The sequence below is a fragment of the Vombatus ursinus genome, unplaced genomic scaffold, assembly GCF_900497805.2.
Source record: "Vombatus ursinus unplaced genomic scaffold, bare-nosed wombat genome assembly UNPS02014784.1, whole genome shotgun sequence".
Classification (NCBI taxonomy): domain Eukaryota; kingdom Metazoa; phylum Chordata; class Mammalia; order Diprotodontia; family Vombatidae; genus Vombatus; species Vombatus ursinus.
Window position 1 is genome coordinate 27,141,288 of NW_020954562.1, and position 72,089 is coordinate 27,213,376.

Here is a 72,089-nt window from a genome sequence, read left to right on the forward strand (position 1 = left end):
GGGAGAGAATGCCTACCTTAAGGAAGGAGTCAGGAGACCTGAAATCTGGTCCCAGACTCACCACTTACTGGTTTTGTGAACTTCCACAAATCCTTAACCTTTATGAACTTTATTTTCCTCAATTTCCCTACTTATCTTACTTAGTTGTCCCCAGGATCAAGGAAAGATATATGTGAATATACTTTGAAAGTACTAAGTCGAATTTGAATTTATCCTAATGAACTAGCAAACATGATTTTTTTCAAATTAAAATTGATTTTTGAGCATATGGAAGCAGGTAGAATCATAAAATATAGATATATACATAAGGTCCAGGACATTTGTACTGAAATAAAAATACAAGATTTTCCTTAAATTGGAAAGGAAGGCCATAATGCCATGATTTAAACCAATTGAGCTTAATAACAAAGGGATAATAAAACTTTAAGTCAGAGATCATTTAAGATTTAAGATACGATTTAAGATCAGAGATTTAGAGTTAGAAGGGACCTAACAGGCAATCCAGTTTATTTAACTTATAAATCCATCAACAATCAATAAGCATTTATTAAACATCTTTTACATGCCTAGCACTGTGCTAGGTGCTGGGGATACAAAGGCAGAAATTAAATAGCCCCTTCTCTTGAATTTTCATTCCATGAGGAAACTGAAGTCCAGTAAGGCTGTCATTTGTTAAAGTTCACATTGCTAGAAAGAAAAAATCAGGATTTAAGTCAAACCCTTTTTGGTGTTCTTTCTACATATAAAATATTTGTGTTTTAAATCTTGTTTTAGCTTCTATTACACTTTTAAATATATTTCATCAACTGATGGGCCAACAAACACCTAGTAAGTGCCTACTATGTACCTACTGAGTCTACTATGTGTTAGCATAGTGGGGATTCAAATACAAAGGTGAAAAATTCCCTGCTCTCGAACACACAATATAGCTGAGAGACAACATTTACAAAGGAAGATATCCAGAAAATGGATACAAAATAAATATAAAAAAAATCTTCAAGAGAGTCATTAAGTATCTATACTTTTATTTTAGTAAAGAATTATGTTTTTGTAGAGCTAACACATGACTGTACAATGTACATATCTATGTACTCGGTCTATACAGCCTAGTATCTGAGAGGAATTAATCAGCTTTTTTGGAATAGCTCTACAAAGATCCCATAAACACTTCAAATTATAATGTTTAAGTAAATGGATATTGTAATTAAAAGGTTATCACATAACCTGCAAGACCCCACACTAGAAGTGCATGGATAAATCTGCCAAGTGAAATTTTCTAGTTATTTTCAAAAGTTCCAGGAAAATAGTTTGTTCTTTTTCCTCAGAGCTACAAGGTAAATGCTATAAATGGTTTCCCAGAAGGACCTGTTTCCTTGATAGATACAGGTTTTGGAGGGATTTCTTGGTCCAGACTTGAGCTTTCATCTAAGCAGGGAATTCCTGGCATGGGAATTCCCTTAATTAATGCCAGCTGAAACTCCTCTATAGCTCAGTTTTAGAGAGTTGCCTAGTTTTTGTGGTGTAAATGCTACTGAAAACTGTGATAACATCGTTCTTTTCTCCTACTTTACTTCAAACAAATAAGAGAACAAAAAGTTGAGTGGGTACAATACATTGAGAGAAATTCAACTAATGACTTCACACTTATAGCCTTGGCTGCTGTGCACAGGAAAAATTCTAAGATTGCTTTTTGTTTTTCAGATTGGACACTTTGGTGCACATGATGTAACACAAAAGTGACCAGGAAAGTCTCTAGTCCCTCCCTTGTAACCCCTTTCTCATAACAGGGGGTTAAAACCTAATGAAGGGTTGGTTCACTTCACATGTATACACGTGTGTATATACATATATACATACATGTGTATATGTGTATATATACATACATGTGTATATATACACACATACATATACATGCATATTTACACACACATGCATAATTTACACACAGAGAGATTGGCTTTCACAATATACATATAATTTTCAATATATATGTGCATGTGGATATATACACATACATATATACTTTCTATTTATATACACACATGCATGTAAAATTTGTACTGAAATTTGTAGGGAATTTGTAGTGGAAGGCAATCTCTATAGCTTATTCATCCAACTGCTGCCACAAACTAGGGAATGGATATTGTTTATCCACTTCTTCTTCACTCTTTGAATGATCAAGGAAAATTCTTTTGAATAGTTTCAGAAGGAAGCACAATGTTCTAGAGCACAATGCAAATAGCACGATATCATTTGAACACAAGATCAGATGGAAGATCTCACCATCCACAAAGCATCTCTCTTCAAGTTGAACTCACCTGAATCTCTTCTACAGAGTGGTGAATGTATTTGGCCAGCATATGTCTCCCAGTTTGGTGCCTAAACTCTTATTGGGATGGTGTGGAATAAGATTATCTCAAGAACATTTAAATGTGTAAATGGACAATGAAACAATAAACAGAAGAATAACTGAAGGATTTATAGCCTTAAAACAAATTGCATTTTTCATCAAGCACTATAGAGCTACCCTTATAGCTTCTAACTTCACAGTTCTGGATAAATGCTTATGGGGAGGTAGCACTAGTGCTAAATGAACAAAGATAGGATGCATTAAGGATAGAAAATTAGTGCAGCTCATTCCTCATCTGTTTGGTTTTTGCTTCACAGTTCAATTGAGATAAACTCTTTGCCCAAAAGTATTTAAACTGGTACTTTGGGGCTCAAGAAGGTGCTTCCTGTCAGAAAAGAAGACTACCATGATATAGAACTTGAGAAAGATTGAGTGGACAAGGGGGAGACAAATTTTTCTATTCCATTTCCAAAAGACCAGGAACAGACTTGTAATTAGTTCAAATTATCTGTCTATATGTGTATAGCATTGTGACGGATGTACTATATGCTCAATTAAATTGGTAGTCTGTGTCTTCAAGGTGTTTTTGATTTATATGGAATCCACATTCAACATGACCTAGCAGTTTGATTTGTCTAGCCTGTTGAGGTTCATTAAAATAATTATTTGTGGAGCCTCTACAACTAGAATAGCTACATACAAAGTCTACAATCAAATGCATTACCTTATGGACCTACTGGAGTCCATCCCAGTTTTTTAAGACTCATGCAACTATTAATGTGGAGAGAAACATGGATCATATAGAGTATTGTTATTAATACTTACAACAGCATTAATAATAGTCATAATAACTAGCATTTTACAGCACTTGAAAGTTTGCACAATGCTTCACATATGTTCACTATATGGGACCCTTCTGTGTTCCATATCTTACCAATACTAGCAGGATATGGGCAATAGAAAAGATGAACCATTGTTCTAGGAAAAGTATGTAGTCATTAAAAGAGCTTTACAGTTTTCTGAAGATAATCCAGCCTGCTTTCCATTTCCCATTTCTTTCTTTCTTTTTTTCATGTAAAACATTTCCAAGAAGACTCAAACAACAACAAAAAGAATGAAAGAAAGTGAAAAATGGTATGCTTCAGTCTATATTCAGACAGTATCAGTTCTTTCTTTGGAGGGAGATAGTATACTTCATCATGAGTCCTTTGGTATTGGCTTAGATCACTGTATTGCTGAGAATAGTTAAGTCATTCACAATTCTTCATACAATGCTCTCCTGGTTCTGCTCCCTTCACTTTGCATCAATTTATCTAGGTCTTTCTAGGTTTTTCTTAAATCATCCTACTTGTCATTTCTTATATCACAATAATATTTCATCACAATCATATGCCACAACTTGTTCAGCCATTCCCCAATTAATGGGCACTTCCCATTTATTTCTGAATCCAACATGGACATCTGTATTGTTTGTCCTAGATTTTTACAGAGTAATTGCTAATCTCTATAGCCTGCCTGTCCAACTACATGACATAAACTACGGAATGGATAATGTTCATTCACTTGATCTTTGGCATTGCAATATACCAGGGCTAGTTTAGAGTTAACAATTCAAATCAATTCAAATAAACCTATTTCAATCAAACAAATTAAATTCATTATTAACCACATGTTTTAAAGAAATAGGACATATATTTATATAATAATAGCTAACATTTATATAACACTTACTATGTGCCAGGCACTGTGCTAAACTACTATTTCATTTGGTCCTCATAATAACCCTGGGAGAAAGATGCTATTGAGGAAAGCAGAAGTAATTTGCTTAGGGCCATAGAGCTGATGTGTCTGAGTCTGGATTTGAACCCAAGTCTTTTTGAGTGCAGGCCCAACACTCTAACTACTGTGGTACCTAGCTTCTTGTGTATTATACAATGAAAGGAGTCCTAGGATTTTCAAGTTAGATACAGTAATGTCAGGTGGAATGTCAGGGTGAGGTACCAAGTCAGAAGAGAATCTCTGAAGTAGGTAATATTTTGGGAAGTAACTGAAGGGCTGGTTGACATGGTCACAGACAGGGAAAAGAGGAGCAAGTTTGAGATGTAGCCTTTGAAAAAGTTCAAGATGAAAGAAGAAGAAGCCAAAGAAAGAAGCAATGAAGAAAAATGCCTACTAGTCAGCAGGATAATTAAAACGACTGATTCCACAATGCAATTTACCTGTGCTGAAATTTACTCTTGTTCACATAGAATATGAGGTAACCACAAACTAATTTAATCAAGTAATTGCTTCAGCTGACCAGCAACATTCTCAAAGAAAACTGCTCAAGATTGCAGTTCTGGTTAGAGGAAGGTGTGGTTCAGTGATTAGAGACAAGGAAAAGGGAGCTAGAGAAGGAAGAGTTGGGGAGAAGCATGATGTGGTAATAGGATGACTAAGAAGATTCATTCTTATCATTTTTTTAAAGTTTTTAGCTTTTAAAAAGGAAGGAACTTTTGGCAATAAAAGTCTGGGGAACTAGCACAAGGGATGCACAGTATTTTAATCTATTGATGCTAAATGATGAAATTTTGAGACCAGATCAGAGGGGAAATATTTTGGGGCCTGTTGACCTCTTGGCACATCCCAAGTTATATCATTGCCACTTGGGGGGGAAGGGGAAATAAACTTTTATATAGCAACTAGGATGTAAAAGACACTGTGCTAAGCACTTTCACAAGTATCTCATTTGATTCTCATAAAATCCCTTTGAAGTAGGTGCTATTATTATCTCCATTTTACATTTGAGGAAACTGAAGTAAATAGGGGTGTAAGATGACTTGCCAAACTGGTAAGTGTCTGACAACAGATTTGAACTCAGAACTTCCTGCCTCCAGGCCTGGTATTCTATCTGCTGTGCAGCTAGCTTTCTCAGAACAACCCTGTTTCTATAGGACTTCAAGGTTTACAAAGAGTTTTTTTCATGGTCATCCTATGACATAGGCAGTAAAAGTCCATTACGAAAAAATTTAGGCTTTAGACTTTGACTTTTTAAGTCAAAATTTAGTCTAAAGCCTAAATTTTTTCATGATGGACTTTTACTGCCTATTTTGACTTAAAAAGTCAAGGAATTGCAGGAATTTAGAACTTTTATATCTATAATCCAAGATAGAAAGTGTGCACTCTTTCTTAAGTCTTCTCTCCTCTCAAAGCAAGAGTAACCCAGACCAACTCAAAGCACTCAACCTATTCCAAAAATAACATTCAGAATTTAAGGGCAAATATTTCATAAGAGTCTAAGTTATCCTCGTTTAGACAGTTATTTATCATTAAATGTTCTGTATCTGGGTCAAAGTACTGTTTTACAGGAGCTATGTCAGTAATGAGTCATGTCTGCAAGTTGCATAATAATCTCCATTGATGATGAGGTCATGCTCTTTTCAAAGAAAAATGGCTCCATCACAATGGTGTCTCTGCTCTCAGAAAAGGCAGAGAATATGAACTGGACTGAAAGATATCCCAGAACATTAATAATGTGCCATTCCATTTACAATTATTTCATAGTGAGCTGGTTGTAAACTAACTCAACAAAATGACGTTTCGTTATGTATCTATTCATCTCTCCAGTCTACGTGAAGGCAATGGCATTAAACATAATGAAGTGTTTTGCTACTTATGGGCATGGAAGTTGGTGTGCCATTGGACTTCAGATATAATGCACGCATTATCATCATTCCAGGCATAATTGAGGGCCCTTGGAAAATCCATTTTTTAATGCTAGAGTGCCACCCAGTGAAAAATCAAGCATTTTGTAAGAATAGAAAAGCAAGTTTACTCTTATCCATTACATGGATGTAGTAGTTTTCTCTGTTTTCTGGGAAAGCTTTATTATTCAAAGAATCTATCTATAACAATGCAAGCACATTGTATCATATGGTGTTATTTGTTCTTCTATTGAATTTATCTCATGCTCCATGTCATTAACCTACATAGCATGCGGGGAAATAGGGAAAGCAACAGATGTTTTCTGAAGGTGGGATGTCCTCAGATTCCAAACCATTCCCTAACACACAGCCTGTGTAGACCCATTAGATACACCTCTTTTACCTCTGTGTTAACAATATGAATAAGATGTGACCAACAAGAACTTGGAACTCTCCCACACTGGTCTAATATCAGGACCTATACTATATTTTCCATAAACTAAGTCCTAAAGTGGAACTATGATTGCCCCCTCCCCATTATTTTCAAAAAGAAATTTATTCTCTTTTGGGGGTCAACCCAAATATCTTCTTTGGGTTCCAGTTTCTTCACATGTAAGATTAGAGGGTTGAACTAGAGGGTCTCTGCAGGCCCTTTCATCTTTAATTCTATGACTGAATGAGCACTTCCCTTTTAAAGGACAAAAACAGAGGAGAAATCACAAACATACAAAAATGGAAAGAAATTGCCAAATTTTTCTAACAAACTATTTTCTTTATCAATGATGGTGCAGTCACCTCCCTTGGGCCCTTACATCGTAATCCATAATATACTTCACAAGGAGGCAAAATAATACACAACGAAAAAAAAAAAGATGGAATGACCAGCTGGATGGCTCAAATATACACAAAGGAGGTGTGTCCTAGAAGCAATGCACTTTTCAGATCATCAAGGGGGTAAATGATATTTGATATTAAAAAGAGGGAAACATGTCAAACAAATGCAAATGACCATTAATAAACTATCTAAAATTTCTGACCCCATACTCCTGTTTTTCTGCCTTTACAGAACCTTTATAAGACTAATCCAATCATCTTTTTTATTATACTATGTTATGGAAATGTTTGTTTTATTCCATAAATTAATTTAAAAAAAGATTAATCCATGTACATAAGAGTAGTATCTCTGATGAAAACATGAGAAGGAAACAGCCAATATTACTCATAAATAATATCAGTTGAAGATATTTTATAATCATATTTACTAAAGTGTGCAGAAAATATAAGATTCCACTGTGTTTGTCGCTTTTAACAATTTAAGACAAACATCTGATTTGGTAGAGCAAAATTCTGCCTTAGAGGTTCTCTTTTAACAAGATATCTCCTATGCATATGCTAAGATCATAAAAGATTCAGTGATAGATGTGACAATACAGATACGTTTCTTACAAGATTCTTTGATTATTCAAATCAAAAGTCCAAATGGATGAGGAATTTTAAATGTACGATGTCTTCTAGATGAATCTGTTTGTGATTGTGATCAGTGTATCAAGCTCCAGAATGCTACAGGGCCTCATTAGGATCTTAGGCCAAAAAACAAATGAAAAATGAATACTGACTACTGTTGAAACTATGACCTTCAGTTGGATGAACAGACCATAGACATGGTTTATCAGTACAAAAATCTTGGACAGACAGTGCAGATGGATAATTAACTTGAACCAGAATGGAATATGAGGAGGGGACAGCAATGGATGGCATTTGGGAAAAGGTGTCCTGCTTTTAACGGTCCCAAGCTTCTTCCAGAAACAAAATTATATTTTTTTAAAAAACTCCAACATTACTGAGATCATGGTATATGGTGGTAAATCATAGACACTGAAGGATTTAAATCTAACGCCATTAAAAGTAGACAAATAGGATGAAGGCATTATGAATGATAAACTGAGAGCAAACATTAATTTAAGAGGTATTATTGAAGAGATCACAGAATCAAAAACAGGTAGCTAGAAGGAATTTTAGAGGCTATAGAGGCCAACGCTCTCATTTTACAGATAAGGAGACTAAGAACCAGGGAGGTAAAGGGACTTGCCTAAGGATTCAGAGAGGCAGAATTTAAACCCCAGTCCTCTGACTCCCAAAGTCGGTGCTCTGTCCACTTCTACATCAGGAAAAAGAAATGAGCTTGATGTGAGAGTGTGGAATAACAGAAAGACAGCATGCACACTACAGTGGTGCCCATAAAACACTGGACCACCAAATGCTGGGTATATTTTTTGTGGTGGATTCATGGGAAGAAATAAATTAGAGAAGTTTAATGTAACCAATCATAATTCTTCACCCCTGTGATTCTGGCCAATTATATGATTTTTGTTCTTTTCTTTGTTCTATGTCTAAAAAAATGAGTTGCATCTTCAATTCGGGTCTTTGGTCAGAAGCAGTGCCATTGACTCATCCTTTACTAATAGGTATGTGCCCTATTAATAAGCTGTTATTTTGCTAGGAGAATATTCTCTATTTGCCTCTTTCTTAAACTTCACATGGGACAAACAAAAGCTTCTTCTAAGGAGGAATTTTTTTCCTTGTCTCCATATTCTCAGAATCTGGCTATGTCTTATATGCAGTAAGTATTTAATAAGCATTGCTAAATAACAATTTGTTGAAGATTTGTTGAATTTAACTATTGAAGCAGACTTGAGAAATAGGTTTTTGAAGTTGTCACGATCCAATAATGAACCATTTCCCTCTCAATCTATTTCTCGCTGATGGAAACTCTCCACGTGACTTCAGTCCTTTAAAACATTGTTTTTAGATTAGCTTTGCCAAAGCAAATTCCACCTACACCCATATGTAGTTCTTTATTATCCACCCCTTCCTTGCCCCCAAAACAACCCCAAATCCCCAAATTCCCAGCTTTTTAAAAAGTTGTATTAAAACAAAATTATAAAGAAAAACAACCTTAAAGGACTTAATTCTGATCAGTGGAATGACCAACAAAAATTCCAAAGTATGGAGTTGATGGACTCAAGATGCAGAAAGAGGAATATATTTTTGGACATGGCCAATGAGGGAACTTGCTTTACATGACTATGAATATTTATTAAGAGGATTGATTTGTCGTTCCTTCCTTCCTTCCTTCCGTCTTTCCTTCCTTCCTTTCTTCCATCCTCCCTCCCTTCCTCCCTCTACTAATTGGGGGGAGTGGGAAGCAGAGAAATGGAAAGCATCCATAAAAAATTAAAATACATGATAAATCCTGTTACCTTCAAAATTTTACTTCTATAAAAAGAAGCAAAGTAACTTTAAAATACCCCTTTCCTTTTCTCCAACCTACCCTCTCCTCACTTAGATCCACTGTATAAAGATCATCCTAAGTGGCCTATTTATGTACCCCCCCCCATAAAATTTAACAAAGCAACTTGTTTTAAGTCCCTCCCCGTTGAAAACACTCACTTTGGAAATTTCTCTCTCTTTGTGGGTTCAAATACCACAGGAGCTGTTTGGGAGAAAGTGGTGCTAGGGCCAGTTACCTTCCTACAGAAAGACCCCCAATTGAGTTGACTACAAAGTTACTTAAGTGATGAGGCAAACAGTCACTTTTCTTAGCCCAAGAAAATTGCCTGCAGCCTTCCTTGATTCTTCCAGCTCTCAGATCAGAGAGCTGAAGTGGGTTAAGGGCATTCTCTTGTTTGGACTTCAATCTGAAACATCCTATCCTCTTGGCTATTACCAGGGATGTTCTTCCTCATATCAAACTCTGTCTCTCAAGTACAAATGTTACACTGTCTGTAAAGGAATTACATAGCCAGGCTTCAGTAAAAGCCTCACGTACGCAAATGCTGTCAAGTCAGCCCATCGTGCTGGTGGAACTAAAACCGCAATGTGATGATACTGTCAGGCAAGACAATTAAAGAGGCATTTGGCAAAGATACAAATGAGAACACACAATTGTCTTTCCCTCACTATTTGGAAAAGCATGAATTTGAAGCTTTAGTTCTCAAATAAAATGAGAATGTAAAGTGATGGATGTGACACAAAGCTGTGATTACTTCAATTTAATTCTGCAAACAGTTATTAAGCACCTACTACATGCAAGGCACTATGCTTGGTGCTAGAGCACCAAGCATAAAAATGAAATCATTCCTGCCCTCCAGGAACTCATATATCACTGGAATATTTATGTTATTTTTCCTTTTCATCAACCCCAAAGGGGTCACAATTTCAGTATCTTTTCTTCTGTAGGTGATTTTTTTGGCCTATTAATGTGTAATTTTGACCTTTTTTGTTCTAGAGTTGTAATTGGCTGGTATTATCCAAACATATTGGTAAAGAGGATGAATCAATCCACCAAACATTCAGTAAGCATTTAGAAATCACATGGGGAATACAAAGATTAGTATAGAGAACTCCTTGTGAGGGAACATACTTTATCAATGCAGATTGGTACCCTTTAATCAACTCATAGTCTTAGAAAGTTGCCTAGGAAAGTGAGAGTTTCAGTGAATTGTCCAGGATCACATATACATTCTCTGTAAGGGGCAAGACTTAAACCCAGGTCTTCCTGACACTGAGGCTAGTTTCCTATTGGCTATGTTATGATGCTTACCCAGTTTTGGCATATTATTACAATTCTAGGATGCTAAAAATAACCATCGTAGAAATGACCTCTCCTGTATCCAGCATAGTGCTTAGTACGCTTTCTTATAAATTATTATTATTTAATAAGTATTTAATTTATTAATAAATGAGAGCAAACAATTGTTGATATTAAAACTATAACAAAATAGTTTGATAAATTAAGTCCTATTAATAATAGTCAATAAATGATACTTAATTCATTAAAGTATTACTGTTATTTAATAAATGCTTTTTCAGAGGTGATAAAGTATGGCTCATCTTAGAAGCAAATTGGATATTTCTGGTGCTTTATCAGAAAACAGAGTTACCTCAGTAAAGCTAAGGTAAGTTGAGAAGGTAACATTCTACTTCACAGGGTCCAATATGGAACATATAGAAAGACATTTGTTTGGAAAAGGAGAACCAAACTTCAACTTAATTTATTTGGATACTAATAACCCAGAATCTATGAACTCTCAGATAAGAAAGCTTGAAGTTTAGTTTTCATCTATGAAAAAAAAAATCTTTCAAAACTGATCATGAAAAGCAATCCGGTCCTTCAAGAAAATGAACTACTGGTTTTATGAAAAAAAAAACAATAAAATAGATAAATCATTGGTTAATTTGATTTAAAAAAAGAAAGAAGAAAACCGAATTACTAGTATCAAAAATGAAAGGAGTAAACTTACCACAAATGAAAAGAAAAATAAGAGAATTATTAGGAGTTATTTTGCCCAATTATATGCCAATAAATTTGACAATCTAAATGAAATAGGGTAATATCTATAAGAAATCAAAATTGCCCAGATTAACAGAAAAAGAAATAAAATACTTAAATAACCTAATCTTAGAAAAAGAAATTGAACAAACCATCAATGAACTTCCTAAGAAAAAATACCCAGGATCAGATGGATTCACAAGAGAATTCTACCAAACATTTAAAGATCAATTAATCACCAACATATAAACTATTTGGAAAAATAGGCGAAAAAGGAGTCCTACCAAATTTCTTGTATGAAACAAATATGGTGAACCAGGAAGAGCAAGCCAAAACAGAGAAAGAAAATCACAGACCAATTTCCCCAATGAATATTGATGCAAAAATTTAAATAAAATATTAGCAAAGAGATTACAGCAATATATCACAAGGGTTATACACTATGATGAGGTAGGATTTATACTAGGAATACAGGGCTGGTTCAATATTAGGAAAACTATTAACATAATTGACAATATCAATAACAAAACCAACAGAAATCATATGATTATCTCAATAGATGCAGAAAAAGACTGACAAAATGCAGCACCTATTTCTATTAAAAACACTAAAGAGCATAGAAATAAGTGGAGCTTACTTTAAAGTGATAAACAGTACCTACCTAAAACCATTAGCAAGTATTATCTGTAATGGGGATAAGTTGGAAACCTTCCCAATATAATCAGGAGTAAAGCAAGGAAACCCATTATTACCTCTATTATTTAATATTGTACTAGATATGCTAGTTATAGCAATAAGTGAAGAAAAATAGATTAAAGGCATTAGGATAGGCAATGAGGAAACAAAACTACCACTCTTTGCAGATGATACAATGTTATATTTAGAAAATCCTACAGAATCAAGTAAAAAACTACTTGAAATTATAAACAACTTAAGCAAAGTTGCAAGATACAAAATAAACTCATATAAATCATCAGCACTTCTTTATATTACCAACAAAGTCCTGTAGAAAGAGTTAGAGTGAGATAAACTAAGAATTTACTTAATTTTGTTGTGATAGCTAAGAATTAGAAATCAAAGGGATGCCCATCAATTGGGGAATGATGAAACAAGCTGTGGCATATGATTGTAATAGGATATTATTGTGCTGAAAGAAATGACAAGCAGGATGATTACAGAAAAACCTGGAAAGACTTACATTAACTGATGCCTAGTGAAGTGAACAGAACCAGGAGAATGTTGTACATAACAGCAATATTGTTTGATGAAGAACTGTGAATAACTTAGCTACTCTCAGCAATACAATAATCCAAGGCAATCACAAAGGATTAATGATTAAGAATACTATCTGCCTCCAGAGAAAGAACTGATGTTGATTGAATACAGACTGAAGCATGCTATATTTTACTTTCTTTCATTTTTTAATTTTATTCAAGTGTTCTTGTACAAAATGACTAATATGGAAATGTTGTACACAACTGCACATGTGTAACCTATATCTGATTGCTTACCATCTCAGGGAGGGTAGGGACCAAGGGAGGGATAAAATTTGGAAATCAAAACTTTAAACAAAAATGTTAAAAAAGAAAAAAAATCCTGGAAGCTATAAATTCTATCCAGTATTTTCTAACAAAGCAAGTTGGCAGATTTGAGGAAGTGTCTGATAAAATAAATGTTAACAAAGAATTTTGATGTTCATAATAAACCAACTCCTTTAGTTAAAAAAAGAAAAGAAACTACTTTGAATAACTGTAGCCACATCTGTTTCCATACAAATAGCAATAATTACAAATCATATTTGTCATTCATTAAAATGATATAGAAGGATTCATACACTCAATATAGGTCAGTCACTGTCCTTGAAAGTCACAAAATACTTTTAAAAAGCACTCTATAATTCAAACTTTCTCCCAAGTGAGACTGTTCCCTGCATTAGTCCAAGGTCAGTTATCACTGATAAAACAAGTTTCATCAGAAATTGTTGCATGCTGTTGAATTATTTTGACCATTTGTGTGAACATTTTCCCTGGCCTTAGAACTGCTGCCTCTGCAGTTTTACAAAAGCTTGCCAGGGAAGAGTCAAGGGGCAGTTCATCATTATTATCAGCTGATGATAACCCCAAATGAAATGACAACTTGGTATAAATCCCATAATAGATAGGGTTGAACAGCAGGACAAAGTGTCTGGCTACCACTTAATGTTCCCTCCGCCTCAGATTCCAGAAAAAATAATTAAGAAAAAAAATAATTAAGAAAAAGATTCATGTCCCACAGTACCAAAAGCACCCTGCTTAGTAGCCAGGACTGTTCTCTGCATAGAGCAGGTCTTACTTAACAATTGTTGAATGAAGATATGTGGCTCTGAATATATGGCTCTGAAGTATGTTTAGAGACAAGAACAACATTCTTTCTGTTTCTACTAGTCACAAGCAAATCTGGAATGATATACATCTTCCACAATGTTGACATGGGATCTAGGTTTGAAAGATTTACAACTCTGGGATGTATATTGGCTATAGGTATCTGGCCATGAGGAAAGGAGAGTGAATCAATCAACCAATCAATCATTCAAGAAGTATTTAGCAATCACCTATTATTACATGCTAGGAACTAAGCTAGGGGTGAGGATACAAAATTTAAAAAGTGAGGACAGACACCACATGCCCAAATAAGTATATGCAAATTACTATACAGTAATGGGGAATTAAAAGCTAGAAGGATCAAGAAAGGGCTCCTGTAATAGATGGCATCTGAACTAAGGAAACTAGGACTTCTAAGAGGTAAAGGAAAGGAGACAGTGAAATCTGGGCATATGGGATACCTGTGCAAGGGATCATTCATTGGGCAAAAGGAGAGTCATGATGGTGGCAGTAACTTCACCTCCATCCCATCATCTCTTCACCAACATCCTTTAAAAAAGCATCCCAACCAAATGTAGGGAGGGGTAAACAAGGAGACAGAGTAGATCAGTTTTCCTGATTAAGTGAAAGCTTTGGATAATGTTGAAGAAGACACACCTGATAGGAAAAGTATGTTGGGGCTAGATTTGGAGGACCTACAGCAGGTGTGGGCAACCTGTGGCCTCGAGGCCACAGATGGCCCCTCCAGGTCCTCAAATCAGGGCCTTTGACTAAATCCAAACTTCACAGAACAAATCCCTTTAATAAAAGGATTTTCTCTGTAAAACTTGATCCCATATAGCCTCAAGGCCACAGGTTCCCAATCCCTGGCCTAGAATGCTAGAAGTGCAGGATTTCCACTTCATTCTCCAGGCAACCAGACGTTGCTGGAAGATTCTGAAAAGAGAAGGTACATAATCGAATCAATGTTTTAGGAAAATTAATCTCTCTTAGAAATATATATGATGTATTAGAGGGAGGGTTGGGAGGGTATTTCAGTAACCCAGGCATTGAAGTGAGGAAGGCCCAGACTAAGGTCGTGGCAAAGAGAGTTGAAAGGAAGGAACATATAGAAGAGATGTCGTGAATGAAGAGCTGATAGATAGCTAGCGGACTGGGTGAATCAGGCAAAGGCAAAGAAGTCAGTGACCACTCTGATCTATTCTCTCTGTCACACCAATTTGTGCTTAACGCTTTGCAATTTGTGAAATGGACAGCTAGGTGGTGCGGTGGATAGAGGGCTGGGACTAGAGTCAAGAGGACGCATCTTCTGAATTCAAATCTGTCCTCAGATCCTTCCTAGCAAGTCACTTAACCCTGTTTGCCTTAGTTTCCTCATCTATAAAATGAGATGGAGAAGGAAATGGCAAACCATTGCAGTATCTATACCAAAAAAAACTACAAATGGTGTCATGAAGTATAGGACACAACTGAAATGACAACAACAATAACAACAATTTGTGAAACAGGTTACTGGAATAAGACTTTTCTTCCCTTTGAGAATCAATCAATCTCTCTCTCTCTCTCTCTCTGTACATCAGTGGGCCCAAAGCAAGTGCTTAGTAAGCATTTCTTGATGGATTGATTTATATTTACTTGGACATATTACCCAGCACTTCAAAACCAACTCTAAATTTATCATCTTCAATCAATCAATAAATATTTATTAAGCATCTACTCTGTGCCAGGCACTGTACTAAGTACTGAGTATACAGAAGGAGGTAAAAGACAGTCCCTGCCCTCAAGGAGCTTACATCTAATGGTATCTTCCTCCCTAAACCTGGCCTTTCTCTCAGGTTCCTTATTTTTAATAATGATACTACTACTGTCCCAGTCATCTAGGTTTGAAACTTAATATTGGCAGAGTAGACACAGGCTCTGTAGGTCAGGAGAAGTGAATGGTTCTCTTTTGTATAAAAAGTAGCTTGATAATGGGCCAATTTGTTTGTGTCTGCATAGAGTTGTATTCTGACAACTTTTTGTTTTGTTTTGTTTTGATTTATCCTGTCAAAAATTTCAATAAATTTCATTCAATTGCTGCTTCAACATTATAAAGTTGCTTGACGGAGCAGTGGTGAGGGACTCAACAGAAGCTGAGGAAAAAATAGAGATTCGTAAGTAGAGTTTGGGGAATGGAACCAGATGCTGAATGGCAATCAGGGAACATAATTTTGCATTATGCCGCTAGTTCTGAAAATTGAAAAACTGATTTATGTTCTATTGAAGTCCAATATGTACACATGAAGTCCTGAGAACAATTGCCTCCAATTTTCAGGTGGGCCTACAAAAGGAGAAGGTCACAATATATATTATTCTATGAGGGTGAAACCCTAGAGAACAACCTTCAAATCTCCATGTAGACCTCTAACTAATTAAAATAGCATTCACCTTTAAAAAGAACTGTCAATTCAAAATGCCACAAAATGCAGTAGGAATTATCATATAAATGCTTACTACAATGACACCTCAAGGCACTTCAAAAATATGAACTGAAAGTATTATTCGAGTTTAGAATGAAGAAAGGAATAATTTGAATGAAATTTATACATAAGCCAAATTTTTAAATGATGCTTGAAGTCTTGTAAGGGTGGTGATGGGGCTTATTTAAGGAGAATTTTCCAGCAGGTGAATCAGCAGGGTGAAAAGTTAACTTAGAATTTAAAAAAGCTAAAGGAAAAAGGAAAACAATTCTCACTGAGAAACACAGAACGGAATAACAGTAGAATTCCATTCAACTTCAAAGTAGTGATAATAGAGACAATGACACTACATGGTACAAGGAAGTATCTCGAAAATCTATGGAATAATTTTTAATTAAGAAATATAGAGAAAGGAAGTGAATTTATAATGGAAGAGGACCTTGATGTGTTTATATAAAGAATATTATTTCTCATAATCTTATATTTAAATTTAAGCATTCAGATGTAGTTGATTTTATTCTTTAATTCAACTAAGTGAATATTTAAAACCTTCACAGCAACATATCTGTCACCTCTCTGCTCTCATAGACACAACCCTAGATGAAGCTCCTATCACCTTTCACTTGGCCTATTTGCATAGTATTCTACTTGGTTATCCTGCCCCAAATTTCTCCTCACTCTAATCATTCTTCACACAGCTGCCAAAGTGAGATTCCTAAAGCACAAGCACTCCCTTACTCAATCAACTCAGGTGACTCCCTATTATCTCTAAGAAAAAATACAAATTCCTCTGGCATTTAAAGCTCTTCTAAATTTGGATCTGGTCTACCATTTTACCATTATTATATATTACCCTACCTTCACACACTCTACAGTCCAGATAAACTGGCCTTTTTGTTGTCCCTCCCATATTGCATTGTATTTTTTGTTTCTGAGCCTTTGCAAAGATTGTGTTCCATGCATGGCATTTTTTCTTTCTCATCTCCACATCTTAAAATCTCTAGCTTTCAAGAAAGTTCAGTTTAAACACCATCCTTACTGTAGAGGACATTACCAATTCCCTCTTCCTGCCAGTGGCCCTTCTGTTACCTTCCATTAAGTTTGTAAATACTTTTATATACTATAAGCTCTTTGAGGAAAGGAACTGTTTCATTTGTTTTTGTCTCTTTGGCATATGACAGGCACTTAATAAATGCTTGTCAATTGACTGAACATCCACTATGTGAAGGACACCAAACTAGTCCTTAGGTAATGAGGATACCAAAGAAATTAAAGAAACAGTTTGTGTTTTCAAAGTACTAAGGGATGGAGAAAGACACATACACACACACACCAGATACACAGATATGTACATAGAAAATAATATAAAATAATTTCAAGAGCAAGAGAACATTGAAATCAGGGGCTGGGGAGATCTTTAATACCCATTGTAGGAAGAAGCACGTGCTCTGTACTTTGAAGGTTGTCAGTCAATAAACATTTATTAAGCACCTACTATGTGATAGACAATGTGTTCAGCACCAGGGACACAAAAAAGAGGCAAAAGACAATCGCTGCCTTCAAAGATCTTATAATTTAATAGGAGATATGACAAACAAATACATGCATCCAATCAAGCTAAAGATTCCATGAGGTAGAAAGGAGAAGTACCTTTCAAAGATGGGGACAGTCATGCAAAGACACTGAGGTTGGAAATAGAATGGCCTTTTTTGTTGTTGTTGCTTATATACATTTGAACTTAAACAGCAAATACAATTGGTATTTGTATATATGTAGTAGAACAAAGAGGATGTTACAAGAAATTTCAGGACTCCATTATGTTCACTTTGCTTTTCAATTTATGGCAAGATCAACAAAGAGCATTCAAAGTCAGTCTGTTTTACATATAAGTAGTGTATAGTAGGCCTGAGATTTGAACCCAGGTCCTGTGATTCCATGACTAGCATCACTGCATAGAATCACAGATTTACAGAATTTTAGAGTTAGAATGGAACTCAATCAGACGTAATGATGAATCTTTGCTATAATTTACATGACAAGAAGTCATTGAGTCTCTTTAGATCTCCCTGGAGAATATAAAAATTTTACCTGTGAGATCTATGGATAAGGGAAGAATTTATGTCCATTATGCTCAAAGAGCATTATATGATATAAAATGGATATTTTTAATTACATGAAATTAAAAAGATTTTATATAAACAAAACCAATGCAGCAAGATTAGTAAGAAAACAGGAAACTTGAGGGAGGGGAGATGACAGAAAATTTCTGTGATAAAAGCCTTATTTCTCAAATATATAGAGAACTAAGTCAAATTTATAACACTATGAGTCATTTCCCAATTGATAAATGAGCAAACGATATGAAAAGACAGTTTTCAGAAGAAGAAATCAGAGCTATCTATAGAGAAATGAAAATTAAAACAATTCTGATGTGCCACCTTATCCCTAGCAAAGTGGATAATATGACAGAAAAGGAAAATGACAAATGCTGGAGGGAATATGGAAAAATTGGGACAGTAATGCATTATTGGTGGAGTTGTGAATTGATCCAACCATTCTGGAGAACAATTTGGAACTATAACCAGAGGGCTATAAAATTGTCTGTATCCCAAAGAGATCAAAGAAAAAGGAAAATGACATATATAATATATATATTTATATATATATATATATTTATAGCAGCTCTTTTGTAGTGATACAAAATTAGAAATTATACAGATGTACATCAACTAGAGAAGGGCTGAACAAATTGTGATATGTGATTTGTGATGAATTACTATTGTGCTATAAGAAATAACAAGCACTATGTTTTCAGAAAAACCTGGTATGACTTATGTGAACTGATGCAAAGTAAAGTGAGCAGAACTAGGGGAACATTTTACACAGTAACAGCAAGGGAGAGAGAGAATTTGGAATTCAAAATATTTTTTAAAAATGTTGAAATTTTTTGTTTACATGTAACTGAGAAATATTTAATAAAATAAATAAAAATATATTGGGCAAGGGGGAAGAAAGATCTTCCAGGAGAGGAAACCTACCATCTCCTGAGGCCACCCATTCCACTTACGGATAAGTCCAATTGTTAGGAAGTTGTTTTGGAAATCAAGAATAAATATGCCTCTTTGCAGTTTCCACTTCTTGTTCCTGGTTCTGTAGTTCGAGGCCAAACATAACAAGTCCAATTCCTGTTCTATAAGTGCACCTTTGAAAGACTTGAAGACCACTATCTTGTTATTCCTGAGTTTATTCTCTTCCAGATTTACCATCCCCAGTTCTTTCAACTAATCTTTACAGAATCTTTTTGTTCAAATTCTCCAATATCATGTTCAATAAACACTTTTCAGTGCAAATACAATTGGCCTATGATGACTGAGAGTTGCAGGGAATGGATGTGGTGAACTTCAGGATTTGCCAGAGGAAGCCACAAATGACTAGAGATTTAGGAGATTTTGAAACCAAAAATACTGTTCTGGTGACCAATTGGGATCATGCTATGTTTGTCTTTCGTGTGATGGCACTCACTAATTATCTATGTGTGAAAAATAAACTAGTTTACTTTCTTAAAGAAAATTTTGAAAGGCAAAGAGAAATGCCTTATAGAACTCTGACTTATTCTGACAAGGAAAAATTCTTAGAAATAATGGAAGAAATAATTTAAGAAGAAAACTACTAAAATAAAAGTATCCTAAAGAGGCTGAAAGGACTATAAACCAAGGCTGCCAAGTAGATGATGATGAAGGGGAAAGATAAAATATCTGAATATGATTGTATGTACTTGGTATATGATGGAAAACTTGTGAAAATTTGTTGAATCTATTGATTCAAGTTCTGACGGCTCATGTGACAACAAAAGTCATAAGGTATCTGACAACAAGCAAATTGCTAAAAGAAACCTGGAGAGTATCTTTAGGGATTATCAAGACCTGCATATGAAACTGAAGAACATGAGGGCACAGTTGATATTTTCAGCTTTTATTTCAGTTAAAGGTTATCATTTTGGAAAATAATGGAACATAGAGAAAATGAATAATTGGCTATATAGGGGTTGTCAAACAGGAAGATTTGGATTTCTGGGGTTTGCACTCAAGACACCAGAAGAATGGATTATTGACTAGGGTCACAGTGAATCTCAGAAGGACTGGGAAGAATATGTTTGACCATAGCTTCACTAAGAAAATCTTCATATAAAACTATAAATAAAGACACTTAGGCAGATATTAAAAACAACATTAGATGAGGTAGCCAATAATTAATAGGGGAAAATAACTGGTATGAGAGTTGGGAACCATATTCTTGACTTTATCTAAGTCTACAAAATGCTCAGGATAAGAGTAATATGAAGTGAACTAGAAATTCTCATGTGTGATGGTAAATACAGCCTCTTAGAGGTCACTTAGATTTGGTGAGATGGGACCCAAGATTACAACGTAATGATAAAACATTGACAAATAAGATGGAAATTCTAAATCTCTATTTTTTTCTTCCATCTTTGCTGTCATGGAGATTGATCATAAGACTAGAAAGGGTGGGAGAAAGCTGTAGCCACAGTTTGTATGTATTTCAGCATGGAATTTGACAAGTTTTCCTGGGTTGTTCTTCTAAATATATTGATAGGTAGTGAGCTGAGGGTACTTAAAGACTTTCTGAGGGAAGACCTCTGCTACAATGCCTTGATGTTCAGTTCTCAGTTCTTCCTGCTATGTTCAACGCAGGGTTACAAAATCATAGATGTAGAGCTAATAAGGTACCTTAGAGCAGTGATGTCAAACTCAAATAGAAATGGTGGCCACTAAATCATACATAAAGATCCCTTTAGGTCTCATATTGATTTAGAAAATCCCATTTTAACATGATCTGTATTCTATTTTATTTGTAATCATTTTATTAAATATTTCCCAATTACATTTTAATTGGTTTGGGCTGCACTTGGGAGTGCTACTGCTAGCTATATGTTTGACACCTCTGCCTTAGAAGCCATTAGATCGAACCCTCTCCTCCTTTTATAGATGAGGAAGGTAAGACAGAGAGAGGCAAAGTGATTTGCTCAAAGTCACATAGCTACTAAGTGTCTGAGGATACTTTTTGCCTCTAAGTGCTGCATTCTAACCTCCATGCCAGTGGTCTGGAATGTGGTCGGGAGAAACTTGTGGGTTGCTAAAACCCTTTGAGGGGGTACACAGCATCAAAACTATTTTCAAAATAATATTGTAACATTTTATTTCTTACTATGGTAAATATCAATAGAAATAACCCACATAAGCAAAAGCTCTTCGAGGTCTTCAATGACTTTTAAGAATGTAAAGGTATCCTGAGCCACAATGTTGAAGAACCATTGCACTATGTAATACTGCCTCTGATTTATCTCAGTGACTTCAATAAAGACATAAAGGGAATGATAATCAAATTTGTAAATTAAGTTAGCAATGGAAGCTAATTTAGTGGATACTATAACCAGAGTCCCACCACTTCACAGGATCATGCAACATCCTGATACAATATAAATCTATCATTTATCTACATCCCGGCTATTACTAATAAATTAATGGCCCTTGCGGAATTCATGAGTCCTGACAGGCTAGACTATTCTAACAAGATGAAATGCAACAGGGATAAAAGAAAGTACTGCATTTGTAAGGGGCAAGGGGAAGAAAAATAACACAAGTATGAGAAAGGAAGGATGTGTCTAGGAAATGGTTTACTTGATAAATGACTAAGTGGGAAATTAGTCCTATGACATGGTAGCTAAAGTAAACAGAATAGTGTAGTTTTCTAAGGAACGTTCATAGAAGGACAGTGTCCAGAACAAGAGATCAAAGTCATACTCTATGGTCACACCAAACTTGGAGTATCATATTCATTTGGAGCAGGGGGGAAGGATGAAAATTTATTATATTTACATAATAGATTTACTGTTTCATGTGCAATTTTTTTATTATACTATGTTATGGAAATGCTTATTTTATTCCATAAATTAAAAATAAAATAAAAAATTTTAAAAAGGTGCTGGGAACGTATGGATTAGGGAAGAGAAGCCTTGAATTAAGAAAGTGGGGAGGCAGCATAATAGTGGCGTTTAAATGTTTTAAAGGCTGTTGGCTAGAATAAGTCACTTTCTATGACTTCTGGAGGCAGAATTAGGACTAATTGGTGGAAGCTATGATTATTATTAACAACAACAATAGAGAACCTATGTGGCATAATGGATAGAGAGGTAACCTGAAAGCCTAGAAGACCTGATTTCAAGCTCCTCCTGTGATACATATTACCTGTGTGACCCTGAACAAGTCATCCAAAGTCTCAATGCTCTAGATTATAAATTACAGAGAAGGAGCAAACATGTTAATAGATGGAATTTCCTTAAGTGGGAACTCCCAATAATAATGAAATCACAGTTCAGGTCGCTATCCCTAGTAATATTAGTTGACGTTCATAGAGTGTTTTAAGGTCTTAAAGAACATCATCTCAATTGAATCTTAAAGTAACCCTTTGAGGTAGGTGTTAATATTACCTCCAGCTTACATACAAGGAATGGGAGATTTAGCAAGTCAAAGTGTCCCATCATATAGCTAGTTAAGCGGCTGAGGCAGGATTCAAACTGAACTCTTTCTATTTCCAAGCCCAACTTTGAATTCTATCTACCATGGTTGATTTTGGTTATATGTGAAGAACGTCTTCCTGACAATTAGAACTACAATAAACAGAGTTGGCTCCCTTGTGATACAGTGAGTTCTTTGTTTCAAAGGAAGGAAGGAAAATCAAGCAGGGGTTAGATGTGTCCTTGTTGGGGGTTGTGGGTTTGGGTATGAATATATCAGGTAGAAGCTTGAACCAGACCATCTCAAGAGCCTTTCTAGTCACTCTGGGATTGGATAAGTCAAACCCCCACTATCACATTAAATGACCTTGCATGTTCTAGCTCAAATTGGTTTAAAAATAGTTCCTGTTATTCATATGTTACATTTACCTTGACTCTGCTAATTATCTTCACTTACTGCTGCTCATTAAAAAAAAATCTCAATTTTCTTCCTCTCCAGATTGGTATTTTCAAAGTTTTTGCAAATAGCTCATATTGCTCCATAAAATTCACATCCACCAGGGTATTTTCAATGACTTTTTGCTCTGCTTGAGTCTAATTGGAAGGAATTGCAATCTCTTCAACATTTTTTCAAACCTTTCCCACTCCTTTTCTTCTCCTTTTTCTTTTATCATTAGCTTCTCTAAACAGCACAAAATCCTGAACAAAATGAATTTACACCATTTCATATTCTACCAAAAGGAACTCCCCAAGGATCAAACATATGCAACAGTTTCCTCACATACTCTTCTCCAGAAATCTATTGAATTTTGTTCTTTTTGAGGAGTTGGATGTTCAACTCAGCCAATAAGACTTCTAAGAGCACCCGCTATCTACCTGAACAGTTTAATCATGTGCTCCCTGAAATACACATTGCTGAAATTTTGTGTCATGCTATAATTTTTGGGAAACTGCATCTGAGTGTTATAATCAAAGTGATAGGGTTCCAGACAATTTGAATCCCCCAAATGATGCCATATTAACCAAGTGATTGTCCCCAAAGGCTACTATCACATTCACCTGTAATAAAATGGAGAGCTATTATACTTTGGTATTGTTATGAAGTAGATGAACTAATCTGTGATTTTCCCAGCTGGATGGAAATTTTTGTCTTCAGGAATTAGAAGAGTTTGAGACTTTCTTGTCATATGTTTTCTTAGTAAAGCATACATCAGTGGTGCAACAGATGAGAATTTATTTATGAATGCTCTGATTCTTGTTACGCTGTTGACAAGTGATTTGGATCAAATCATTTAAAGTCTATTGTCTTACTTTTCCCCTTTTGCATAAGTAAGTATTGTCACATAATACTACCCCTTCTGAGAGACTGTATCATGTTAAAGTACTTACAGCAGAATATTGAAGCATTTTATGAACACAAAATTATATACCGTGCTAAGTAGATAACATGCTTCCTGTGGCTACCATTTGAAAAAAAAAGAAGTTTTCTAAAACAGTAATTTTAAACAGAAATCTCACACTCCCTGTAAATGAATTTACTGGCTTAATTGTACGTGGTTCATTTTTTCCCCTCCAAAAGACTATATGAGAAATTAAAATCTTACATGGTAACGGCTTAAGAGTTCTTTTTATCTGATTTGTAGCTCTTTCAGTATCTTACATATAAAGCATGACTTGCCCTTAAATCAATATCTTCTTTCAGCCATGCTAGTCATTGACAGCCAAATGCAAAAATACATTCACAACCATTTGATGAAGAAAATGCCCTGAAGAGAAAATTTATTAGCTTTTCGTGTACAGTAAAATGGTTAGCTTGAAGTGTTTTCAGTAGTGTTAAGATCCAACCTGACTACAAATGACAGATACATAACTCAAATAATTGAATTTTGATGTTTAAAGGGACCTAAAGGTCATGGAGGCAGTCTTGTCATTTTACAATGATTCATCCCACATCATATTTTCCCTAGCTACAAAGGTAGGACTGGAACCCAGAGCTCCTCACTCCCATTCCAATTTCCTTTCTGCCATGACATGTCACCTAATTTCATATTTTTGCTGATTATTCTGATCTGATTCATGTCACAAACTATTTCCCTAAGGGATTTCATATCTCAAATCTTAATGTCATTTGTATTTTGAGATGATTCACCATTAGCATGAGCTTTGAGATGTTCTGCTATTATTCATGCTTACCTCTAGTCAGAATAAATATCTAACACATCAAATGATTAGGATATACTGAAAGACAACAAACATTCTATTTTCCTTCTCTCTTTTCCCAATAAAAATTTCTGTCCTTAAAATGAAATACTGGAATACCCACAGCTTATAGTTGCTAGTGGTTGCTAGGTAAAAACTGAAAATAAGAGTGGGACTTCAATAAAGTAAACTGGGCAGTAATGATTGTGTTGACTTAGAGTCTGTCAACTACTTAAAGAATAATCAATTTATCCAACATATAATGAACAAGAGTAAAATAAAGGCACAATAACTCACTATTCTGTTTTGGAATTCAGCAGGTTTATAAAAATGAAACTCAAACTGTGCAAATCAAATTGAGTTTCACTTATTTAAGATGCAGTAGACGAAATTGTATTTTTAGGATAGAGATGCTCAGAACTCTCTGAGGGGGTATCCCAAACTAGAAATAATAATAGAATTCAGAAAGAGGGAGCGAAATATAAATCTAGTGGTGAATTTTCTATAATAAATAAAGCTGAACTAATTTGAAAAATATAAAATTTTTATTTTGACTTTACTCAAAATAATTGAACATAATAATAAATATCTAAATACAAAGAGGAAATATAGATAACAAACTTTTAAAATAAGTAGAAAATACAATTTAGTTTTTTATTGGAATATATATATACTATGTGCCATCTAGACCAATAATGAAAATAATTTGACATCTATTGAACACAGTAGAACAGATTATTCAAATTGTACTAACTTTGCATTCATTCATTCAGAGAGATGAGGAAATGCAATATTCTGCTTAATTTAATATTTCTGTGAACTCAGAGCAACTGTAGGTAACATTTGTGGATTATCATGTTGGAAGAATTTCAAAGAAAAGAAAATATACTTATCTGTAAAGCTATACTGATAATAAAAATAAATTTTTTGATGATTCAGGAGGAACTTAGAGATATTGCAATTCTCGAAGGTTAACATGAACATGAATTATCATTGTATTAGATCACTAAGGAAATAATTCTGATTTTTTTTAAGTTTCCTGTCTGGATTTTGGAGAAATGGGATTTTACATGTAGCTTAGTTAAATGGGATGGAAGTTGACAGGAAAATCACAAACAGAAGGTACAAAAGCATATATCGAATTTATGTTACAAGCCCAGTACCTTGCTATAGAGATCAATGTTAGGTATAGTCTCAACTAATTTATTCATTAATTAGGGAATCTGGAGAGTAAAGAACACCTTAATGAATTTTGAAAGATATTAAAGAGTTCTGAAAGTACCAATTAGGTCAGAGAAGCAGCACAAAGGGACTTAAAAGTTACCAAAGTAAACATGAATAACCCATCTCTCCAGGAAGAATTTTAATACCTTTCAAATTTTTATTGATTATGCTTTTTTGTTTTACTGTCTTCTTTACAGTTATTGGAAGGCAGAGGGATTGTCTTAGAGTGAAACTATTCTTTGAGTATTCAGAGAATGGTAAGGCAGGAACACACACATTTCTATTCAGAATTTTAAAAGAGATTTTACTTGGCTATATTGGACATAACCTCACTTTATTCAGTCACCCAGATAAATTGGAGCTCCAGAGATGCTTCTGCTTGAGATATCCAGACACCAAAGTCAAAAATACTTTGGCTCTTGAGTCATTTGGATAACTGTCTCAATTCCCCACTTGATTTGGATGACAGGCAGTCACAGTTCATTTAAAACTCAAATGTTACAGTCAGGGAGAGCATTCTGAACAACTGATTTTTTTTGGTGGGGGGTAGGCAATAGGGATAAATGACTTGCCCAGGGTCAGTTAGCGTGTCTCTGAGGCCAGATTTGAACTCAGGTCCTCTTGACTCCAGGGCCGGTGCTCTATCGACTGTGCCACCTAGCTGCCCCTAGGCAGAGCATTCTGGACCGTGCCATTGGACATGCAAGTGTCTGCCTGAGAATTACATGTGGGAGAATTAAGAAAAGAGCAGTGGCAATCTCCTTTTGAACTCTAGCCCTTTTTTAAGATTGCTAGTTTTAAAATAGCTGAAAAAGTTCTTGTTCAAACTCTAGTTAATGTCTACATTGGCCAGAGAGGTGAGGACAGTGCTCAGTTTCATAAAGGGCATTTTGCCATTTTGCCATTGTCCACATTATCAGCACAATCTAATTTATTATTTATTTATTTTTGACATTCATTTTTTTAAAAAAGTTTGAATTTCAAGTTCTCTCCCTCCTACCTCCTCCCACCCCATTGAGAAAGCAAGAAATGTGATATCAATTATACATTTGAAACCATATAAAACATATTTCCATATTAGGCATGTTGTAAAAACAAAGCAAGAAAACATAAAGAAAATGAAAAAAAATATGCTTCAATCTATACTCAGACTCCATTAATTCTCCCTCTGGAGGTACACAACATATTTCATCATCGTCCTGTTGAAATGTCTTGAATCATTCCATTGATCAGAACAGTTAAGTCATTTACAGTTGTTAACCATATAAAATTGCTGTTACCATGTACAATGTTCTCCTGCTTCTGTTTACCTCACTCTGCATCAGTTCATCCAAAGCTTCTCAGATTTTTCTTAATTATCCTGATTGTCATTTCTTATGGCACAATAGAACTTGATTACAATCATACCAAGTCTTGTTCAGTAATCCCTTAGTTGATGGGCATCCTCACAATTTCCAATTCTTTGCCACCACAAAAAAAAAAGCTGCTACAATATTTTTGTTTATGTGGATCCTTTTCCTTTTCCTTTGTGAATGTTGAAAACTAAAAATAAATTATTTAAAAAAAGAAAGTTCTCTATTTCACTAAGTATCCATTTTTCTCCCGAAGGATTATACTCAGTTTTTGTGGGTAGGTTATTCTTGATTTTAATCCTTGTTTCTTTGCCTTCCAGAATATCAAATTCCAAACCCTCCACTTCTTTAATGTGGAAACTGCTAAATCTTGTATAATCTTAATCATGGTTCCATGATATCTGAATTGTTTCTTTCTGGGTGCATGCAATGTTTTCTCCTTTACCTGTGATCTCTGGGATTTGGATAGAATATTCATGGGGGTTTCATTTTGAGATCTCTTTCAGGAGGTAATTGGTGGATTATTTTAACTTTACTGTCTGGTTCCATGATATCAGAGTAGCTTTCCTTTATAATTTCTTAAAATATTATATCTAAGCTCTTTTTTCATCATGGTTATCAGGTAATGTAATTATTTTTAAATTATCTCTTCTCAATAGATTTTCCAGGTCAATTGTTTTTCCAATGAGGTATTTCACATTTTCTGGTATTTTTTTCATTGTTTTCACTTTGTTTTATTTTTTATTATTATTTTTTTTGATATCTCATGGAAACATTAGCTCCTAGTTGCCCCATTTTAATTTTTAAGGAATTATTTTCTTCAGTGAATTTTGTGCATCTTTTACCATTTGGTCAATTCTGTCTTTTAAGGTGTTATTTTCTTCAGTTTTTTTTATTCCTTTTATTAAGCTGTTGACTCTTGTGTCATGATTTTCTTGCACCAGTCTCATTTCTTTTCCCATTTTTTCTACTACCTTTCTTGATTTTGAAAATTCTTTTTAAGCTCCTCCAGGAAGTCTTGTTGGGCTTATGTCCAATTTATATTTATAATTTATCCTTTTTTTTTCTTTGAGGCTTTGCTTTTAGCTGTTTTGACATCACTGACTTCCTCTGAGTTTGTGCCTTCATCCTTCCTGTCACCACTGTAGCTTTTTACGTTCAGGTTTTTGTTGTTCTTATATGCTCATTTCCCCATCCTATTTCTTGACTTTTAACTTTATGTTAAACTTGGGCTCTGCTGACGAGGTGTGGGCAGGAGACATTGTCCCAAGCTTTAGGCCTCTTGTGTTGCCATTTTCAGGGCTAGGTCCAGGGGTTTGTAAGGTTTCAGGGCTTCCAAGGTGGCATGATCCAAGGAAAGGTGTGGTCCCTGCTTTCTTGGCCTGTGTTCTGTCATTTCCTTAAGAAGGAACTTTGCCCCCCTTCAGCAACATGTACTAGTATTCCTCTTTGCCCTAATACTGTGACAATCCCTAATCAAGGGACTCCCAAGGTGCTAGCAAGTTCCTGCATAGCAAGTTCATTATTATCTATCCCAAGTTTCTGAAACACACACTCAAAGTTATGCTCTACACTTTCTTATTCTCCTATCCCTAATCTCTAAGTAACTCATCTTTTCCATACACATAGTTATTGCCACGGACCCTAAGGACTGAGAAAATGCCTACATCCAGGAAGACAAATTAGCTTAAGTCCCCAATGGCCCATGACATTAAATTTGAGGGCACTTGTATGGGTTGAGTAGAAGTGACCTGGTAAGGGTCACGGGGATAACACACCATGAAAAGTTGACAGAGGGTCATGTTGGAATGATGCACCTTGAGGCCAAGAGCAGCTGATAGTGGAGGTATTCAAATCAAGAGCTAAGGATGAGGTGATATCCAGGCATAAGCCCAGAGGAGCAGAGATGATGACTTGCAGACCCTAGGGTGGTAACCAGACCTCAGCCCAGATGAGAACTCCATCTTGGCCCTCAATCACTCGCATCTTAACACTTACTCCCTTCCACTGTCCATATTCCACATACCCCAAAGTCAGTGCCTACATATGTCCACTCTGCCAGCTTCCACAGTAATGCCTGTACTGCTCTCATAGCCTGAGATAACATAAAGCAGCTAGGCGGCTATTTGTTTCTCACTATCAATTACAGAGAGATTAACTGAAAATGATAGTTAGCATTTATAAAGCACTTTATAATTACAAAGCACCTTATATCCATTATATAATCTGTTCCTCACAACAAACATGTGCAAATATTAGTAAGCAGTGTAAATATTACCGTGCAAACATTAGTAAATAGTGTAGACATTACTATTCCCATATTACTGATGGCATTGTTATATAGAGTTAGCCTTGCAGTCAGAAAAACCTGATTTCAAGTTTTGCCTCTAACATGTGTTGATTTTGTGACCCTGGACAAGTGACTTATCCTAATAGCACCCCAGGCATATCTAAAACTAAGTTGTAGAGAAGGTGCCTATCTCCATTGGTAGGGGAGTTCTTCATACCAATGAATTCACAGGGTAATCAAATTTTATTTTTTTTTCTTTTAAGTGATTAGAAGACTAAGAGAACAAATAATTTGCTCAAAGCCACAAAAGCAGCCAATGATAAAACCTGGACTTGGACACAGATTTTCAGACTCAAAGTCAACGTTGTTCCTATCTTACCACCCTGCTTTTGAATGTCTTCTCTTTACTCTTCTTTCTCTATCCTTTTCTCCCTTTTATCTTTTTCTTAGCAATCAGGGTTAAGTGACTTGCCCAGGGTCACACAGCTAGTAAGTGACTGAGACTGGATTTGAAATCAGGTCCTCCTGACTCCAGCTGTCCCTCCACCTTTCAATTTCAATAAGCATTTACTAAGTGCCTGCTATGTACTCAGCACTGTGCTAGGCTCTGGAGGGAAAGATGCAAAAATGAAGCAATACTTGCCCTCAACAAGCTAACATTCCACAGGGGGATACAACATAGTTATAAAGAAAGAAGGAAGGAAGAAGGTATACAGGGGAGCTGTATTGGACCCACACTTAACTTGTGAGTTCAACAACATATCTTTGGGGAAGGAGAGATAGGTGGTTGGAGAGAGAAAAGAAGAGGAAGAGGTGGGTGGTAGAGAGATTCCACTTAACACTCTATTCAACGAGTATATGCTCGAGTTTGCCTTTCTTTTCAAAAGGAAGTTGTTTGGCCAAGTTTAGACTGGCGATCTACTTTAAGAATCAGGGTACAAGGATTACGAGTTCCTCAAACACTGTACCTGGATGCATTTCATCCTTGACTTTCAGTCGTCTGACAGCTATACGGGCACCCAGCTGTGACATCATTTTCTGTGAACTACATTTGCTTGTGTTCTCCTCCTGATGGTTGTGTTGATGGTATGATCCCACATAAAGCAGGGCATGTGTGGGTAATTTGGATGTATTACTTTGGGGAAGAAATGTCCACTTAAAATAATGACATAAGTGAGACTATTGCTATTAATGCTATTTCTATTTTTCATATTCTTGGTATAATACATATTCATATCTCCTTTTTAGGATAATTTGTCAATCAAAACATTCTTATTACAGGAAATGACATCATATTGGTTAAAAATAACAATTTTGATTGACAAATAAAGCTGTTATTTAGAGATGCATAATAACACTGAAACATTCATGCCTGTCTGACAAATGGGTCCCTCATTCTTGCCAAGGTCAACCTGCCTGTGCCCTTAATATCATAAACTTTTGTCTCCTGCCATCTTTTGCTCCAATGATTTCTTCTTCTTCTTCTTGTTCTTCTTCCCTTTCCCCTCCTCCTTCTCTTCATTCTACAATGGCTGTTTCCCTTATGTTTACAAACCTTTTTCAGATATTGTCTCTCAGAAAAAAATCTTCCCTTGACCCTATTTCCTCAATTTAATTCAATTACATTCAGCACTTACTAAAGGTTGAATACTACCTTCTCAAATTACTTTTTTCCTTTTAACCCTTTTTCTTCTCCTAGAGTTTTTCTACTTCACAACCTTCTCACTCCTACGGGTAGGCCCCTTGATATCTGGGTTCCATCACTGACACTATCTTGAAACTCCTCTCAAATGTCATCAAGTACTTTTCAGTGACCTATAGACTACCAATTCTACCTTGATTGCATTTTTTCCATTGGTTTTTTCTGGTATTATCTTATGCTGATTCTTCTTCTATGCTACTAGGGTACTTTCTCTGTCTTTAGTCAAATTTTATATGAAGGATAGAATGGAGGAATAAGTAGGGAGATTAAGTAGAAGTCTAATGCAATAGTTTGGTTGAGAGATAAGGAGAGTCTAGACCAAGATAGTAGCTGCAGAAAGGGAAAGGAAGGTTTGACTACGAGATAAAAATCCTGAAGTCTTATCAATAGAAGTTAGTGATTAGATGGGAGTGGGGGGTTGGTTGATGAGGTGTTCGGGAGAAAGATCCAGGATCCAACAAAGACTCAGGGGTCTTAAAGCCATAGCAAATGGAAGAATGATGGTGGCTTTTTAAAAAATTATTTTTAAGCCAGGAGAAAGAATTAGTATTCCAATTTAAGATCTGTCAGTCTTTATTAAAAACACAGACCTTGTTCTTTCACAGTGACATAACTAAACTCCCTTTGAAAATATAGCTAAATCCCAACCACTTAAATTAACATCATCATCATCTACAACACTTGATATGCTATTAAAACATTCGAGTAACTGTTTTAGTTGAAGAGTGAAAACATAATCAGTCAACTTTGATTTGGATTAAGTTTTCTATACACAGAATTTAGAGTTAAATATTGAGAAACATAAGCATTTTAAAATGTATGTAACAACTTATCAAGCAATACTTACATTTCTATCAGAACATCATTTGAGAGTGACATAACATATTCAAAAGGGGTTATATTGGCAGCCTAAAGAGCTGCAGAATAGTAATGCAGTTAGACTTTCTATCTGAGTGTAGAGCAAAATTTGGCTAATTAAAAAAAATTATGGGCCTTTCAGCAATGAGAAAAAAAATCAATTGTAGGTCACATACAACCAAAAGGCAAAGCCTAAACAATGAAAAGACACATATATCATTCCAAACATAGTCACAATTTTCCTTGACAATGAAATCAAAATAGTTAATAAAGACCTCATTTGCCTGCACAAAAGTACTAATTTTTAAAAGTCAAAAGTAACAACTTTAGATTTTTAGCAATTCATCATGGATCAGGCAATGATCTCCAACTAATGATCTCAGAACAAGTTCCAAAGGCATAGAAAATGGTCAGTCTCGTACCCCAGAGAGAACAAGAGATGGTTAGAAACAAACAACTAATGAGGATGATGAATCCATAAGGTTTTACTACTGAAAACCAAGGTACTGTTTCATCCTGGGTATACATTCTTATATAACTTACCCTGGATTGTTATATTCATAGGTGCAAATGATAGCTTACCCTGGATTCATGTATTTATAAAATGTACACTAGTAGCTTCTACAATAACTTCACTGGCTATTTCCTCTTGGGTAAAACCTGGCATTTAAAATATGGTTCCAAACTATTTTTCTAGCATTATTTATTACAGGATCATAGATCTAGATCTGGGAAGGAACTTACATGCCATCTAGAACAACCTTCTAATTTTAAAGAGGAGGAAACTGAGGCCCAAAGAGGTTAAATATCTTCATCTTCCTCTTATTCTTGGAAACTGGCCTAATAGATTTTCTCCAGGAAGAAAAAGTGTGCTTCCTCCTCCTCTTCCTCCTGGTCTGGAGTGTCAAGAAGCAGGAGTGAAGTTATATCCAGTACTTGAGAGGGTAGCCAGTGATACAACCATCTTCTGAAGTCAATCAGTCAACAAACATTCATTAAGCATGTACTACGTTCCAGACACTGTGCTAAGTATTAGGGATACAAATAAAGGTAAAAGTCATTACTCTGAAGGTGCTCACAGTCTAATGGAGGAGACAACCTGCAAATAGTTATGTATAAGTAAACAAAGGATGAATTGGCATTTGCCAACCAAGGAAAGTGCTAGAATTAAGGGGCATCAGGAAAGACTTCCTATGGAAGGTGAAATTTTTAATGGGACTTGAAGGAAGTCAGGAAAATCAGGAAGCAGAGATGCAGAAAGACAGCATTCTAGGGATGGGGTACAGCCAGTGGAAATGCCTGTTTGAGGAAAAGCAAGGAGGCCAGTTCCACTTCTTTGAACTCGAAACAGAACATTTAATATTTGACCCTAGAGTGATAGGGAGCCACTGGTCAGATCTCACTTTAGGAAGATCATTTTAACAGCTTAGTGGAAGATGGACCAGAGAAAGGAGAGACTTGTGTCAGGGTCATCAAACAACAGGGCATTTACATAGTTCAGGATTAAGTCAAGTCTTCACATATGCCAGAAAAATGAAAAGAAAGCATGAGAACAAGTTTAACCATGAAGGGAAGTTTTTTTTTTTTAAACAATAAAAGTGTTCCAGAGGGCATAATGGAAGAGGGCAGAGCTACTTCGTTGGTATCTTGGAAAGGATTTGGGCAAGGTGAATGGAGATGAAGTTAAGGGGATAAGGGAATGAAGAGTGGTAGCAGGGAATGGGTATTGTTTCTGCTTAAGCAACCTAAGATTCTCTATCATCAGTATTTGTAGGAGAGGAAGTGGAAGTTTGCTAGCCATAGGGTAGGGTTGTGGTACCTTTCAACTTGATATTCCATCCTCAGTGTCCTGTGAATGACTGAGGACTACCATCAGTTCTACTTTAAATAGAAAAGAAAGGGAAAAAGAAAGATCTGACCTGGTATGTGTTTTTACTTCTAGAACCTCCTCAGCAATCTCTCCTCCTTTGAGTCAGCTATATTCAGATACATGACCCTATTCAGAACCTGGTGGCAATTATCTACTTGCCCCCAGGGCATTCTTTTTCCATTCTTAAGGAATCGAGTTCGTGGTTCTTCAACATTCAAAATCCTTCCTTTAAGCTAGTGGACTTCTGTATTTATCAGTATTTATGTATTTATTTATATATACCGTATCAGTGTTTATGCTGATGTCCCTTCAAACTTTCAGGCTTCCTAATTCATCAACTTTCTCAATTCCAATGACCTCTGCTTCAGTCACATACAAGGATGGTCATACCTTTGATCTCACTGTCACCCATAAATATATCACTTTCATGATCAAAAATTACTCTCTCTGACCCCAATCTTTTATGTACCCATGTCCTCATGTACCTTACTCCTCCTAAACCTAGTCTTTCCATTCTTTACTGTTCTTCCAGTACAACTTCCCATACTATGACTTCACTTTCATCTCTTTCTAATCTTAATCCTATAAATCACCATTTTAACTGAACACTGTAATGAAACTAAACTCATAAATCTCTTATCTCATGTCCTATAGCTACTCATGCCTTGTCAAACTGTAACCCTGAATCATTCCCACTCAATCAAAACTGTTCTCTCCATGGTTACTAATGATCTCACAAATGGCCAATCCAATAGTTTCTTCTTATCCCTCATTCTGGATCTCTGTAGCATTTGATAACACTGATCACCCTCTCCACCTGGATATGCTATCTTTTATTTTCTTTGTGACACTCTCCTTTTCTCCTACTCATCTATCTGCTCAATTTCAGTTTATTTTGTTCTATTCTTATCCTTGGCCATGCACTATGAGTGGATGTCCCGAGTCTTTTTCTCTTTTCTCTCTTCCTCCCTCTTCTCATCCTCATCTCTCAATTTAGTAGATCCCATGGGTTTAATTGTCATCTCTAAGCAGATGAATTCCATGGCTATATATCCATCCCTAATCTCTCTCCTGAACTCCAGTCCTGTATCACCAATTGCCCATTGAATATTTTCAAGTGGATTCACTGCAGGAATCTTAAACTGACCACATCTAAAACAAAACCTATTTTCTTCTCTCATAAACCCTCCAGAGTTCCCAACTTCTCTAAGTTCTGCAGAAAAACCCATCACCTTTCCAGTCATCCAGGTTCATAACCTCAGTGTCATCTTTTATTCTTCTCTTTCCATCATTCCCTAGCCAATCCATCACTAAACCTTGTCAATTCAACCTTAGAACATATTATCCATTCATCTCCTTTTTCTTGATTCACAAAGCCACCACCATAACTTGGGCTATTATGACCTCTTTTTACAGACCAGACTATTGCAATGTCCTCCTAATGGGCTTCCCTACAATTCTCTCTTCTCTCCAAATGATACCCCTACATAAGCTTTCAAACTCATATTCCTAAAGTAGAGGTCTAACACTCACTTCACTATCCAAGAAGGGTTGGTAGCTCTTTATTACCTCTAGGATAAATATAAACTCCTTTCTTTGACATTCAAAGCCTTTTACAGCATGTTCTTCTTGAACTGATGTTCAAGTCAATGGGGCCATTCCCTCCTTCCTATATATGTCATTCCACTTTAACTCTGACTTTGCACAGAGTGTCTCAGATGTCACTTTTATCATATGAGAATTCCTCAAATTTGTTTCAAGGCTAAACTCACATGCTACCTCCTAAATGCCTTTTGTAATCCACTCTGTAGTTAAATGCCCTCACTCCCCATCAGACTTTTCACTGACTTTGTATGTGTTTGCTTATCGTTTGCATTGTTTCTGCCCAGTAGAATGTAAGTTCTTCTGAGTAGAGATTTTTTTGTCTCTTAGAACTCAGCACCTAGCATAATTCCTGGTACATAATAGATATTTAACAAATGCTTGCTGAGTGAATGATATTCCATATTTTGTCTCCCTTTCTTTTTTGAAGAGATTATTCCTTGTGCCTAGAAAAGCATCTCATACTCTCATTTATCCAAAAAAACATAATAGCTCAGGTTGCACCTCCTACATGAAACCTATCCATCAGGAAATGAAGTTTCTGGAAATTAGGTGACTTGATCAGAGTTACACAGTTAATTAGTGTCTGACCTGTGGTTCCAACCCATGTCTCTCTTGGCTTTTAGTCCTATACTCTTTTTACTCTATCACACTGATTCATTCATGATGCAACTACAATGATTTCTGTACTTTGAAATAAAAAAAAAAAGGAATCAAATGCTTAGATTTCAACTATAAAATACCCCATCAAAGTAGACAAGAAATAGCATAATTAAAAAAATACCTATATAAATAAATAAAATATAATTAAAAAATAAAAATACCAATTCAGCAATATCATCCTTGGGTTTAATTTTAAACTTTAATTTTTTCTTTTTAGTGAGGCAATTGTGGTTAAGTGACTTGCCCAGGGACACACAGCTAGTAAATGTCAAGTGTCTGGTCTGAGACCAGATGTGAACTCAGGTCCTCCTGACTCCAGGGCTGGTGCCCTATCCACTGCACTATCTAGCTGCCCCTAAGGCTTTACATTCTTAAAAAAATTTAAAAATTTATTTTTCAATCATTGTTTTCACTCATTTCATTGATACTTCAGATCATAAAACATTCACTTTCACCATCACATATTTTCTTTTACCTGTTCATTTCTTCTTTTTTTTTCAGAAGCATATTTATTCTTTTTCATGGTTTATTTTCTTTTGATCTGTTTCTTCTTTTACAATTGTAACTAAAATAGAAATCTGCTTTACATAAAAGTGCATACAAAACTCATATCAAATTGCGTACCATTTTTGGAAGAGGGGAAGGAAGGGCAAATAGGAGAAAAACCCGGAACTCAAAATCTTATAAAGGTGAATGCTAAAAGTTGTCTTGACCTACAATTGGGAAAAAATAAAATACTATTAAAATAAAATAGGAAAAATGTTCTAGATAATCTCAAGGAAACCTCAAATTCCTTCTCTAATAGTCTGTGACACCTGTTCATTTCTCTCTCTTATCAAAAAAAGGCAGCCATGCATACTTAATAAACACCCTTACCTTTGTTTATAGTATCTACACATACATCAATAAGAATTCTGTGAATCCATATAATATCTTGCCACACAGAAACCAATAACTAGCAGTCTTGGTGCCTAGGGTAAGCAGCAAAAGAGTTGTCTCTAAAAACAGCTTTGTTATTCACAACGTGAAAAGAATACAAGACATAATTAAAACAAATTTAAGGGCAATTAATTACAATGCTAGCTTTTTCTTGCTGAAAGGGAACATGTAAACATTTTATGCCCTCTAAATTTAGAGACCCTAAGGATATAGCTGGGACCCTTTTCTGGCTCTGACTTGTCTTGAAAACTATCTATCTTCATTTTTATTTCATTTCAGCAAAAGAATATGTAAAATAAAAATCACTTGACATAGAGAGGCTTTGGAGAATTATATATTTGATTTTTCATAACAACAGCTCAAAGAAGAAGACTTCAGAGTAGCACAACATGAAGGATCATCACAGCAGGAAACCTCAAAGCTTTTAGAAGGAAACACCAACAGGTCTGTTGCTTAAGGTACATGCCTGCCTAAGCTCCAGGGACCTTGGTTAGTTCTCATACTCATGAATAGACAAATAAAAGGGAAGTTCAAGGTGTCTCTGAAATCAGCTTTTATCTCTTAATCCACTCTGGCTAACTCTGTATTCTGAACTGAAACACATTTGGGGAGGAATACCAGGAACTAAAAACATTTCATGTTTTTAGGACCATCTTTAAGACCTGTCTGTATTTCCCTGGGCAGTTCTTACATTCAGGATATTCTTGCAATTCCTAATACTAAATATGTTACAAGTGGAGGTCACAGAAAGATAACCCTTTGTGGATTTTATGAAGGATAATCTATCTATCTATCTACCTACCATTTATCTATTTACTACCTACCATCTATCTTTATTGTTGTTGTTCAGTTATGTTCAATTCTTAGTGACCCCATTTGGAGATTTTTGGGCAAAGATACTGAAATGGTTTGCCATTTCCTTATCCAGCTCATTTTACAGATGAGGAATTGAAGCACACAGGGTTTTAAGTGACTCGCTGAGGATCACACAGCTAGTAAGTCTCTGAGACCAGGTTTGAACTCAGGAAGATGAGTCTTCTTGACTCCAGGCCCAGCATTTTATCTATTGTACCACCTAGCTTCCCCATTAACTATCTGCCTACAGTCCACCCACAAATTTATCTAGCTACCCATCTATGTATCTCTATTTATCTATCTCTATCTCTCTATCCATCTTAGCTATGACTATCTGTTTTAGATATATGAATTTTATTAGAGTTATTAGAAGGCAGAAGATCAGTTTTTGAGTAAATCTGTGTTTTTCTTTCTTTCAAGAAATATCTTAAGGGTGCCCAGGTGGGAATAACTCATTCACACAGATTTCCCTTTAGAATCTTGAAAACATACCTTAGCTGTTTCGGATATGACAGTCACCCAAATAAACCAGAGCTCCTGAGATATTTTTGTATGAGCTATTTAGATACCTGGGATCTCCCTGAGCCACTTGGATCACTGTCTCAATCCTACACTTCATTTGGACCACAGGTAGTCATAATGAAATAGAAGTTCAAATATTATAGTTAAATCTAGAGTATTCTGGACTGTGTAAGAGCATAAGAGAGTATGTGCTTAGGGACTACAGATAGGGAGAGGGCACTTTTCTAGGGAGTAGCAAAGAAATAATGATGACTTGCTTTCTGAATTCTAGGTTGCCACTTTCAATCTAGGTGAAAATATCCTTGTGTAAAATTTCAGGTGCTTGAAATTTAGAGGGCAAGGACATAAAAATACGTATATGTGTACACATTTATGCAAACACATATGTATACACATACAAATACATCTATATATGTATAATGACACATCTGTATATGTATATACACAGAAACAAACCCCAGAGACATGTATATTAATACACATATGAACACACACATGCATATACATTTAAATATGCCTTTAAACACACGTGTGTATGGGTGTCATGCATGTATATATACATATGAATTTTGTGCACTCCAAATGTGTCTATGTTTGTCTATCTGTATGTATATAGTACCTCCACGCAGAGCTGGGAATAGGAGTACCCTGTTGCATAGGGTGCAACATTTGAGTCCGTGTGCATCTAATGAGGGATGCCTTTCATTATCTTTTATAAATGCACATCCATTTAATGCCAGAATATTCCCTGTCCCAGAGAACAGGTATTTCTTTGTAGGCCATCAAATCAGATGTGTCATAGTGAAGATTTAAAACATCATGGGGAGACAGAAGGCTCACTTTTCAGATGCAGGCAAGTGTAATTTCAAATAATGTCTAGGGTGCAAAAATTCCTGGTACTGGTTCTGCCTATATATTAGATACCCACTTAAACATCAAGCATTTATTAAGCTCCCGCTTCCCGCCAGACACTGTGCTGATTGCTAGGGATACAAATCCAATGAATTCCTCCTCATGAGGCTTTACATGCAGACTTCTTAAAGGATATAAACATACAAACAGACAGGTTCTTGGACACAATCCGTGATCTTACCACCTTAGGTTCTCAGGAAAACTTACAGCATGTTCAATTTAGTTGATAATTATCCTGATTCAGGTGCCAACCATTCCGTCCTCTCCACTCTCATGACTATCACCCCTAGTACAGGCCGTCATCACTTCTTACTTGGACTATTGTGTTGCTGTGTCATTTTAGTTATGTTCAATTCATGACCCCATTTTTGGGGGTTTTCTTGGCAAAGGTATTGAAGTGGTTTGCGCTCTCCTTTTCCAGCTCATTTCACAGAAAAGGGAACTCGGGCAAACAGGGTTAAATGATTTATCCAGGATCATAGGGTCATACAGCTAGTGAGTCTCTGAGACCAGATTGGAATGCAGGAAGATGAGTCTTCCTGATTCCAAGCCCAGTGCTCTATCCATTGTACGATCTAGCTGCCCCTCAGATTATTGTAATAACCTACTAATCTCCCTGGTTTTAGTCTCTTCTGCCTCTTCACACAGCTATGACAATAATCTTAATGCACATATAAATGACCATATTACTCTCTTGCTTAAAAATGTTCACTGGAAATGCCAGCTCCTCAAGAGCTTCACAATCAGGGTTCCACCTACCTTGCTAGATTGATTTCACAACATTCCCGTTCGTTGGGAAGGCTTCCCCTTCTTTAACCAGAATTGTCTACTAGTTAGCCCCCAATCTCATTTTACACTCTCACCTCCATGCCTTTTCACACTCTCTGTCTGGGAGCCACTCATTCTTCTTCTAAGCCTGCTAAAATTTTTCTTTTCTTTGAAGCATCAGCTCAAAGATTACCTGCTCCAATAAACATTTCTCTGAACCTACTAACTGAAAATTATCTGTCTTTCCTCAAAATTTCTTAGAACATTTCTTTGTATTTGTATTTTGCCCCTATAATGATCTATATTGCATCATATTCTTTGGTGTATGTAGCAGAATATGGTAGAAACTCGTAACAGCACAGAATAGTCTTTTTTTGGTGGGGGGGGGGGTTTGTTTGTTGATTTTGAATCCTTAGCATTTAACATAGTACCTTCTACATAGTAAACAGGTGCTTAGAATACTCATGTTTAAATTGTATCAGTGTTCTGAGATTTGCTCCTTGATTCCTCTCACTAAGGTTTTAAAAACTTTCTACTTTACATTAGGTAATAACACCAATAGGATTTAAAAAAAAAAATACAATTGCTCTGGTGGTGTTGACTCTTGCTGGCAAATTAGCACATGTCAAAATAAGTTCTAGTGTCAATGACAAGTGCTTTCCTGACATGGTTGAATGGAAAAATGGTCTCTTCCCTCTCTCTCCAGTTGAATTCTTGAAGGCATTCTCTACACATTTTGGGCTGTGTAATAATTTTGATCACTGAAATAATCTAAAGAAACTGCAGTATTTTTAAGGGCAGAATTTTCAAATCACACAAGAGAAGATGTTAGAATTCTCAGAGCAGAAATTATTTTGCCCATACATTAAAGATACTGAACTTTCAAGGCAATCTAAAAGAAATCAGCTTTATTTCTTCATATACCTGCAGCCAAGTAAAGGTTTAAAATAATATCTGGGCATCAGAACATGAAGAAGGATGCAAATGTTTCATTACAGACTATGAGAGTTAGCAAGTAGAGGGAATGCTAGACTATACAGCAGGAAAGACAAGTTCAAATCTCAATTGTGACACTAGCTGTATGATATTAGGTAAAACACTTCACCAGAGTGAACCTCATTTTCTTCAACTGTAAAATGGGGATAATAATACTCATACTACCTCCATCATAAAGAGTTGTATAACGAGTTGCTTCCTCTTATTTCTCTGTAGTTTTGGACATGATCATAATCTGCTAGTCTTTCATTTGATCTTCAAGACCTCAAAATTGGTCTGATTGTATTGTGTGAAGAAAATGCCAACTTTGTATAAACACCTACTATGTGCTAGGCATTTGTGAGGCACTAAAGATACAAAGAAAGAAAAAAACAGTCTCTACTCTCAAGGAGCTCATAGTCTAATGAATGAGACAACATGTAAGCAACTACATGTAAATAAGATACAGATAGAATAACTGGGGATAATTTTAGAGGGAAGACACTAATATTAAAAAGAATAGAGAATTGCCTATTGAGGGCACTCAATGAGAGAACAAGAGCTTGTTTGCCTTTTGTTTCTTTATTGTAGAACCCTGTTTTAAAGGCAATGCCCAATTTCTTCCTTTTTTTCTTTTTGAGGTGGGGATGAGTGTGTGTGGAACCACGGTCCAACTTAGTTGATGGGTGCAGGGGAGAAGGGATATATTAGGAAGTGAAGATGATTAAAAACAAAATATATTAATAAAAGTGTTGAAAAGAATGTGACTGTGTCATTTTTTTTTATTCAACTGATCCTAATGCATTTAGAAACATGTCATCTACATTATCATCTTGGCTAAAAATACTTTTGGTCTTCATATGTATAAATTAACCAAAATTAAAATGATTCACTATATAAAAATAAGTATTCGCTCCCTATATGGATAATGAAATTCACATCAATATAATAGACGTTTGTGAAATTTCTACTATGTACAAGGCACTCTGTAGCAGAATGGGCATACAAAAGCAAAATAGTGCCTGGCCTGATGGGGGGAGGGTGAGTAGAGGTGAGGGTGATTGGGGAGTGAGATATATGCGGAGTATAAAGAATAGGTCAAGTAATTACAAAAGGGAGAGGGCATTAACAGCTGGTGGGCTCAGCTAAAGCACTGGGTAGGGCTTAGTACCTGAGTTTCACTTTCAAGAAAGCTTGGGCTTTTTACAAGGCAGAGGTGAGAAGGGACCTTATTCTAAACAAGGCATAATGACTCTATGGACAAAGGCATGGAATTTCACATATGACAAACAGCTAACTGGTGAGTTTGATTAAAATCGGCAGTGCGTGAAAGGAAAAACAAGAAATAAGACTGGAAAGGCAGGTATAGAAGAACGTTAAGATTGCGGAGTGTTTTAGATGATAGAATGAAAATTTTGCTTTTCATAGTAGAGGCAACAAGGAGATAACAAATATTTCTAAAGAAGAGAGTGATCTGGTCAGATCTGTTTTAGAAATAGCAATTTGGAGCAGAGAATGAATTGGACAGGGGATAATGAGACTGGAAGCCAAGGTCAATTAGGAGACCACTGCAATAGTGCCAGTGAAAAGTGATGAACACTGGAGCTCGGGGCAGAGGCAAGGTGAGTAGAGAGAAGGGGCTGGATTAGAAATGTTTTAATGATATTTACCTCAAGAGTGCACCATTTTCCTTACTTTACTTCTCAGTTTTCTTCTGCTTTTTTATTTTCTTCATTAGCAGCCAAGAGGACTGTCTAATACTGTCAGCCCACTCCTTGACATGTATTATTTCTGTCACAGCTCCAGCTCAGGACTACATTAAGCTTTTTAAAGAGCTGAAGACAAGATTACTTGGAAAGGAGATATTTTCCTTCCACACAGGCAACTTTGAGTTTTTTTCACTTCAATCTCATGTGTGTTAGAAAAGAAGAACTCTTTAATCTCAACTGAAAAGTCAAGGACATGTTTTTACAACAAATATTTCCATGATAGAAAACAGTTCAGGCTAGGAAATAGTAGTAAGAGATTATCTCAAAAGAACTTGATGCACTATTATTTGAAATCACTTGTGAACAAAGTGTTGCCATCCAGATTGGAGCATCTGAAGCTGTCATTCACACAATTAGGAATGGACGAAAAACAAAGCAAAACAGACACCCCTCATCCCCCAACCCACCAAAAATCATACGCTACAAGTGAATACTGTTTTCACACATTCAACATTGAATGGAGAATGGAAGCAACAATTCTACCTGTTAGAAAACAATCAAACAAACATAACTATATCAAGACCTACATTCTCCATGATATGGGTAATATAGATTAAAATTATTTTTTGACAGAATGACCAAAAAAATGCAGTAAATTTCTGTTTTACTTTTGTTCATGGGCATATAAAGAAGGCTTGAGGGCTTGTTTCATAAAGACCCAAACCAAAGTCCCCTGCTACCCACCATTTAAATTTGGATTAATATCGTGGACAATTTTTCAAATTTTCTTGTGTAAAAATTGTGAAATTAAAACATATGAATAAACAAGAATATCCCCATATACAAAGAAAAGAAAAAGGCACTTGTGTATGAATTCATGAATCTCTATTATGTATAGTTTTTTTTAAGTACCTATTCAATTCAACAAGATAGTACCAACACTGCTCTGATTGTTCAAAATTTCCTTTAGCTGTCTTGAGTATTTTAACATGATTCATTGATACTTTTTCCTTTCTTATTTCATCTCGATCCTTATGCTACCTCAAATTTCTCCTCTCCCATAAAAGCCCTATCTTGCAACAAATAAATTTAGTCAAGCAAAATAAATTTGCCGTTTGGTCACACCTGAAAATCTGCATTGCAATCTGTACTGAGGGTCCTCACTCAAGTGGTGGGAAGCCTGCTTCATTATCAGTCATTTAAAGTTGTGATAGGTCATTTCAGTGATAAGGGATCTTAAAGTTTTTCAAAGCAGTTTTCTTTTCCAGTAGTTGTTGTACAGATTATTTTCCAGGTTCTGCTTCTTGGTTATTTACATGTTGGATTTAATAAGCCAGAGGCCAGTAATGGCTCAAAAAAAAGATGGACCCAAGAATTTGGAAATGCTGTTCTCTAATCCAATCACATCACTTAGAGGAACTCACTTTCCTTCTAGGTGTTTCACATACTCTGCCTGGGGATCAGGAAGAGGGAACTGATATAAATGAGTTTTTTGATGTCTTGGGCTCAATTGGTTATAGAACAATATAATGGTGACAAGGTCACATGCTCAATTCCTCCATAGATTGGTTAACTCTGCTCTTTTCCATGATCACTACACTGAAGTGTGGCAAAGTCTGGCTTATAACCACAGTGGGAAACAGGGAGAGTGTGGAGAGATTAGCTCAAATCCATCACTACAGCTGTAGGAAAAAAAAACACATAAAAACATTTCTTTTTTGGGTTAGGAGGGTTATCATGCCTGAAAAACAATCTATACAGACCTAAAACGCTTTAATAAAAACATAAACACATGGTTTTTTCCCCTTTCCTTCTCCCCTTCCTCCATGTATCTATAGAGAGGCATCAAAAATATAGTGTATAGAGAACATGGCCTGAGAATTAGAAATACATGAGTTCAAATCCAGCCTCTGACAAATGCTCTTATGCTGTTACCTCTGGAGGTCCCTGGCAATTTCCTAAGAAAATAAGCAGCAGAAAGGCAGTCCATCCCTATTGGTGAATGGACTTAACTCATGGGAGGAATCAGAAGTCTAGATGAAATGCCCAATGAATCTCAATAAGTATCTTCACATTTTTAAAAGTCCTAGATTCCTAAAAAGGGCTTTAACCATCAATTTACTTCACTACAGTCTCTTTTTTGGGCATTCACCAAGTTAAAATAATTCTTACAGCACAAATTGAGCAGCTAAGAGGTGCAGTGGATACAGTGCTGGTCCTGAAGTCAGGAAGACTCATCTTTCTGAGTTCAAATCCTGCCTCAGATGCTTACTAACTGTGTGACCCTGGGTAAGTCACTTAACCTTGTGTGCTTCATTTTCTCATCTCTAAAATGAGCTGGAGAAGGAAACAACAAATTACTCCAGTATCTTTGCCAAAAAAATCCCAAATGGGGTCATGAAGCATTGGACTTGACTGAACAGCAGCAGGCTTATAGCCTATTTAGAAGAAAATTTTTTTAAAAAAATCATTGACCAAAGAGAATAGTGAGTTGATTAATACTGAGGAAACTGAACTGTGGATAAGGAGAATTTAAATTAAATTTAGGTATTGTGTCTGTAATTGATCAGAACAGAGAAGTAAATGTTATATAAAAGATGGCAGCAAAAAGAATTTCCTCAATCCGTAAAACAGTAACATGGTTCCTCTTACTTAAAACTGTTTAGCCAGAAACTATCAAGTAGGTACCAGTTTATGTAAATATTATCTTACCAATTGGAATGTGAACTTCTTGAGATACTTTTCCTTCTTTTTTTATCCCCAGAACCTAGCACAGGGGAAGCCTGCAACATAGAAAATGCTTAATAAAAGTCTACTGATTGTTGGACAAAGGAAAATTAGTTGTTTCAGTTGTGTTCAAGTCTTTGTGATCACGTTTGAGGTTTTCTTAGCTAAGACACCAGAGTGCTTTGCCATTTCCTTCTCCAGCTCATTTTACAGATGAAGAAACTGAGGCAAACAAGGTGAAATGACTTGCCCAGAGTCACACAGCTAGTAAGTATCTGAAGCCAGATTTGAACCCACGAAGTCGGGTCTTCCTGACTCCTTCCAGACTGGCCTGGCACTCTATCCACTATGCTACCTAGCTTCCCTGAACATTTTTTGTGTCTTACACCAAATATCTGAAATCCAAAGATTTGAAAAGAGATATAATAAGCATCATTTTGAGTTGGATACGTGGGTATTCAGAAAAATCAGAAAATCAACTTTCTCACTTTTTGAGGTATAATTTTCAAGGGGAAACAAATGATCTAGAAGAGTAATAATGCCACCAAAACTTAACAGAAGAAAAGGCAGGATGAAAATCTGCTGACATATTAATTAAAAGAGACTAAATTTCCCTTCCTACCAACTCTGTACGATAGCTGTGGGTGACTGAATAGAAGAGTAGGTTTTATCTTTCACAAGGACAAGGGTTATTATATAATCACATACACCAAAAAAAAAAAAACCAACTAAATTGGTTGTTTGTGTAATAGAAATAAGGGATCTCAATTTCTCTGTCATACATACTCTCTGTGTGTGTGTGTATATGTGTGTGTATCTGTCTGTCTGTCTGTCTCTTTCAGCTGTGCATAAAGCAATGAAAATGTAATAATAAACAGGTCACCTGAACACCTAGCCACATCCACAGACCTTCATTTTCATCTGACAGTGTCTCCTTCCTGCGCTACTTTCCAGGATGCATCCAGCTCTGTCTTTTATAACTACATGTCCAGCATTCTTCTGTCTCTCAGCCTTTTATGATATTTCAGATCACTTACTGTGGGAAGGAAAGGGGGCACATAACCACGTTTTGGAAGTCTGGATTATTCTGATTTCAAAATGAGACTGTTTGCAAAGAAGTGATATGCCACTCCTCAGAAGCCTGTGAAAAGAAAGCTTACTTCCACCTTTGGGTGATGATTCAGACACATTAATTATCTGCATAATGCATGAAGACAAAAGAAAGAATGTAAATATATCACAGATTTCTTCATTATTAAGATGAGGGGCTTAACTCAGACTTTTTCACTAACAAAACTGAAAACTTTGTTATTGAAACTACATGAAACTGAACCCCAAGTCCATGTATTATAGGTTGCTATATCTAGGTGCTGAAGGGATCCTAAAGGTCATCTAATCCAACATCTTGATCTTACAGATGGGGGAACAAAGGCTCAGGGAGGTTACGTGATGCCTAGGTTTACACAGTATCAGAGGTAAGATTTGAATCCAGGTCTTCTCATTCCAAAGATACTGATGGTTCAACTGTATCAGGCTTGCTGTATGACATTTCAGTGGATTCATGATCTCATAAATGTGAGTATTCCCACCATCGGTGAGGACTGCAACCTAGCCACACCTTCTCACCCTGTGCAATACTTGTCCACACACTCCCATAGGGTGTCCCATGAGAAGTCACACAAGGAGATGGAGGCTTTCCTCTACGTTTACTTACATTTTATAAGTACTAAACTGGGTGGCACTTGGGCTACCCATCTGTTATCTGTCCCTCTAGTTTCATGATGGCTCTGCTTCCCATTCTGATCATGTTTCCTCACTGAAATCCTTTGTATCATTTCTTACATGTAAGTGTTCAGAATACACCACAGGACACGAGGCATCTCTTCACAGTTCACTAGGTCATACTCAGTGGTGATGAAGGGTATTTTGGGAAGAGTTCTGAAAGTGACTCAACTAGATCAACTCATTTCTACCTCTAGATCTAAGTTCTTGTGATTTCATGATTCTTTTGGGATTGTGATATTCTTATATAAGTTATCTGAGATCCAGAGCTGTTTTTTTTTTTTTTCATTTTCTCCTTGTATCCTCAGCACACAATGACTTGCCCATAGGCAAGCTATGTGTTGCAGTGGATAGTGTTGTGCCTGGAGGCCATCTGGTTTTAGACACTTGCTAGCTGTGTGATCGTGGGCAAGTCACTCACCATTTGTCTGCCTCAGTTTCTTCAACTGTTAAATAATAATAGCACTTACCTCAGAGGGTTTTTGTGAGGGTATAAATTGAGACAAAATTTGTAAATTACTTGGCACAGTACCTGGCATGTTCTTCCATTCATCTTTCCTCCCCTCCCCTCCCCTCCCCTCCCCTCTCCTCTCCTCTCCTTTCCTTTCCTTCCTGTCCCTCCCTTCTTCCTTCCTTCTTTCCTTCCTCCCTTCCTTTCTGTTTAAGAATTGCTTGCTGGTTGGAATTAATAAATAATTCTTTAGTTCTAAGATCCTTAATCATACATTACCGAAACATGGTTTTGTTGTTGTTTTTCAATCTTTTATTTTTTTTTTTAAATTGTGCTGGAAAACAGTTTGACGTAGAAAGCAATACAAGTACAATGTCAATGTTTTAACTGTAATGTATTTTTGGGGGTGAAAATGTTATTTTTCTCTTTCTATAGTTGCATGAGATGCTTCTTTCAAAACAAAGAAGCAAAATAAGATATTAAACAGAAGACAAGGCTTTTTCATGTCTAGGATGGGGATTCTTAAATGGGTGCGTTTGATGGACTCTTTTGGCAGATGAGTGAAGAACATGGAACCCTTCCTCAAAAAAAAGTTTTTAAATGAATAGAATAAAATACAGAGGTTTACAAAAGAAGCCAATTTTTCTCAAAAATACAATTATCAAATAAAAACGTAATTCACAGAACCCTGGGTAAGAACCTGGGGGGAAGTTTTATTTCTTAATGCAAAGCCAGAACTAGGTAGCATTTGGGGATGCAAAGAGAGATGCTTAGCCTTGAAATTATCCCTTCTTACAGCAGAACTCAAAGATTTGAAGTGATTTCATGGTGCATTTTACGGTGCATAGCCAGTTCCACCGCTAAGAAAAAAAAAAGACACAAGCAATGAATGGTTTATCACTCATGGAGATGCCCGCTAAGTGTTGATAAGTGATTTTGGCATAAACTTCTACAAAGAACATCAGAAGCTAATGGGGTAAGGTGGGGAGGGAAGGTAAACAATACCAAAGACAAATAAATGAGGCATGGCTGAGGGTTTGATTTCTATTAGACAACTCCTCAATGTAATTTCCTATAAGGGTATTATTTGCATTGTTAATTTTGTACTGTGTAAACCATCAAATAGTCCATTACTTCCATTTATCTCTTTCCTGCTCATCACTGGGCACCATTCCATCCTATTTCCATTTCCATTAGGCCAGGCTGTTTAGCTCTCATCAGTATATCAAGAGATTCCTACTCAGGCTGCTTAGAGATGCAGGAGAGTCTTGAACTAGCAGTCTAGAAAATTTGGTCAGAGTTCCAGTCTTGCCATGTACTAGCTATTTGACTATAGAAAAGTCACCTTCTAAATCTGACTTTCTGCATCTATAAAATGTGAACAATAGTTCTTTGGCTATTCATCTTATAGGGTAGGGTTTGAAGAGGAAAGGGCTTTATAAGCCATTAAGTGTTCTCATTTTCTCTCTCTTTCTCTCCATATGTGTGTGTGTATATATATCTATATAGATATATATAGATATATATATCTATATATATATACACATATTACATTTATATGTATGTGTGTGAGCTTTCTATTCTTTAAGATGGTTTGATATTATGGGATATGTTTACTTTGCATTAATAAGATTAATTTGAATTAAATGTTGAGAAAATCCATGAGATTTGAATTTGAATTGAAATGTTGAGAAAAATCCATGAGAAAATCAGAAAAATATCACTTTTCTAAAAAGTCCTTTTTTAAAAATGTCAATTTAAAAAATTTAACAAGTAGTCACTATCAGGTAACTTGGCTTAAATCTTCTAGATAATCTAGGAGAAATTACTCTTTACTAAGGAGTTTTTTCTTCCCAAACTAGCACAAATTGCCAACATCACCTTATTGCCTGCTTCATGATACAGATTTTTTTTTTGAGGAGGAGAAAAAGCCACTCTCTCACAGAGGGATATTAGTCTCCCCAATCAGGGTATATAACCGGGACAAAAATTACATAGTATTAAGCAAATCACTAAAATTCAATTCTGCCCACATAAAATAAAATGTCCATTTCACAATTCACACGATGTCCTGAAAGGCTTCTTCTCCATGGTAACATACCTGGATTTCCTCAATAAGTACTTTAGCACACAATTGGTAGGCATATCCTTATTTGATTGCCCTGGCTCAGGAAAAGGTCTGCAGCCTGAATTTGGACAGTCCAAAGCCAAAAGGAAATTTCAAATTTAAGGAGCATCTAGATGAGAGCAGGTATTTTTTGAAAGTAGTACCTCGGGAGTAGTTTACAAGGTATTTTTCAAGGTCCAAATGATGTTGTGAAAGGAAAATGCAGCACACATAAAAAATGGGACCTGGAAACCTTCATATAAGGGTGAAAAATCACATATAAAATTGAAAGCCATCATAATGAAAAACAGACACTTCCCTCCTCAAAAACCCGAAGTTACTCAGTTGTAACTCAGATTGCCTAACACTACTTCCTGCCAATGTAGCATAGGTGAGATTTTCCTAAATGTCAGGCCAGCTTTCTATCCACTATGCAACACTGTCTTATTCCTATCACTTATATTATGTGATGTCATGTTATATCATATCATGTTATATTATATTGTTATGCATATACACACAAAGAATATAGTAAGATCTAAGAGGATATAGTAGAAAGCACTGGGCGTAGAGCACTGGGCTTAGAGTCAGTAGCATTCATATAGTAGAAAGGGCTCTGTATTTAAAGTCAGATGACGGGTCCAAATTCTAGCTACATAACTTTCTACTTGTGCAATCTTGGGAAAGCTTTAACCTCTCTGGGCTTCAGTTTCCTCATCTATTTAATAATAAGGTTGAACTTCAATGACTTAAGAGTATTCACCCAGCTGAAAATCTGTCACCCTGAACTGGGTTCAAGGCTTAGTTCTACCACTTTTTCTCATCTCAGAAATAATTCTACTTCCACTATCTACTTCTCAAGGTTATTAGAAGGAAAAGTGCTTTGTAAACTTTAATCTGTTATATAAATGGGAGCTATTACTGATAATTTATTAGAATTCATTTGAAAATGCTATTTTTCTGTTAACCCAATGCATAAAAATGCTTTGGTTGACTGAAAAAAAAATGAATATACTTTCTGTGAGGCTAACACAGCTCTTAGACAGCTGAAGCAGCTAAGCCATTAAACACTATTTTTACAAAAGACTTATGCTTGTATTTATCTCTATAAGTTTAAGAAAATTTAACTGAGACCCGGATTCCCAGTGCATCAATCCTTTTTTATGTGACAGCCACATTTTATAAAATATACTCATACTATGTCATATTTCACACTTCTCTATCTCTATAGTAATAATGTCTTAAATAAAACAAATGCTATTTTTGTACATCTTTGTAAGTGAAATTAACCTTTCTTAAAGAAGTGAAAAGAATGAATTGCTAATAGAAGTCATATTTGTTTCTTGATATAAAGCCTTTGATGATTTCCACATAAATGAAAGATAACACATCACAATTTGTGCTTATGATCATAAAAACATTGAAAGGCAGGTCTACAGGAGCAAATTGTATTCAAGTATGCTATAACTTACCTCCAAAACATCTTTTCCTTCAGGTTTCAAAAATTGACTTCAAATTAAACACTATGAGAGTATACATATGGTTGGCTTACTTGTCTTAATAATCAAAGGGTTCAGGTCAGGTCCTTCATCAACATCCCAGCTACTGTTAGTCAATAAAAGCCAAGGATTTCCTTGGATGGCAGGAATAATAATGAAAGCATATGAGAAATTAGCACTACAGATGGCTAGAAATCACAAAACTTGAGCTTGAAAGAATATGAATCATTGTATTGATTTTTCTAGGATCATAAGGGCCTATCCACCCCCTTTCTCTGATGAGTCCCCTTTTCAAGGTCAATCACTTTTGAAAAATCATTCCTTCCTCTATCCTTTCTTCTCTTCCTTTTTTTAAAAAAGATCTTGTAAAAGCTGCTCCCATGAAAGTTCAGATGTTTACACATTTCTATACAAACACATATCTAGGTTTTCAGGCTGAGGTTATTTCCTAAACTCAGGGCATAACAGAGAGCCTTAAGTGGCCCTTGGCAACCAACTAATACCCACAGAATCCTCAAGATCTAAAGTTTTATCCAAGTTTGGAGAAGTCCTCCTAGAGCAAGGGTCTCTAAACTTGTTTTCATATATTTTGACATAATTGATTTTCTTTGTGATCCTACATATTTTATTTCATACAATTCAAAATATTATTCTGACAACAGATAACATAGATGTCACCAGATTGCCAATAGGGTTCATGACATAAAAAGAGATTTAGAACCCCTAGAGAATTCCATTTCAATTTAGATGTGTAGGCCACCCTGGGGCAAGAGAAACAGCCAAAAGTTGACATAGAAGAAAAAGGAGAAGAAACTTGGCATGATTTTCCTTGGCACTTCATGGCCAACACTTTCCAGACTTAAGATGCTTAAACCCAGCATGCCCTGAGAATTTTCTTTTTTACCACATTACTGACTTGTCATCATGACAAGGATTCCATGAATTTGCTACAGATTCAAATTTAGATTTAGGATTGAAGTTCTTTTTCTAGGGGTAGCTTTAATTTCACTAATTTATAGGCAAAAATAAATACTGCAATATTAACATATAAAAAAAAATAACCCCAACAAAACTGTAGTGTAGAAGTATAGGGTCTTCAGATGAAGGAGTTTCAGAGGCCACCATTTTTCAGATAAGGAAAAGGAGACCCAAGATTGTCAGGTGATTTACTCAGGGTCATACAAGTAATAAGTGACCAAGAAGGGCATTTCAATCTAAGATTCCCTGACTTCACAAACAGCACTCTTTTCACTGCATCACACTATCTCTTATAAGTAAAGATGGGTGGGGGAGGGAGTTGCTTTATGTCAAGTTAACCTGGCAATTGCTTTAATTTTCTAGTATATTGATGGAGAAAGGGAATAAGACATACTTTTGTTGATGGTAAAATCTAGGGCTGTATTTTTATTTTCACTGTTTTAACTCCTTAGACTACAGTGTCATATATTTTTTATGTATATAGGCACACATATATTCTCTCACTATATAAGTATATGTACATATGCATGCATACACACACAAATACATACATACACACACACACACACACACACAGACACACACACACATATATACACATATGAAGGAAGGGAAGAGAGAGTGCACAGCTTATATCATCTGTGGAGGGTTTACAAAAAGACCAGGCAAGAGTCACATTGGATGAGGACAGATGGATTGTGACCTGCACCAGTGAAAGTATCACCCATACTGACAAAATCAAAGAACTATGAAAGGTTGGCCCTACCATGTTCTCTTCTATTCAAATGCTGCTAAGCCAAGCTGGGAAATATCACAAAACCATGCTGATATTCTACTACAAATTTATGTTACAGGACCCTCAATGAAAAAGACAATCCTTTTATTCTTTCCTAATTGATTCACTCTTCCACTTGCCATGGTGGCTATACCAAACGTTTCCATTCTTCAGGCTTCCTATGACAGTCCCTTCCTCTACCCTTTCAGCTGAAGACATCTCCTCATAATTCACTGAAAAAATTGAAGCCATTCAACAATGGAAGTTCTCTTTTTTTCCCTCCTCCTCCTCATCTCACGCTGAACAGTGACCTTTTGTTACTATCTCTTCCTTCCACACCAAAGCCTTGGGAGGGGTAGTGCCCCGAACCCACTAGCTTCCTTCTAGCTCAGCATAGACAGCCATTATTGAAGACAGCAATCATTGTAAATAAAGGGTGTACCTTCCTCATCCATGACCATGGCAGAAAAACAGCTATTAGAAAATTCGATCTTCAATACATTAGACAGAAATGCACTAGAATCCACTGGGAAGGGCAGCAAACCCCCCCCCCCCTCCACCCCCAAGCCACTGGTCTGATTTATAGCTGAAACCTTCAATATATGTTATCCTCATCCTTAAAAAAATCTCATTTGAGAACACAAGACTGGGGCAGAGCTAAGAGGGTGGAGTAAAAGCGTTGATTTGCTTGAGCTCTCCCCCAAACCCCTCCAAATATCTGTAAAAATGACTTTAAACAAATTCTAGAGCAGCAGAATTCATGAAAAGACAGAGCGAAACAAATTTTCAGCCCAAAACACCCTGGATGGTTGATGGGAAAGGTCTGTTGTGCCACACTGGGAGAGGAGCACAGTTCAGCATGAGTCACACCTGCAAAGATGTGGCCACAGTAAACCCAGAGAAGGCCTAAGGAGACTGAATCACAAGCAGCTGTGGTGGTTTCCAGATTTCTCAACCTACAAATGCCAAAAACAACTTAAAAGGTCAGTGGGAAAGGCTTGTGGGACCTGGATGCTAGAGGAGCATGGTCCAGCCCTGGCCCTAGCACAGCCCCAGGGTGGTAGCCACAGCAGCACCAGCAGCAGCTGCTTTTGGAGAACTTGCCACACAGATGGTGGGGGAGATTGAGCTGGGGGGATTGAGTGGCTCATCAGACGGCGATAGCAGGGATCTCTTTGCTGGTGCTAAGCCAGGCTTCTCTTGCTTTGCCTGTGCTTGGATCTGGGTCACAGTTCTTGGTGGCATTCCTCGAGTGAGGAGGAGTGCTGGTGTGGCAGAGCTTGTGGCAGTGATGGAAAAAAAATCCTCCTCAAAGTTCCAAGGCATAAAAGAGTGCTTGTGGTCACTCACAGACCAAAGGCCAGAAAAGGAGTAAATACCTCTTCTTTGATCATACCACATTGGAAGAAGTGAAAATTTGCAGGTCCCTAAAAGTATCTCTGAAAACAGCTATACAAAACCCCTGAAGCTTGTGATAGTACACCTTCCACACTGGAAGCAGAGCCCTACCTTAACAAAGAGTTTAAAAGTCAAGTAATTGGATGGGAACATGAGCAAACTGTGGGAAAAACTCAGACAACAGAATCTTACTCTGGTGACAAAGAAGATCAAAACATACAATCAGAAGAAGACAACAAAGTCAAAGCTCCTACATCCAAAGCCTCCAAGAAAAATATGAATTGGTCTCAGGCCATCGAAGAGCTCAAAAAGGATTCTGAAAAGCAAGTAAGACAAGTAGAGGAAAAATTGGGAAAAGAAATGAGAGTGATGCAAGAAAATCATGAAAAACAAGTCAACAGCTTGCTAAAGGAGACCCAAAGAAAACACCTTAAAAAATAGACTAGACCAAATGGCAAAAGAGGTCCAAAAAGCCAATGAGGAGAAGAAGGACTTAAAAAGCAAATGGCCAAATGGAAAAGGAGGTCCAAAAACACACTGAAGAAAATAATTCCTTAAAAATTAGAATGGAGCAAATTGAAGCTAATGACTCTGAGAAGTCAAGAAATTATAAAACAAAACCAGAAGAATGAAAAAAAAATAGAAGACAATGTGAAATATCTCATTGGAAAAATAACTGACCTGGAAAATAGATCCAGGAGAGATAATTTAAAAATTCTTGGACTCCCTGAAATCCATGATCAAACAAAAAAGCCTACACATCATCTTTCAAGAAATTACCAAGGGGGAGCTAGGTGGCACAGTAGATAGACCACCAGCCCTGGAGTCAGGGGGACCTTAGTTCAAATCTGACCTCAGACACTTCCTAGCTGTGTGACCCTGGGCAAGTCACTTAACCCCAATTGCCTAAAAAGAAAAATAAAAAAAATAAAATAAAAGTAAAAAATTTAAGAAATTAAAAAATAAAAAAATAAAGAAATTATGAAGGAAAACTGCCCTGATATTCCAGAACCAGAGGGTAAACTAGAAACTGAAAGAGTCCACCAATCACTTCCTGAAAGAGATCCCCAAAGGAAAACTCATAGGAATATTATGGCCAAATTCCAGAGTTCCGAGGTCCAGGAGAAAATATTGCAAGCAGCCAGTAAGAAACAATTCAAGTGTTATGGAAACACAATCAGGATAACACAAGATTTAGCAGCTTCTACGTTAAGGGATCAAAGGGCTTGGAATATGATATTCTGAGGTAAAAGAAGCTAGGATTAAAACCAAGAATCAACCACCCAGCAAAAAATTAATACATTCCTTCAGGGGAGAAAAATGGACATTCAGTGAAATAGAGGACTTTCAGACATTCTTGATGAAAACACCAGAGCTGAATAGAAAATTTGACTTTCAAATACAAGACTCAAGAGAAGTATGAAAAGGTAAACAAGAAAGAGAAATCATAAGGGACTTAATAAAGTTTAACTGTTAACATTCCTACATGTAAAGATGATATTTGTAACTCATGAGACCTTTTTCAGTATTAGGGTAGGGAGTATGGAGGGAAAAAATTATATGTATATATGTATATACATATGTGTGTGTGTGTGTATACATATATATATATATATACACACACACACAGCAAGAAAGAGAGAAAAAGGGCACAGGATGAGTTGAAGAGGAAGGAGTGATATCTAAAAAATAAAGTTAAAGGGTGAGAGAGGATTATACTGGGAGGAGAAAGGGAGAGATAAAATGGGGTAAATAATCTCACATAAAACAGACAAGAAAAAGCTTTTACAGTGGAGGAGAAGTGGGGGAAGGTGAGAGAGAATGAGTGAATCTTACTCTTATCAGATTTAGCTTAAAGAGGGAATAACATACACACTCAATTGGGTATGGAAATCTATCTTACCCTTCAGGAAAATAGAGGGGAAGGGGATAAGAGAGGGGTGGATAATAGAAGGGAGGGAAGATTGGGGGAGGGGATAATCAGAAGCAAACACTTTTGAGGAGGGACAGGGTCCAAGGAGAGAATAGAGTAAAAGGGGTGGGGTAGGATAAAGGGAAATATAGTTAGTTTTTCACAACATGACTATTATGGAAGTGTTTTGCATGACTACACATGTATAACCTGTATTGAGTTGCTTGCCTTCTCAATGAGGGGGGGTGGGGAGGGAGAAAATTTGGACCTCAAAACTGTAAAAACAAATGTTAAAAATTGTTTTTACATCTAACTGGGAAATGAGATATACAGGCAATGGGGTATAGAAATCTATCCGACCCTACAGGAAAATATAAGGGGAAGGGGATGGAGTGGGTAATATTTCCCATTCTGTTCATTTACTTCTTGAATAACATAGTACCTGGCACATAGTATGTGTTTTCTAAACGCTTGTTCAATGACTGACTGTTGTCTCATGTCACACACTCTATTCAATCTCAGTAAACATACATATGAGTTCAATAAGCAAAAAACAAAACAAAAAAAAACTCTGATATTTCTTACATCAAACAAGATTTTCATATTTGAGATGCTTCCATTAGAAATATTTTTGTGGCATTAAAAGAGAGATGTTTTCATTCTGAGACAATAAAAAGAAAATAGAAGCTAGAAAGATTCATTGAAATGTTGGCTGAAAATGTAGATGAGAAAATTGTATTTCTGGGTAAAAATTAATCCTAAGAATTTTAGGTCTCAAAGATCATTTGGGAATTAAAATCTAATGACATGAGAAAAAGGAATAGAATGGAAGTGACTTCTCAGTCAAAACTGGGGAATGTTTCAATGAAATTATGATGCTTTGTGTTTAATATTCTATTTTAATTATAAGTCTAGATTGCAAGGTATTTATTTTTAGAACGTTAACATATAATTCTCATTAGGAAAAACAGTAATGTGAATAAGAATACAATAAAAAATTCAATACTGCTTTTCTATTACTCTTACTTTGATATTTAAATAGTTTTTAGGCTTGCTAACTAACAAGATTAAATAATTCTAGGATAAAAAAAATTCAAATGCTAAATTCAACACAGAATCAATTTTTGTACCACTGAAGAAAGAGGGAGATATACAATCAACAAACTGACAAACCATAATACATAGTGACACTTCCAAATGTCAGTTAATGAAGGATGGCTATCAACATTTCTTAGAACTCTTATACCTAACAAGACATTTTTTTATATTTAAAAAGAAAATGCAACATGTTGAAACACTACCATTTCTGTATGACTGTAGGCAAGTTTCTTAATGTCCTTCATCTACAAAAGATGAGCATTAGATCAGATTATAATAATGACCCGTATTTATATAGCACTTTATGTTTTCCAAAGCATTCTACAAATATTATCTATTTTGATCCTCATTACAACCTTGGAAGGCAGGTTGTATTATTATTCCCACTATACAGATGAAGAAACATAGGCAGACAAAGCTTAAGAGATTTGCCTAGGGTCACACAGCTAATAAATGGCTGAGGCAGGACGGACTCCAGGTCCATCACACTATCCACTGGGTCACCTGGATCCCCCTAAAATATCTCATTTTATTTATTATCCCCATAAAGATAAGGAAAATGAGGCTGAGACAGAACTAAGTCGCTTGCCTACAGTCACCCAGTAAGCATAAATAAATACACGTCTAACTTAAGATTTGAACTCAGGTTTTCCTGATTTCGAGTCCAGCACTCTATCCCATGCATCATTCAGTTGCATAGATTAGGTCTATGGACTCTTGCAACTCTGAAGTCCTTTTATGAGAAAGCACAGGTTGATTTGTACTTTATCGTATTAGGATAAATCATTGGTTGACTTGTTATTCTTCCATTGCTTAATCCCAAATATTGCTTCTTTCAAACTCTTGTTCTTGACCTACAGAGTATTAAATATAAGGGAAGTGAGAACTTGATCAGTATAGAAGAATAGTATCAGAGTTCTGATCAAAAGACTCGGGGCTAATCACCACAGTTCAGCCTGGTAGAAAGACACCTGACTTGAAGGCAAAAGTCAATTACTAACCATCTAACAATGAACAAGTCATGAAACCTCTCTAAGTCTCATCATATTTGTCATTTCAGTTTATTTTTTTCCCATTTCTGACATGGAGGCTTCATTCTGTTGATGGATTCCAGTACTGAAGACCTCTCTGAATAAACAGGTTATTATTATGTCTATGAGTTGAGTAAAATCCTAAAATATTCTACAAAAGATAGGTACAAAGGATAGCTTACAGTAGTGGAAGGAGCCTAAGACTGGAAGTTAGGAAACTGACTGCTACAGATTTTGGTTTGTGACTTTAGACAAATTATGAAATCTCTGTAGGCTAGAATTTAAATTCCTATAAAATGACTAGCATAGACTATCTGATCTCTGATTGCTTCTTGCTCTGAAATTTTATTATTTATTTATTCTTCCTTTCCAAAATGCTAAGAATTTTTAATTTCATCAGCATAGGTCCTATGTCCACTAGTTCTGATCACAAAGCCAACTTAGTGGAAATCTAGCATAGGTTCTTTGGCTAAAGAATTTGTCAAACCCTGGTTTCTTTCAAAACTCAGCTTAAACCTCATCTTCTTATAGGAGGCTTTCCCCAGTTTCCTTCCTGCTAATGGGTTCCCTCTAAGGTAAAGTATTATACCGTTATATCTTGTACATACAGTTTTTGGCAAATTATCTTCCCCATTAAAATGAAAATTCCTTGAAGACAAGGAACTTTTTTTTTGCTTTACTTTTTTTTTTTACCATCTACAGTTATTTTATTTGTAAACAGTACTTTTCCAGTTACATATAAAGAGAATTTTCAACATTCATTTTTAATAAGATTTTGAGTTCCAAATTTTTCTCCCTCCATTCCTCCCCCCCTCCAAGAAAGCAAGCAATCTGATGTAGATTATACCTGTTTTGCTTTACTTTGAATCCTCGGTGCTTGACACATAGTAGCTCTTAAAAAATAAATAATTGTCAGCTGAGTGACTGACTCTGCCCCCAAAGTGGAGCAGGGACTCTCAGAATTTAACCACTTCAGTGCTTGAGCAACAGATATCATCCATTCCTGGTTCTATACTCAAAGCCTTACCCCCTTGATATGACTGACTTGCCGAGTGCATATTTTCAGAATACAAGATCATCTCTACATTACAATGAGACACAGGTGGAAATCTTTGACTCTAAGATATTCCTAAGACCCATTTCACCAGAGTTTCAGAAAGACAATACTTTGTTATCTATAAAGCTCTACATAAGGGTTCGTTGTTAACACTGTTATCAATGTGGAGGTGGTGACTTTAGTTCTTCTAAAAGGCACTGATATTCTTGGTGCTTGTCAGTTCCTGCATGACTTTTGCCTTCCTGATGGAGGCTAAAGACTACTTAGGTGTGACTTTCACCACTCCTCTTGTTGTCAACTCAATGCAAAACAAATTAAGATTCAAGAACAGAAACTCAACTTGTATAGGATCCGTTGTGTTTGAACACAGAAATTGTTCCTATTCACATAATTGTGTTACGTACAAGAATCTGATTACTTTAGCATGCTTTTGGAACAGAAAACAAACCTACAAAATAACTAAACTAATTGTAAACATTATGCCTCATAGAAGACAACAAGCACTTGATATCCAATAACAGAGGAAGATCACAGAATTGTCTCTGCTGCTATTTGACTTGATTCAGGCAGCTGCGTATCTTGGCAAATGATTCATCATTAAAGAAAGGCAGAATGGTATGGAGAGTAGAAAATGCACTGAATTAAGAGTGAGAAGATTCTTTTTGCACTCTTCAACTTATTAGTTCTATGATCTTGAGCATGGCACTAAACATCAGTTTTGCCAGCTGTAAAAAAGAGCATAATTCTTGCTTCCCCAAAAGGGTTGCTGAGAGGGGGAAAGAAGAAAATGTATGCAAACATGCTTCAGAACTCAAAATACTACGCAGATGTTTAATATTTTTACTTTTCTCCTCTAGACTTTCACTATTTGTTGAAGGAAAATTTGAAAGAGGAAAATTAAAGTTCTAGGAATATCCCCAATCCCTTGCCCCAAAGGACTGCTTTATTGGATGAGGGGGATTGAGGGAGAACTTCCCAAACAGTCCTCATAAAAAAGCCAACTGAAGATCAAAATCTCCTTTCAAAGAGAAAAAGAATCTTTTTAAATTATGTTAGTAAAGAAAAAAAATAATTAGAATGTTTGGAAACATTTATGCTCTAATAATCAAATGAATCTGTGATCTCTTCAAAGTGGAGGGCCCCCTCCAAGGCTGTAGATGATAATTAGTTTGCACTTGCCAAACCTGGGCGATGCTTGCCTCTTGGTTATTCCTAATTTCAGTCACAGACACAGCCCGTATCTTTTTTTGGATAATACCTTTCTTTGATGACATCTTTATTCTGGTTCTTCTTCATAGCTGCTTATTTGTTGTGTGTTACATTCTATTTATATCCACAATGCACCTCTTCATTTCCCTTCATGCAGCACTTATTTTAAATTCATGCTAAAAACTATTTCTTCTTTAATTAATCAAGAAAATGATTGATGACAAATACTAGAAAAAAAGATGAGTAAAATTTGGTTTAAAAATTATTATTTAAGCATTCATGGCCCTCTGCAATGGCCTTGTTCCAATTCAGATTTAAGAAGTAACTCCATCATTTCCCTTTGATCAGAAAGTATCTTTTATATAGGGGAACTTTTGAGCTCAAAAGAACCTTGACAATCTTCAAATGAAGGCACCTATAATAAAAATGTTCCTGATTGGAAATGGAATGGTCTTAAAATTTATCGTCTTCATTACTTGATTGGGTAGTTCTTCTTTAAGAGACAACATCCTGCTGGAGTTACAAAGAGTATTATTTGATGGCAGGCCACGAGGAGTACATTTGAAATCAAAGTGAGATGAATCATATATTTCGGTCCACTGAAACAGATAGTAACTTTGGCAATATCTGCAATTCGTAGATTTAAAGAATTCCTTGGAGAGTTAATTCCTGATGGTTAAGGCTAAGTGACTTGCCCATGGTCACACAGCCAGCATCTATCAGAAACAGGACTGAAACCCAGGCCTTTCTGGCATCAAGCTTAGCCCTCCATCCCTGACACCGTGTTGGCTCCAGAATTTACTAAATCTACATTCAGTGCTTCATCCCTTCTTTAAAGGGAATAGGTCTGCGTGTTGATTCCTCCTTCATGCACTGAGCACAATATGTAAACTCTTGGAATACCCACTGAAGTAGGACAGGAATGCACCTGCACAGTGTCACTTCATTAACCCCCAATGACATGCCTCAGAGGAAGGCTGTGGGAAATCTATTTGACTAATAATTAACTCATTCATGTAGGTGATAGGACCAAATGAAAAGAAGTAGAAGACAGCATTTTTAAAATATATACCAAAATAGTCTGTTCACTTCTCTCCAGCAGGACAAAACAGAAAGGCAGCTCAAAAATAATATGTTCTAGGGGAATGTATTTGTATTTCTCAAGAAGAAAATTAGGAAGGTGCCTCTGTGTCCGTCTTGCCTCCAGGCTGGTGGAAAACATGTGCTCCCCAGTATCCAAATTGCACTCAAAGTTGCCGTGTTGCTGTTAAATGAGCAATAAAAGCCAGTTTCTAAACTGAATGTCTGGAACTTGAGTGATAACACTGCAAAACTAAGGAGAAGGATGGGAAATCAGCGGTGCCAGATGTTTGTAATTACATCTAAACTGCCAGGAAGGCATTGAAAAATTAACTGGGAATAGAGAATAAAACCTGAGATTGATCAATAGGCATGAGATTACGCCCCTTGTGGTCAGTCCTATGTGTGCTTTCTATGGAATTGTCAGGATTGATTATGTTGATAAATAACAAAAATGAAATCTTTGGGTAAGGGAAAGGGGTAGGGCTTCCATGGTAGCTACATTGGTACTTTCCAAAAGTTTCAAATAATGTATGACACTCTTGTTTTTAAATGACATGCTCAAACTTTTACTACTTTTTTCTTTCTTAACTGCATACTTTTATCCTAATTCCCCAGTTCTTTATTAGATTGCTTATTACAAATTGTTTTTATAGGCTGTGTCTCTCAATTGAATTCAATACAAAAAAGCATTTATTAAACATGTACTGTATGCCAGGCATTGTGTTAGGCAATGGGGATTTTTTCTTTTACCTGACATTAGAGAATTTCCAGTGAGGAAAATTTCTCCACCTATATACATGAGCACCTGCTTAGAGAGCTGTCAGGAAACAAAGAAATTCCATGATTTCCCCAGTGTCATACAAACAGTCTGTATTAAAGGCAGGACCTGGATCTGGTCTTGCTAACTCCAAGGTTGGCAATGTATAAGCCAAGATATACTGCCTCTTCCACTGGGGAAAGAGAAATTAAACATGCAACAACCCGCCTTCCAAGAGCCTTCTTTCTCTTGGCTGGGGACAGGAGGTTGGGTATGGATATACATAATGTATACAGATAAGTAAACAAAAGACAATTGAAGGAGAGAGAATCAATAACCTTGGGGGTGTGGTGTAGAATCAGGGAAGGTTTCTTGGAGAAGATAGCAATCTGAGCAGAACCTTGAAGGTAAGAATTCTTAGAGATGGAATATTCCACGGATGTGGGGAAGCCTGAGTGATGACACAGAGATGGGAGAGGAAATCTTGGAAATTAGATTTGGAAAACAACTAATAGTCTACTTGGACTGGAACACAAGTGCATGGAAAGGAGTAGTATGAAATATATCCGCAAGGTAGGTTGGAGCAAGGAAGTGGAGGTCCTTAAATGCCAATATGAAAAGTTTGTGTTTTATCCTGTAGACAAATTTTTTTTAAGCATTGAAGTGATTTGGTCAGATCCATGCCTTTGGAGGACTACATTGACGGCAGTGAAGAATGGCTCAGAGATGGCAGAGTGGAAATAGGAAGGCCAGTGACAACAACCCAAAACAGGTTCATAACCAGCACTTTTTATGCCCAATGTAGCAAAAACTACATCCAGGGCTAGTGTTATATTACATGCTTTCAAGCCAAGGCACGAGTCCTCATGGACTTATGGTGGAAAGCATGTACTACCTTAAATTCTGAGGAGAGGGAGGTGGTGCAGAGAGAATGCAAAGTGGGTTGGCCTGAAGAAAGGGTTCACCTCTATCATGACTTCAAGTTCAGTTAAAATTTATATATCCATAAACTGGGGATTCTTAATTTTTTTTTTTTACATCATGGGTCCATTTGGAAGTCTCAGAAGCATGCTTTTAAGTACTGAAGGAAATGATAAATTCCAGTTAGAAACTGGTAAAAATAAGCCTGTACTTCCCCCCCCATCCTAGTTTACAGACCCTTTGAAATTTATTAATGGACTTGTTGGGTGTGAGTGAGGAGGTCTATGAACATCAGGTTAACCTCTGCTATAGACAATGGTCATGTTGTCTTCTGAAATGTCCTATCATAGCAGTAGAAGTGAGTAAGACTAATTTGAAATCTTCTGCTCACTTGGTGATTCTGGGCATATAGTTTGCATCTTGACACTTCAATCCCAGGGCATGCCAATCCTGTGTAAACCAGGTGCTCTTAACCTAGGGTCCATAAACTTCTAAGGTGTCTACCGAAAGATTTCAGCAGATCTGTGAACTTGACAAGGGAAATATTATACCTTCTTTCCTATCTCTTTTTACTCCCTAAATAATATTTCACTCAGTGTGTTACTAGAGTACAAAGTAGAAAGGGAATACATAAAGTCATATGCATGGGCTCATTATTTTATCATCTTGGAGAAGCCCTGCTATGTTGTGTCCGAGCAAGTAAGGGTCTTGGAAAATAAAGACTAACAAATTGTACAAATGACTTTGTTAATGTTTTCTAAGAATGATGACTTCCTCACTCCAAAGCAAATGAAGTAGCTTACCAAACGCAGACTATCATCAAATAGAAACCATTATTGCTGTTGACAATCACATCTGTGGTCATTAAAATAGTCTTAGATGATTAATGGAGTTGATAGTTTTCTATCCTGATTTATCTGTTTTATCATTACCACTGCCAGAATACAAACATTTATAAAGCAGAATGATCAAAAGAAGTAATTAGGCTAAGTTGAAATACTGTTACCTGGAGGAAATAAATATTAAGTGGGACCAAGTAAAGTCAGGCTTTTATGACAATCATCTTTTATTTTGGAGGATAAAGAAAAACAGAATAAAATGATGAACAATAAATACTGAGCCATAATTACTCAATATATTTTTAAAGACAGACTGGCTTTAAGTGATTGAGGGAAAAAAGAGTAACGTAGATAAAAATTAGGACAACCTATTTATGGCACCTCGTAGGCAAGGCAAAAGGTCAAATGTCCCAGGCACTGTCAACTCCTTGACATAAAGTTTGATTTTTTCATCCATTTCTTTATTGCCTTACACAGGCTCTGCACATAGTAAGTACTTGGTTGAAACACAAGAAAATGGTTCTACACAAGTAAATATTAGCTGGTAGAATTAGTTATCTAATTAGCCTCAGTGATTGCTGAGTTATAATATAAAAATAAGCTTTTAATATTAAAAAAGAGAGAGAATTACATACAAAAAGTGCAAATTGAGAGGAGGGAGTTGAGAAGAGATTTAGCAATATGCAGATTGAAAAGAGATAACTGTTCAGGCCAACAAAACATTATATGTCTGAACTGAATATATTAACATATTGTAGGTGTGAACTACCAAATAATTCAAAACATTTCAAAACATCTGATGGGTATTGATTTGATACTTTTTAGTTCAATTAATCAGTCAGTCAATAAGCATTAAGCATAAGCAACTAGGAGATACAGTAGAAACAGGACTTAGAGTTAGGAAAATCTGAATTCAAATCTGTCATTTACTAGCTATGTGATGGGCAAATCACTTCATATCTGCTGCCTCAGTTTTCTTATATGTAAAATGAGGATAATAATAGTACCTACTTCACAGGGTCTTTGTGATGAAAAAAATAAAACATCTGTAAATCGCTTTGAAAACTTTAAAGGGCTATATAAATGCTAGTGATGCCAATGATGATAATGATGATGATGATTATGATGTACCTGGCGGTACGTTAGGTTTTTATTTTTCACTCAGAACATATTCCCTTTGGGCAGCTAGGTGGTTTATGGATAGAGTGCAAGGCCTGAAGTCAGAAAGACTCTTCTTCCTGAGTTCAAATGTGGTTTCAGACACTTGCTAGCTGTGTGATGCTAAGTCACTTAACCCTGTTTGCCTCAGTTTCCTTATCTGTAAAATGAGTTGGAGAAGGAAATGGCAAACCACTCAAGTAACTCTGCCAAGAAAATCCCAAATGTAATCACGAAGAGATAGACATGACTGTAAAACAACTAAGCAAAAACAGTAAAATATTCCTTTTGTGTCATGATTGATGGTAATCTCCCATTAAATTAAATGCCACAAGCATTTATTAAACATCTATCATTAAACAATACCACACTTTTCTAGGTTTTGGGGAAATTAAGACAAAAACTAAAATAGACTGACTTCAGAGAGCTTCAATTCTAAACAAGATAATCACAAGTTTTCCATATGATTTTTGCCTCGCTGCTCACATGCACAAAACACCTCTTATGTGCCTCTCTGTGTTAAGTTTCCAGTCTTTCATTTTCTCTGCCTGTGATGACTTCTCTGCCCGACTGACCAAGCAGTTTTCTCTATCTCCTTGTTTCATCAGAATACTATATGAAAGCAGTAATTGCTCTTTAAAATGTGTTCAAATTAGAGACTGAATGCTGTTTAATGAATAAAATGGAGATTAGGCCTTAGGTGGCTGAAAATTCTGACATCTTCAGGAAGAATAGTGTGACCAGTGGACCTTCAATACTAACCCTTCTTCTAAATCTGCATATTTTATATATAATTCTCTCTTTTAATTTTTTTTAACATATTAAAGGCTTATTTTTGATGCTATAAACCAGCAATTGCTGAGGCTTTAGAAAATCATTTGCCACTGAAAGTACATGGTAACATTATTGGGGAATTTCACCTCTCAAGGCCTGAATATGTCATTACGCAATTATGACACACTTCAAATTTTATAAAGTCATAGAATTTTAGGGCTAGAAGGGATCTCAGAGATAATAACAAGTGGCATTTATATAGCACTTTATGAAAAATTCAAAGTATTTTACGTACATGATTTAATTTGTGCCTCACAATTATTACCTCCATTTTACTGATGGGGAAACTGAGACTCAGAGCAGGTATTTAGTACGACCATGGTCATATAACTAGTGCGGTATTTGAACCCAGGTTTTCCTGACTCCAAATCAAGCACACATACTACTAAGGATGCCATGAGGTCCCCCCGAAATATAGATGAAGAAAGTGAAATAAAGTTTGGATTTGCAAGGTACTTGACTGATTAGAATGAATTGTTCCTAAAAGAGATTTTTTTTCTTTGTTGACTTTTACTTCACAAGGCTCAGACTATCATTAGAACCTATCTCATATCTCATGTTTACAAAGTTCTTAGAATTATGATGAGTCAATGCTTACTAAAGATGCCTTTTCTATTACATAAGAAAGAGATAATTTGGTCAATCTGAAATAAAGTAACACAGTTACAATTCATCTACAATCTTGTTCAATAAGTCAGTAATTCATTCAATCATTTATTTCCACCGAACAACCAATACCTATTGATTTCATTCTAAAAGATCAAATAAGTCAGAGTAACTGAAGGAGCAAGGTTCCCTGAGGGGAAGATAGAAGCATCATATATCAGTCAATTCAAACCGCCACCATTTTGACCACCACCACCTCTCAAACATGGGTGGAGACAGACCAGGATTTTGAGCCCATGAGTTCTGTGAACAACAATTTTCTCATTGCTGGACTCCCCATTCCTGACCACTGATCCTGCTTCCAGTAGAGCCCCTGTAGTCATAATTGAGGGGAAATAACCCTTGAGAAGGAGCCTACCATTTCCTTCCATGACCAACACAAAATACTAACCAACTATTATGAATGGGCAGGTATGTTCAAGAGTCCCAGGAATAGTAATGTCCCACACCACTGACCCTGCTTCAAATCTAGCTCCTTCCTCCCCACCCACCCACCCCAACCATTACTTAAGGAAACAACTCTTATGAAGATCTGACCTAACAATTCCTTCTGTCCTGCCCCCTTAACAGTCACAGTTTCTGAAGATCTGGAAAAATTTCACCAATGAAGCCCTCGGAATCATCAAATTATCCAACATCTGAAAAGGATATTTTTTTTATCAGTAGAAAAGACATGAAATGAAAAAAGACATTGTCATCTTTTTTACCAAAGGACCACAGGGCCTTTCCATGTGACTTGTAGCTGAAACCTCACATATGTGTGTATGTATGGAGAAAGAAAGAGATAGAGACAGAGACAGAGAGAAACAGAAAGAAAGAAAGAGAGAAAGAGAAATACACATATCCCAAGACTCTCCTAACTAGAATGTGAGCTCCTTGGGAGCAAAGGATAGCTTGCATTCCTATTTGTACACCCAGCTTTGAGCACAGAGTTTTGTATATAATAAATATAAATCCTTTTTCATTCATTCACTTTTGCTGTGTACAGAGCATTAGGCTAGGCATTGGGGGAAATAAAAGATAGGTCAGATGAGTTAAAGAACACTACTACCTAGTGGGAATCAAAGGATCCTTCATGGATATGGCATTTTGAGCTTGTCTTTGAAAGATAAATTCTTGGAAAGGGGTCATTCTGAGTTCACAGAATTGCATGAATAAAGGCATGGGATGTTTCAAAGGAAGAGTAAATGGACCATTTTTACTAGAGCACAGTGTATGTGAGGGGGAAAATGAAAGATAATCTGGGAAAAGTTAGATTGCAGCCAGTTTGTAAAGGGTTTTGAACTCTAGGTTAAGGAGTTTAGAAAGTATATGGCAGGCAGTGAGGAACAGCTGAAGATTCTTCATCAAATCTATTGTTTCCATTGGTTTGTAAAAGTCAAATGCTGAGAAAGAGACAAGACTCATATGCAGCTGAGACAATTTTGTTTCAATAGGAATAATCAGATTTTTTTTACAGTTTAGTTTTATACTTTGATAATTCAATTTAGCTCTTGACAATTTAGCTAGACATGATCTAACCAACAGAGTGTGAACAAGAAATTCATCAATTATAAATAATTTGTTTTTGGGAAGATGAAGCCCAACAGGAAGGATATACTTCCTTTCTGTTCATACTGTCCACAAAAGTAAAAGAATTAGTTTTTGATTATTTTTCCTCTAGACAATTCCCTTTAGATACTTAAAAAAATGTTTGTAACATTCTCACCCAAATTAAATCTCACATTTCATAATTTGTTTGTTGTTTCTTAAATCCCCTAAACCAAGGCTCTCACACTGGATCTGATATGAAGGCAACACAAGAACTAATACAATGTAGAAAGGGTTTAAATAACTACCTCTTATTTTCCTTTTTGGGATATTTTTACACAACTTCCACAAAGAAAAGCCTAGTGGATTTGATAGTCCCTTAACAACCAACTCGACTGAAATAATAACCACTAGGGTCCTGGTTTCTAGCATCTAAGAATCTATAAATTAAATTTATGTCCCTCATGAATATATAAGGGAGGGAATTTTTCACTTGCTAGAGTGACAAAGGAAATGAGCAATAATAATAATGTATGTTTATAGAGCACCTCTTGCAAAGAAGCTAAAAGCATTTGCTGACATTATATTTTATTCACCTAACAACTCTGTGAGGGAGACAGCAATGTCCCCATTTACCATAAGGTGAAAATGAGACCAATAATGATGAAGAGAATTGCTTAAAGTCAGAATCCCCTCTAAACAAAATCATTCTCCAAGGAGCTTTGGTTCAATTCCAATAACCAAGTGTCCCTTTTGATGCTCAGAGGTTAGAGGTTCCTGGCATGGGAAGATGTCATTTATAGGGGTTGAGGTGGTATGGAGATGGGAATATATAGTTGGAAAGGGGGTCCACTGTTATCCGCAAATTCTGCATTTTCATAGAGAATGCCTCTAGTCACTTGTAAAGGCAGAACCAGAGTCTTGGTCTATTGATGCTTTATCAATAGAACATCTTGAAAATACTCTTTTGTTTTTGTATGTATAAATTCACTTTGAAGATTTACATGTTTTGCAATATACCATTATTAAATTATAGCTAACAATCGCAATGCCTGTTGAGTAACCACTACAAGCATTGGAATGAGCTGTTCATTCCTAACCAATGTCTTTCATAGTATTGAATGAAACTGAACCTTATTAAAGAAAGCCATGAAAAAGAACTCAATACAAAAGGACTTAAAACTTTAAATTAATTTTAAAATTAAAAAAGTCTTACTCTACATGCAAACACATACTTTTTAAATTGGTAGAACGATTTGATTTTAAGACTCTTCTTATTTTATTGCTTTATTTTGGATTTGTCAAACTGAACCCTCTCCTCTATGACACTCAAGAGAGAATTGCCTGTTGTTGGTTACAAATTGTCAATGTTGCTAACACACTGCATAAATTAGAGAAACTCAACGTTGTTTAAAGGTTGAATGTGAGACTGGCAGGTCCTACAGGACAGGAACCCATTTGCTTTGTCCTTGTATCACCAGCCCCTATAAAGAGCAAGTAATTAATACATGTTCACTGAATTTAATGAATTTGAACATGGAAGACTTGTCATTGTAGAGTAGAAGGCACAGAAATATCTAAAATGATACAATAAAAAGGGTTCTAAAAGGAAATAATTTTATAAATTTAAAAACATGTGTTTCTATGTACAATAAGACTTAAAAAAACCTTTTAAATGATTTCTTTTTTGACAGAATTATGAAAGAGTCTCACTCCAGTGCTATCATTGCAGGCTGGACAAAAGGGAAGAACTTGAAAAATAATCAGAGGAAGAACCAACAAGATTTGGAGACTGACCGAGATGTTCTACAACTCCAAAGTCAGCTGTCCTTCACGACACCACAGGCAATTAGGGAGTGGAGTGGATAGAACACAAGGCCTAAAGTCAGGATGATCTGAGTTCAAATCTGATTTCAGACACTTATTAACTGTGTGATCTTGGGTGAATCATTTAATCTCTGCCTCAGTTTCCTTAATTGTAAAATGGGGATAATAACAACACCCAGGGTTTTTGTGAAGATCAAATGAGGTAATACTTGTAAAGGGCTTAGTTGTGTCTGGCACAGGGGAGGCACTATATAAATACTATTATTATTATTATTATTGTTATTATTATTATTATTATTAACTTTGGGGAAAGGTTATAATCAACTCTGGTATGAGTTATTTTTGGTGTCATTGACCTATAGATAAACCGATCCATTCTTTAAAGCTGATGACCTGTGTGGGTTACAAGGAGAATACAGCTAGGTTCTGATTAACACAAATAACTAATCTCCTAAAGTGGCAGCATTATCTAAATTTGCACTGCATATTTCCAATGGGCTGGAACAAATTACCATATTTTACATAATTACAACTTTGAATACTACGAATTTGAATAAATGTGATTTCAAAGCATTCATTATTCACACTAATCAGGACTTAGTTAAATATGTTGGCTGATGTCACAGAGTTTCCAGATTCCCTTGCCAAAGAAGTGAGAAATCCCACCTGGTTCCATTGCATGGAGAGGGAACCTCTGAATCAAAAGTTACAAAAAATAAGAACAGGATTTCACAAAATCAAAGTAAACCACCTTTATTGATGAGCTTACAGGTCACAGAGAAGCAAAACAACTTGCGAAATAGGAGTACTGTGCCCAGGAATACTGTCACTATTCTGAGAACACTCAAAATTCAATAGTTCGAAAAAGAATGTGAACTTATGACTTCCATTAAAAAAATACGATCAAAAATACTCAAATCATTATTGTAGAGGTGGTTGAATGGGAAAATAATTGCCTACAAACAATGAAATGCCACATTTTTACTACTCTAACTGTGGTGGAGGATGTTCATACCACGCCTAGATGAGGGTGAAGTAATGAAAAGGTGTCTACATTCAGAGTGCTCTGGGGTTTTGCACAGAACATGAAGGTAATCTATGCGAAGATTTTTTTCATTACAAATATCCAATTGATATTGGGAAAAAGGGAACACACTTAAAGTGACTGCAAACACTTTTTTTTTGAAATCCCATCTCAAAGGGTGGAGCCAAGATGGCGGAGGGAAAGCAGTGACTTCCTTGAGCTCTACCCCCAAACCCATCCAAATACCTATAAAAAATGGCTCTAAAC